The sequence below is a fragment of the Eulemur rufifrons genome, chromosome 27 (assembly GCF_041146395.1).
Source record: "Eulemur rufifrons isolate Redbay chromosome 27, OSU_ERuf_1, whole genome shotgun sequence".
NCBI classification, from domain to species: Eukaryota; Metazoa; Chordata; class Mammalia; order Primates; family Lemuridae; genus Eulemur; species Eulemur rufifrons.
Window position 1 is genome coordinate 33,276,689 of NC_091009.1, and position 72,089 is coordinate 33,348,777.

General features: G+C 38.5%; 1 protein-coding gene across 2 annotated transcripts; it reads left to right on the top strand.

Annotated features, from left to right (window-relative positions):
- Positions 1 to 2,695: 2,695 nt before the first annotated feature.
- ATP6V1G3 (ATPase H+ transporting V1 subunit G3) lies at positions 2,696 to 20,149 on the top strand. Of its 2 annotated transcripts, XM_069459686.1 has the most exons (4): positions 2,696 to 2,777; positions 2,862 to 2,879; positions 13,912 to 14,012; positions 19,976 to 20,149. In XM_069459686.1, the coding sequence occupies exons 1-4, from the start codon at positions 2,696 to 2,698 to the stop codon at positions 20,147 to 20,149; spliced, it is 375 nt and encodes a 124-aa protein (XP_069315787.1). The 2 variants fall into 2 exon arrangements, with proteins under 2 accessions (XP_069315787.1, XP_069315788.1); XM_069459687.1 differs by lacking the exon at positions 2,862 to 2,879.
- The last annotated feature ends 51,940 nt before the right edge of the window (positions 20,150 to 72,089 follow it).

Genomic DNA, 72,089 nt, shown 5'->3' on the forward strand with positions numbered 1-72,089 from the left:
TATATAGTAACACATAGAAACCATCGGCACTGACATTCTACTAACAGAAACCAAAATGACTTACTCCACTCAAATTAAAAGGAAATCTAATTATTTGGTTTGCTTTTTAAGTATAATAGAAAAAGATAAAATAGAACATAATAAATAGTAAGACTAGAACAAGTGGTACCAGAAAGATAGAATTAAAAAATATTCTAGGTGCTTAAATTGATAATTCTTGAGGAGAAATCTTCAATAATCGAGGACTTAGGCTAAGCCAAATCTCACTTTGTTTGGGTATTTTTGTTATTAATTATTCAAGCACATAGCATTGAAATTGACCCATATTTGAATGGCTTTATAGAAAGTGAAATTTCAATTGATATTCTTTGTGTTCTTTTCATATTTTTCTTGAGAAAAAAGAAATCTGGAAGGAAATTGCTCCTAGAAGGAGAGGGCATCGGGAGCAGCAAGACCACTGCCCATGGGATCAGTTCCACTTAGAGGCCACCTGCCCCTGGGCCTGTCACTCAGGTTTTCTGAGCCATATTTTCCTGACCACAGTATTGCCTACTTTATAAGAGCTTTAGTTTCCTTGCTGCTAAAATGAGTGTGGTATGTGATCATACCCACATCCAGAGCTACTGTGAGAATCAAATGAGCTGAATATGAACATATCCATTATAAATTGTAAAGGATCATACCCAGTTTGGGCACAAAACTGATATTTTATTAGTGAATAGAAAATGAAATTCTTGTCCACTGATGCCTCAGTAATACAAAATATTTGAAGAACAAACTAAAAATCTAGGTTAAAAGCAGATAGTATTTTTAAAGCATTGTTATCCTTAGAATGTTTGACTTCATAAGTGAAAAAAATCATATCAAGAATCAGCTTTGATAAATAACAAGGGAATAAATTTTATAGCAGGTAAACCACCATATAATAATAATCCGTTGCATATATAATAGAGCTCAAATTCCCCAGCCAGGCTCTTGCCTCTACCTACCACCACACTGCCTCCCTCCCCTCAACTGTACTTTCTCATTAGCTTTGCAATTCAGATCATAAGCTTGTATTCAGGATGGTTTTTATCTCTCTAGAAGACCCTGGTAGCATAATTTCAAACTACACAAGCGTGGACCTGTAGTTACTTCCCCACCCACCCAGAGCCCAGAGTGAGATCACAAGCTTCCTTGCCATCTTTCTCCACTTCTGGGCGGATTTTCCTACCCCTCCTTTTCACTGATAAAGTAATTTTTTGAGGCTCAGAAGAGGACAAAATTTATTCTAATCCCAACTTTGAGTTATGCTGAAAGCCTTTTCCCCCAGGGATGCAGTTCTCCCTGACATTCCACCTTGCATCTTCATGTCCAGAGGTGTCAGGCAAGAGCTGAGCTTGTTCACAAATCTGTTTATTTCAGTTGCACTGCTTGTTGTAATTATGCAAAAAAATTAAGTATTTTATAAGCTGACTAAATATAATTCCAAAAAGGAAGAAAAGTGAGCCTGTGGGAAAAAAACCTTTTCCTTTTGGAAGGATTTGCTAGGTGTATATGTGTAAGGTAGGTATGGATAAGATAACCTGAAAAGATTAGGGGAAGAATAATCACTAAAATTTGAAAATATTTAGCTCTCACATTGTTTCACAGTTGTCTTTAAGTCTGGACACCTATTTAAAGAAACCAAAGCTGGGATTTACAGAGGAGGCCATAGAGTTGCAGTTTATGAAAGCAATAATACGTGAAACTTGAATTTGCAGATCATTTCTGCAAAAAATCCTTCATTCTAAGTGAAAAAAAAGTTAGCTTTTCATTTCAAATAAAAATTTTAGATGATACTTTATGATTCTTCACTGTGACCGACATTCTTGTCTGTCCAATCCCTACTACATCTCATCAAATCAAGTATGATGGATTTTATCGCACTCTCTTAGGACAATACTCAGCACAAGCACAGAGTAAGATAAAGTGCATGATTAAATTATTTTAATTTAATCTCCAAACCTACAGTTATAATTTCTATTATATATTACTATTACTACTACTCTTACTATCACTATATATTTAGTTACCCTACCAAAATCTCCCTGGAAGTTCAGTATACATCATTACTAAAAAGCAACACAATGCCCAAAAGAAATCTTTTTATTCCTGTCACCTGATGCCTAGGGGAAAAAAAAATAATAATAATAGATCTAGTTTTTTTTTCTGTGCTAGAAAATTTCCTTTCTAGCAAAAGGTGAATAAACTTTCCTCAAGCAGAGAATTGAACTGCTAGAAACACACAAAAATATCTGGAACTAGTACTACACAAAGAACAAAAAAAGATCTTGTAACTGGAAAGGAAAATCCCTAAACATGTCAATATGTCTTAGGAGATGAAGGAAATTAATATTGTAGAAGGTATCTGATTCTTTTTTTTATAAATAGACTCAACACCCCAGTCAAGCCTCCCTGTTTCTTCAACTATAGAAGAGTTAAAGTTGGTAGCTACGGTCAATTTTTAACGTCTTCATATGGGTTTAACTTGCTTTTCTGGATTCAACCTTGGGCTCTCCTTGGGGCCCAGTCGGGCCAGTCTGGAGCCAACAGCTGTGTTCAGAACTCCCTGTTGACACAACAGTCTGAGCTATGCGGTGATCTCTAAACGGATAAATGAACAGGACACATCTCAGATGTCACAGAAGCCGCTTGCTTGGAGCAGGACACCACCATGACCAGCCAGTCTCAGGGGATCCAGCAGCTCCTTCAGGCAGAAAAAAGGGCCAAGGACAAGCTAGAAGAGGCCAAGAAGAGTAAGTCTCACCTGTAGCGGGTTTGTAACCACACAAAAGAGGCCGTGGGATGCACTGGGAGGAGCAGGGCTTTGGGTCTGGCAGACCTGGGTTCAAACTCTGGTTTACTCTTCTCCCTGCGAGACCTTGGCCTTTCACGGAACTTACCCAGCCTATGTTCCCCATCAGCGTAGCGGGGGCGAAATCTCCGGATCCGGAGCCCGCAGAGAGGCCCGTGCGGGGTGGGCGTCAGGGTTGCGGAGACTTAAGCTCAAACCTCGGCCCTGCAGCCTCCGTAACGCCCCCGCCGCTCGGGTTTCCAATATCGCAGAGTGGTTGAGGGACAGACAACTTCCAGACCGACTCTGGCCATGAGTGAGGAACGCCAGCAAATTACTTCTCTTTTGTAAGCATCAGCTTCCACTTCCATGAAACTGGAATAACAGTTAATAGCTCATTCTCATCCCTCTCTTGATAGCCTTTAATTTCTAATATTTAAAAACATTTCTATTTTATTCCTGTTTTCTAACTCTTTTTATTTTTATTTTATGTTTATTTATTTTTTTAAGGATAACGTCTCACTGTGTTGCCCAGGCTTAACTTGAATTCCTGGGCTCAAATGATCCTCCCACCTCCATCTCCTAAGTAGCTGGAACTACAGGCCCCACCACCATGCCCAGCCCTCTTTTTATTTAGTCCTGCATCTGTATACTTACATGTAGAATGTCCTCAACTAACTTCCAGCCCCTTTCCTAGTCTATCTGATATCAACAATAGCCAAATGAATAAGGTATTAATGTTATTCCCATTTTATATATGTAGAAACTGAGAATTTGTGATTTGCCCAAGGTTATATTTTAAAAAATAGAAAATATTTTGCCAGGCACCATGCTCAATGCTTATCTTATCTACTCCTCACAACCTTTATGTCAAAGGGGGAAAGTGATGCTCACAGAAGTTATATACCTTGTCCAAAGTCATAGAGAGAGTAAATGGTACAGAAACGATTTAGACAAGGTCTGATTTGCAAGCCAAGATCTTAACAACTACATGATACAAAATTTGCATAATTTTTATAACTCAAACACTAACATGTTTCAGATTCCCTAGGCCAAGGCCTATGTGCTTTCCACTATCCCATTGCATATCACCCCATAATTTAATCTACAATGATTTGTAGTGCCATTAACCTTCTTCATAATTTTGTGTTCTGCCTCTGCAATTCGATTCAAAGTCTGGCAAGATGGGGGGGGGGTCATATCTTAAAAATGCAGCTGATGCAACTCTTTGGATGACTGTAGTGACAGGATTAAAGCAGGTGCTGACAAAAGCTTATTTAGATGTATTGAATGAAATGAGGAAAGTACATTACAAAGCAAGAAAGGAATGAGGCAGGTACTCGTAAGTCCACTGGAGTTTTCAACCACAGGTAAAATCATCTCCCTTTCTTAAGATGAATTGATTTCCTGAACACTCAGCAATGTGGGCATCAACAGCAAAAAAGGAAAAGCCTCCTTGTGGAGGTGACAGAAGAGGAAAGGAAAGAGATAGACAGTGAAGACAAACCTTACCTATTTCTCCATTCCTTTTTCTACAACAAACTGTGCAAATGATTGCAAGATGGTAGGAATGAAGAGTAATTTTGTAGAAAACAAACAGTCCAGTACCTGCTGGTTGAAAGAGTATAGAAAACTCCCTTATTTTTTATTCAAATTTCTTTAACAACATTTAAAACTTCCATAACAGAAGACCAAATTATTTTAAGATGTGATAATTATGTTGCCTTTGTTTCCTTTATGGAAAAAACAAAATGACATCACTGAGCACATATGTAATTAATACCATTGCATGATTCAAATAATTTTTACCAACTATTTCTCCTTTCTTTGAAGTCATTAGAGAAGAAAAGTATTGCTAATTATGCAAGTTGTTTGGGGGTGGAAGCTACGAAGGGCAACCTAGCTTTAAATTCCACAATAAAGATAAGCCCAAACTTCTTTTCCTTTCCTATAGTTAATATGCTGTGCTTGGGCCATCTGTCCTCAGAAATCAGTATTAAAAAATACATATTGTATTTTGTTCATTTTAGTTGCCATGAACTTAAAATACCTGTATATTTTTTACTTAGTTTACCATGTCTTTGTCCATGAATATTCAAGGAGACTATTCAACCATTAATAAATACCAAGGATTTAGAAATATTCTAGAAAATATTTTGACTTTCAACAAATAACCTTTGCACCCAGTTTTACAAAGAATATGTCTTTCCTCTTTGCCTAAGAAATCATAGGCTTTGAGGACAGTTTTCACGGGACAGAAATGTTTTCCTATGTAGCTCTCAGCAGGTGGCAGTTTATAGTCACAACAGCACCCCTGCAACTCAAGCATTCTATAGAAATGCTACCTTATATATTGGTTTGTTATACCTTCCCTCATATTTCAGGAGTTTTTATTCCATTCGTTTATTTAATTCAGTAAGTACTTATTGGCTGCCTACTAATTCCAAGCTGCTTTGATGTCCACACTGATGCATAGACCTGGACGCTTCCTTAAAGAACTCCCCGGTGAGATAAATGCATAATGACTATTTAAAAAAAGAGAAAAGAATAATGACATGAAAGAAACAGATATTCATCATTGTAATAAATCCATCTATTTTTACTCTTTTTCCCATAACATGATTCGTTTGAAAATCTGGCCTATTAAGGCAGAACAGAGACTCAGAATGAGGACGCACGAGTCACAACAGCGAACACCATTGCAGAAGTCTGTGATCACTTTCTCATTCTTAATCCATTTATTTGAAAGTCTCTCAGACACTTGCACGTAGAGCATTAGAGCAGAACTATTAAATATATATTTCTTTTAAAAAATAAAGGGGGAAGGAGGAAAGGAGAGAAGGGGGGAGAGAGAGAACAGCAATTCACATGTTAATCATTTTAGAAAAATCTAAGATTAATAAGGTAGCAGTATTTTTATATATTATGCTGTAAAAATATTAATATATTCCATTAAGGAGGACAGCCTCAGATCTGAGAAGTTGCTACATAATACAGTCTATGGCATAAATGTTTTGCCTTGAGGGACACAGAGAAGGGATTAGGGAGGGACCTGATGTAGGAACTCTCCGGAAGGCCATTAGGTCTGCAGAAGTGGGATGCTCAGGCCTCTGCTCTCCAGACACTCAGCAGCTGCCGAGAGAGACAGCGGCTGAGAGGAGCGTGGGCAGGACTGTGGACAGGCTTGAAAAGTCACGCTATAAGGCAGCAGAGTAAAAAAAGCGTCAGCCTGAATTGAAAAATCTATGATTCTTTATATTAATATGTTATTTAGCATCTTTGAATTTCAGTCTTCTTTTCTAAAAAAATAAAAACAGAAGTTCTAATATATATATGTGCATATATATGACCAAGATGCTTTAGGAATCAGGAAAATATATGTAAGATAGTAAAGCAGAATACAAACTAAATAGAATTATTTTTATTTTTAATATATGTTATATATGTGTACAATAAGCGAGGTGATAGCAATAGAAGACGGAATAGAATAAACAATCTCCTTTCGTTTCATTACACCCCTGCCATAAGTGCTGGGTCTGCCTTTCCTGTAGCAGGGAAGACTTGGACTTCTGCTAAGATGACTGGAAATGCTCAGATATTTCCCTCTGTTCACTGATCACAGATTAAAAGACATTTCTTAGTTAAAGCTCTCACACACGTTTTTATGTGCAAGACAGCCTCACTCTTTGGTTGAATTTAGATGAAACCACAGTAGATTTGCACTACTTTAAATGATCTTACTTGGAGTTAACATTCTGCTTAATAAATTGTTCACTAATCAAAACAGAAAAGTGAGTACTTTGGTCAAAGACAAGTTACTTTTTTTGGGGGGGGGCAGGATCTCACTTTGTTGCCCCGGCTGGAGTGCAGTGTTGTCATCACAGCTCACTGCGGACTCAAATTCCCGGGCTCAAGCAACCTCCTGCCTCAGCCTCCTGAGTAGCTGGGACCACAAGTGTGCGCCACCCATGCCTGGCTAATTTTTAAATATTTTGTAGAGACAGGGTCTTGCTATGTTGCTCAGGCTGGTCTCCAACTCCTGACCTCAAGCAATCCTTCCCCCTCAGCCTCCTAGAGTATGAGATTAGAGGCATGAGCCAGCCACCGCACCTGGCCAGGTTACATTTTGAATAAGGAACATCAGAGAGCTGCCCTGGAGCTCCAGGTTTGGGCTATGGAACTGAACCTTTAATCAGAATGAGATTAGGAATTCAAGGTACCGTCATCAACAGGAGGAACAGAGGCTTGTGTTTCTCTGAAATATGTAACATTTTTACTTCTGTTTATGACCTTTTTTAAGAGCAGTATCTATTTCATTTACACCCATTACCGACGTAAGCCTCTATATCTCTGCATTAACACTGCTCTGAAATGCTGCAACGCCTGCAGCTCAGCATCCCGTAAAGAACCCACATTCCTGAATCGTTTCTAAACATGCATCACAACCTCTCCCACAAACAAACACTGAGTCTTTTGACTTTAGAAGCTGCAGAAAATGGCTTATGCTTAACTAAAAATTACAACTTGCATTACAGGATATAGATTGAAAGATATGGTAAAAAAAAAAAAAAAAAAAAAAAAAAAAAGGTAAATCTTCAAATCTGGAGATGGGAAAACCTAAACAAGCAGGTATGTTAAAAATATCCTAAAAGCCGTAGACAATCATAATAAAAATGAAGGACACACTCCTCTCGTTTTCTATCAAGATAGTGTGGTCAGAGCTCGCTCCCCGGAGCTGCTCTGCAAATCCAGCTTCTGCTTCTTACTAGCGCCGTGACCTGGGGCAGGTCATCTCGTAACCTCACTGTGCCTGTTTCCTCAGCGTCAAAGTGGAGACGTAAATAATACCTACCTCATGGATTTGTTGTCATAATTAACTGAGTTGACACTTATGAAAGACTTAAAACACCACTTGGTACAGAGCAGGTGCTCAACAATTGTTAGCTGCTAATATTCTCCCAAACCTAATAAAAAGAATTTTGTTGAAAAGAAGAACAAGGAGGCCAAAGCCGGAGGATGCTTGAGACCAAAAGCTCGAGACTAACCTGGGCAACATAGTGAGACCCTGACTCTACAAAAATAAATAAATAAATAAGATTTTTAAAAGAACAGCAAAACAGTAAAGTACTGATGATTTCTTAAGCATGGTACTCTATGAAGTCTTTCGCTGAATTATACTTTGGTGCAAAATAAATACTTAAGATATTTCTATTTTCCAGATAACACATCAGATAAGATTATAAAGCAGATTGGTTTTTGCAGCTCTCTGGGATGCCAATCATAAATAATTTTTCTAAATCAGCAAATCCCCTGCTTGTTTACAAATATGCATATAGTCTGAATTATTTAAATAAGCACCTTGATTTAATAAATTCTTCACTATGCAAGTGGATGTTTTGGTTCATAAAGACATGACTTCTAATAAACTAATAAAATAGAAGTTGCTATATGAGAACTTCATGGCCCTGTCTTGCCAAGTTTTGTAGGCCTGTAAATACTTCCTCTTCCTTTACAGTCCACAGACTAACAGGGTCTTTGTAAGTATATTGGACTTTCCTTTCTTCGAGTGGGTAATATTAAAATAATAACTGTGGAACATTTTCATCTATTAATAGTGTTTGGTCATATTCAGCCCAGGACCTAGACAAAACTACTTCTTATATTTTTAATAAGGAAAATACAAGTAAAAGAAAACATCCAAGAAGTGGAGGGCCGACGGGAAATAGATCAGAGCAAGAGAAGCTCTGTCGTGGTCACGGGCACCAAGGGAGAGGCTGCTTCTTTGTCTTTCTGATATCTTATTTCTCTTCCAGTGTTTGTAATAGTTGAGAAAAATAACAGCATTCTTTGAATCAGGTTGATTTTACTGTAATAGTGACAATACCCAAAAGCTAAGAACACTGTTATATTTTTTTCTGAGTGGTAGAACAGAACAAAAATTGTTATTAGTATTAATAACAGATAGAAATCTCCAAACATTCCAAAGTACCCTTTGTTTTTATAGCAAATCCCAGTGGCCTCTGTACCGTTTATGCATATTTTTGTCAGGTGGCACATTCGTTTAGATACCTACTCTTTCCATCCTACTAGGACACCTGGTTTTGACTCCACTGCTCTAATGACATTTTTATCTCCGTGCTCCTCACGGAGCCTCTGCCCTAGTTTCCTGCGCACGCTGTCACAGCTTGCCACCAACTGGGGAGCTTTAAACAGAAATTTATTAGCTCACAGTTCCAGAGGCCAGAAGTCCAAACACAAGGTGCCAGCAGGGCTGGATCCTTCCGGAGGCACCGAGGGAGAAGCGTCCCACCCTCTCTCCCGGTCGCTGGGGGTCGCAGCCGTCCTGGGCACCCTGTCTGGCAGCTGCGTCCGTCTGTGTGTCCCTGTGCAGGTCCCCCTCCCGATAAGCTCGCCAGTCACTGCAGTCAGGACTCATCGTAATCGAGTGAGGCCTCGTCTTAACTTGGTTACACCTGCAAAGACCCTCTTTCCAAATAAGGTCACAGCATAGTACCAGGAATGAGGACCCCAACATACCTTGGTGGGGGGTACAGTTAAGCCCCACAATACTGTCTAATTGTCAGATTTATTTGACCACCTTGACCCTTTATCTTACTTTCTTTGTCCTCCTTTGTTGGTGAAAATTTCTCAGAGAAGTTGCCTACGTTCCCTACGTCTATATTCTTGTCATTACATTTTCTCTCTAACTTTTGTTCCTGCAGCTCCGCCACTGCTCCTCTCGCCAAGATCACCAGCGTTGCAAAATCTGATATTCATATTCAGTGTCTTTCACAATTAAATCCCTCTTTCATCTTGGAAACTCTTTCTTTCTTTGACTTTGGGACACTGCTCTCATGAGTGGCTTCCTGTCATCTTCTCAGTCCCTAAAGCTGGGGCCCAGTTCGCACCTGTTCTCTTCCATAAGTCCAGACACTTCCTAGGTGACCTCACCTAATCTTATGGCTTAGATGCCAGGTCCGTGCTGATGATTTGCAAACTCGATATTCCCAGCCCTGGCTGCTTCCCTGATCTCTAAACTCATACAAACATCAGCCTTCTCGGGATTTACCACTGGATGTGTAATGGGCACTTCAACTCAATTGCATTCTCCACTCCGCCCGCAAAACCAAACGTTGGCATCATCATTGACTCATCTCTGTCTCTCACACTTACCTGTCAACTCCACCTTCAAAATATACGTAACCTCTTCTTGTCAACTCTGTGCTACTTTACTATTTCCAGAAATCATCAATATGTGCCTGAACTATTGCAATAACTTCAAACGGATCTTCCTGCTTTTTCCTTATATCTGTAATCTACGTTCATCACACTAGCCAAAGAAATCCTTTTAACTCATAGGTAGTAGTACGTTACAGGCTGTTGGACTACATAAGTAGTGTCATGTCACAGGGTAGCATCTCAAACACCAAAGTGCTTATGAGGCCCCGTGAGCTCCATGGACCTGGCCCCCTGCCGCCTTGCTGATGCCGTCTCCGAACATTCAACCACCCTGTTCCTTTTGACTAGCCACGGTGGTGTTTTTGCTGTTCCTTGAGCACGCCAAATTTCCTCCCACCTCAGAACCTCGGAATTTGCCGTTCCCCCTGCTCGGAACGCTTTCCCCCTCCATATTTCTATATGACAAGTGGCCTTAATTTTTTCAGGTCTCTGTTCACGTATCATTTTGTCCAAGAGGCCAAAATTAGAACCCACCACCGTTTCTCTCTATCCCATGTGTCTTTATTCTTCTTCATGGTACTCATCACCCCTGTCATGTTATATACTTACTGTATTTCCTGTCTTTATTTCTCCAGCTACATTTAGCATGCAGACTCGATGCGAACAAAAAATCTGTGGCCTTCACTGCTACAGCCATAGATCTATAGTAGTGTGAGGCACCTAGCAGATATCCAGTAATGATGATTAAATGTCTCGTTTCGGTTCTTTGTAGCGTTTGATACTATTGACCACACCCTTCTTGGAATGTTCTCATGTCTCTTTTGGTTTTCTCTACTTCTCTGACCGCTACTCTCAGGCTCCTCCTGAAGCTCTGCTTCCTTTTCTTATTTGTTGAGTGTTGTTATTCCCCCAGGTAGAGACCTTAGCCCTCTTTTCTCCCCATTCTGTACACTCTCCCTTGATTGCTGTCCAAATACCATTGCTGTGACTAGCAGGTACACGAATCCAGATGACTGAGATGCAAATCTCTGTCTCCATTCCAGATTTTCCTCCTAGATTCCAGACTTGTCTATCCAGCTGCCTGCTGAACACCTCCACTTGGATGTCCTCAGGGAAGCTGACGGGGGCTTGTCTAGTGACAGCCTGAGGACTTTACTCAAAACTCATGCTTTACTCACTGCCTTATTTGCAAAAAGCCCCGGGAATTAGGCCTGTTTTCCCAATAATCTTTAAAAATAATTAAATAACTACTCTCTGTCAAGTACTCCATAAACATTTTTTCTTATCCTGCCAATAAATCTTTGCAGTAAGGCATTAGCTTTATTTAATAGACAAGAAAAATCAGTCCCAGAAATTTTAAATAACTTGTTCAAAGTGGCAAAGTTTCTAATATTTTATTGTAGTGGTGTCTAGTGTATAATTCTGATTCCCTTCTGAAATGATAAATGAAATCCTGTCCTCCCTATCAAAAAAAAAAATCTAAAACAAATTTAGCAATCCAAGCAATAGAGTAGGTTTGTCTGCATCTCGAGGATTTATTGAATCTCGGAACACTCGGTTCACATGGCCCATCCTAACTAGGAAGCCAAAAAGTTCCCATTTTTGAGCACCACCCTTTGTCTCCTGCACAGAGTTCAGTTTTAACCTGCTCCAAGTTGATTTTTTAGTCCTTTCCCCTCAAATCACCTGAAAATCAGTCCAAATGTCCTTTTTTTCCCTTTTAATTCAGAGTAGTCATGTTTTTAATGCTTAAGAAGAAATGGGTAAAATTTTAAAATTTGGCAGTCTTCTTAGAGAGAGAGGAGGAAGCCAGAGGTTAACATGAGTGGGTTTGACGCACGCATTTTGCTTCACCTCTGACAGAACAGGAGGCTTCAGGCTCCGGTTCCTTCCGCTGGATTAAATCAGGTGCAGCATATGCAGGCTCTCACGCAGCGGCAGCTGCTGAGTCTTTCCAGAAAATCGCTGTGCCAGCAGCCATTTCCCTGTGGCTCTCTTATTTAATTGAATGAGAACCAGCAGGTGGCTGGTGCCATGACGAGGGGATCACAGACACGCTCTGAGCCTGTCACTGTGTGATGGAGCTAATGTACGGCCTCCTCGTGGAGTGCTGGACTCTGCTCAGGGGTAGGGCACACACAGCATTGCCTATTCTTATTTTTTAATGTGCCAGAGAGTCATAACTTTAAACCCAATATTTTTACATATTATGCAATTAAGATGGGGAGTAATGATGCATGTGATTTACTTTATAAAATAATTATATATCCTACAACCCATTATTACTAAAAACAATGTTTAATACATTAAGATTCTGTATTTTTGCCCTGATATAAATGACAAGCAGTGATAAGAAAGTGGGCTGGGAACCGAGGAGTAGTTTTTCCTACCAATGTGTCATGTATTTGTGCTGTTCACAGAGAATCTCTGTGAATAGTATATGCTTAGCTGCGACAGATTGGGTAGAACTATAGAGAATGAAGAAATCAGCATAAACAAAGTGGTAATGCACATTAATTCAGAAAAAGATAATCTTGCTGTTAATGTTCCATTAAGCCTCAAGCATCAGAAGAGCATTCAGTTTTCACCAGACCTTGGATTTTAAAGGAAGTAAAGGAAGAGTTAAATGAGGTCTAGCCAGTTCTGAATGAGGTCTAGGCAGTTCCTTTCAAGGCTGATAGACATTAAAAGAGACATATTTCCACTTGGAATTCAGCGACTCTGTCTTTATTCCACATATATACAGTGACTGGGGAAGCAAGTCATACCTAGAAGGGAGGGAAATTTAGAAACATTCTATACTCAAGTGCTACAAAAGTATATAAATGTCAAATGAAAGATAAAAATTTATATTAAGATTTTCTTTTATGCTACTTAATGCGCACACACATATTTAGTTCAAAGTCTACACAATATGACAAATAGCTGACAAAAATTATAAGCAACAACTTAAGAGAGATTATCAAAGAAAAGAAACTATAATGCATTAAATGGGCAAGAGTGAAGGCATTTTACTGAAATTGAAAGACGATAGATTCAGAGAAAAAAAAGAATTTTAACACCATTCAGTTTCTTTAAAGTTGTAATGATCACAAAGCATTAGTACCTAAGCCCCAAGGTGGCAGACAGTGGGGGCACAGTGGCAATTAATATTAATCTATGACCCCAAAACTTATTCAGGTTGCCAAAAAGCTCATGTTCTTAGCTAATGATTGCCACAGCATTGTGTTTGTCTAAAACTTTCATTTATGTTGTCTGCTAGCTTAAGGCTTACACCTTTGCTCTTAATAAAAGAAAAGGGGCTACTTACCTAAATCTCCCAACCATTAAAAAAATTGGTTTTACAGCCACTTTCAAGTCCCCCTCAGAGAAAACTACTACAAAAAAATCTACTTTGATGTATTGTGGGGCTTAGTCAGACATTCTAGAGTCAACAAATGGTAAGAAAAAATCCTAATAAAATGTTTAAAAAAATTGTAAGTCAGTTTGATAGAGTCTGAGTTGCATGTTTGTCGCAATTTTGGAGGCCTGCCAGCGTTAAATAGCATCCAGTTGGGGTGGACTGAAGGATTCCTGGCAGCAAATCAAGAGAGAAAATCTGACCAAATAATGTCTTTTCAAGCAACTGACAGCTAAAATCTGTTCTCTGGCATTACTGCTGTGCGTAAATGGGGAGATATTTTATTTAAATATGTTAAGTGCGAAAAAAATTTGTCATTTCCATGTCCTAAAGAATTCAACAGAAAAAGTAAGAAATGTGTCAATATCTATTGTTTTTTTAATAAAGTTTGCCATTCTAGAAAAAAATCATCAAAAATAGAATGAAAAACTCACCCATGTTTTTTTTTCAAATTAAGTTTGCAGTTCTATGTATATGAAAAAGAAATATCATTCCTTCTATGCCACTTAATTTTCAGGAAAAGGCAAGCGATTGAAGCAAGCTAAGGAGGAGGCAATGGCAGAAATTGACCAGTACAGGATGCAGAAAGAGAAGGAGTTTCGACTGAAGCAGTCGAAGGTAAGCAGTAAAGTGCGCACTGATTTGGGTGCAGAACTGATGATAAGACGTTTATATTCACAAGGTGCGATGCAGACGATCAGGAGGGAAATCTACGCTGGGACTGCGCAGATACAATTCAAGCAGCGCCGAACATCCAACTAAATCTTAAACAGAACAGAACTACTGATTGTACATTTTTCACTCCTAGGGCATTTTTAATTTGTCATACAGAAGGTCAATCAATCGTTACTATGTATATGTAGTATATATTAAAAATCATATCCTCAAATAAACAAATTGAAGGGATTGGTTAAAGTGTCATTCCTACCACAGATGATTGACTAACACATTTTAGTAAGAAAAAAAACTTCAGAAAACATATCTTTTTGTCGACTAATTTTACTGGTAGAATCAATAAAAAGTGTTTGAATGCTCAGATATGGAAGGGATTTGTTAGGCCAAATCTTCTTTGGTGGATCCAAGATTTACAAATCATTAAAGTAGATATTGTCACAAATTGCTGAAAAGGAATCCTTATGATTTTCTCTGCAACTGGCTAGCTCATTCAATAAATCTTTCATTTAGATGTAAAGAAATGATTTTTCCTATGCTGGCATTTTTTAGAAAAATATCTACAGTTTAATGTAAAAAATAAGGAATCAGATTTTCAAAGCCGGTATCTTCCTTTCCGTGTTGCAACATGGACTAAAGGATAGAAAGTGCTAAACTCCATGTGTGATAATTAAAGTTTATATTTATATGATATTTTCTTTTTGCCTCAGTAAAAATATAAATAAAGCTCTCTGCAGTGCATGCAGAAACCTGACATTGCAAATGAATTACAAACAGTTTAGAAATCCTCTTAATTTACAACTTTCATTTTAGTGGTGATAGGTGAGATGCTCATGTAGGATCGGATAATTGGATCCCATGGTAAGAAAACCTTTTGTAATGGGATCTTTCTTCAAATAAAAAGTCCTTTCTAGAATAAGGTGGACCACTCAGCAAAAATAAATTCTTCTTACCAGTATTTGAAAAAAAGAAATCCTAAAATCCTAAGTCTATACAGCCCTCCATGATTGGCCCTTGGCTATCTCTCTAACCATGTTCTTCCTAGTCTCTACGAGTTCTAGTCTAATGATAGTGGTCTTCCTATTCTTCCTCCAACAGCCAGAACATGCCACTGCCACAGGGCCTTTGCACACGCCACTCTCACTCCTGCAATTGTTTTCTTTTAGGCACATTTATCTTTTTTTGATCTCTGTTCAATTGTTAGACCTCTTCTCAATCACCTTGTCTGAAATTATGTCTCTCATAAATAAAAGAAAAGTAATATATTATAGTCCATTCTTTTTCTTCATAGCACTCATCATTATCTGATATATTTTATGTTTACTTTTTTTTTTTTTTTTTTTTTGCTTATTGTGTCTCTTTCCTTCTGGATTGTAAGCACCAAAACAGCAGTTTCTTTATTTTGTTTTGTTATCTTTTGTTTACTTAGACATTAGAATGGTGTCTGCATTATAATAGGTATGTAATAAGTATTTTTTGAAAGAATGAATAACTGACTTGGCTTGCATGAGGACCCAGGTAAAAAAATAAATAATAAAAAAAGAAGAACTCACATTTCTTCTTTGCCTTTACCTTTCCTATTGAATCCTGTCATAACCGTGACATATTAGGACCCGAGAAAATAATCAGCCTTAACATTAACCATGTTTGATTATCCTATGTAGGCTATTTCTGATGTGATAGTTATTTCTATTTTTTAAGTAATAACAAAACTGATCATAATTTCAGAAAGTGGTTGAGTTAAATCTCTTCAAATATTTCTTCTCAAGAAGAATCTTATCAGACGTATATCTGGTTCAGGATATTTGTTCTCTGCTTTGGATAATAATTAAATAATTAAAACTCCTCGTCACTCTCATAATTAGAGCTCCAAGCCAATTTTACAGCTAGTTGATCAAAATCTCATGGAGAAAGGTCAGCACGTTTAAGCCTTGGCTACCTCAAGCGTATTGAAAAACCATTAGCACGGATCTTCTTTCCCTGGCATGACCTCCATATGTCAGGCATGTTGCCATTCCAGTTAAATCGCATACTCATTAACCCAGGGCAATTAGGAGGTCTGGGAGGAGACCCAAGAAACCAGTTTCCTGCCTGCTGTGGGTGTTGTACCTTGATGTTACTTTTTTTGTGTGGCTTTTTTAGCTCTTGTTTTTGTATGTGTTTTTTCAAATTCCCTGACTTATCAAACAGAAACAAATATCCCAATTTGGATCACACTTCAACACATATTGTTTTACCAGAGATTTATTATTCCTTGTTTATCACTGCTACCCAATATAACATCTTTTACTGAAGAAGATATTACATTACTAAGAAGAGATCTGGACTGCAGTGAAAAATTAAATCTGTTGTTAATACAAGGGAAAGTTAGACCATGAATCTAAATAGAAAAGCTAAAAAATTGTTGCCTTGGGCATACTGAAGATTTTTATGTCTTTAATCTTTCTTCCTGAATTCATATCTCAAGAGCATTTTGTTTCCTTGAGGCAATAACAAATTGAGAGCATAAAATTTTGTTTTGCCTATGATGGTGGGACCTGAAGCTCTGTCTTACCTTAAACTGGAACATTTGAGTAACTTATAAGAAAATTTATTGAATGTTGAAAGATCTTACCATCACCATCAATCATTGTGTTGCAAAGCTATATACATCAGCCTCAACTGAAGTTTTGAAAATTAACATGGAGAAGTCATCAAATGTTACCCACTGTATCAGTACATGTCACACAATGATCAACTTCAAATTTAGATAGTGTCCCAAACATCCAGGTGACAGGCTGCTGCCAACACGGGCAACAGAACACAAGTAAGTTTTCTGTAATACCTGGAGAACCTGATCTTTCTCCTCAGTTCAATAAATATATATGGAGCATCTACACTGATCTTTGCCTTTGTGGAACTTATATTCATTCATTTAAATTCCTATGTGAGTTAAATCAACACTCCGCCTACAGATCTCAGTGTATGAAATTCTTCCCCAGGAAAGCCATTTAAAATAGTGTATGGGTTATTCATTATTATAATACTGTCTAGGAATCACTATGGATACTTAAATTATTGACCCTTTGATAAACTTGGAAATAATATATTTAGTTATGCAGGATGAAACGGAATTCTGGGGTATTTACAAGGGTATTACAATGTTTCTGAAAGTGCAATATGGACTGGAAAAATTCAAAAAGTTCAAGATGGGCAATCAATGAAAAATTATCATAATTATCACTAACAATTACCGATTACTTGCTCAACGCAAAGCTTCTGTGCTTAGTACCATCTTTATGATAACTCTCTGCAGAAACTTGCCATGTTGTCTTAGCAAACCACATGAAGAATACAACAAATGCTGATACCTGCCCTCTATTGCTGCATCGTCCAATAGGGTAGACAATTCACCTGAGGCTACTGAGCACATGATCTGTAGCTAGTCCAAATTAAGAGGTGCTGTAAGTGTAAAATACATACCAGATATCGAAGACTAAGTATGGGAAAAAGAATTAAATGATACTTATATTGATTGTACATTAAAATATTTTGAATATTTTAGCTTAAATAAAATATATTATTAAAACTAATTGCACCTGGTTCTTTAACATTTTTAATGTGGCTTCTAGGAAATTTAAAATTATATATATGGCTGGCCATTGTGGCTCATGTTACATTTTTATCATACACTACTGCTCTTTCTGCACACAGCACTCATGAATCTGGTTTATGTTTTATAACAATCTCATCAAATGGGTGACATTATTCCTATGTTTAAAGTAAAGAGCCTAAGATTGAGATTAATTTTTCCAAAGTCATACAGAATACTTGCACTAAACTGGCCTAATAATAACTATTTTTAAGGGTGCTACAAAGAGAAAAAGTTTATAGTTTCATAACAGTTTGTGTATTAGTTTTTCACTACTAAAGACAATGGGTTTAGGTGGCTCCTGCAGTCTGGGCCAGAGTTGGGAAATGTTTGGGAGGGAACAGGCAAGATGAAAACCGAGTGTCTGAGCCCCCTGGGCAGGAAAAGGCCCTCCTAGGCGGAGAAGTAACGTGGTGCTGCCGTCATGGCTTGGGTCTGTGGTGACTGGAAGCCACCCCAAGGGACCTGGCAGCCTGGGGCTTCGTCCTAAGGAGCTGCAGTTCACTGGCAGCAGCAGCTTTTAGGGTCTTGAGGGTAGAAAGTCCCTCCAGCAGCTCAGGAGCCTGCTGACTGCCGGGATGTGAGGGAGACACTCACCACCCACCTACCCTTTTCACTGGACTCCGAGCCTCCTGGGGTGGATCTCTGCCCGCATAGGGCTCCTTCCTGCTCTGCTCCGCAACTTCTTCCCGCAGAATCTCTGGTAGGTTCTGGCACTTTTTCGTCCGCTTTTGTTTTTCATCTAAAACTCTTCATTCTTTCTGAGACGATGTGACAGCTGATGTCTCTGGTCAGCCATCTTGTGTCTGATTCCTGGATCCTATTTTTCTTTTCTCTTTTCCCCACAGCGTGTTTTTTTAAAGTTTGAGTTAATTTCCAACGTTAAAATATTAAGAGATGTCACTTTTTTTTTTTTTGAAAAATCCACATTTCTGGCTTCTCTTAGAAAACTAGTAACTCCAGCAATCCTGTGCCCACCTTGCCATGTACTCGTCAGAATTTTTTTTTTTTGAGTTTGGTAGAATCCCACTTAAGACCCTAAATTTCAAGGGAAAAAGTTTGAGCTCAGTAGAATTATTTTGATAAGTAGCTCTTTCTACTTTTAAACAACTTCTTAGCAAGGGAAATTTCATCCATATGTTCCTGCTTCTTGTATACCCACATATCAAAATGTTATTTTGTAAAAGTTATTTGATGTCTCAGAAGGTATATCTTCTCAAAATTATTTTCTTTGAACTGAGAAGCCCTTTATTGCCTGTACTATAAACAGAAAAGAACTTGAACCCAATACCCTAGATCACATTTGATTTCGAGCTTAGGACCCAGTAAGATCATGTACATTCTAGAATTTAGAATAGTCTAACAACCTTGAAGTAGAAGTCAATCATTAGTGGAGTCTCTTGGATTAAATTAAATGCATACTTTTCCTAAACACTCACAGAAGAAAAAAACAAACAAACAAAAAACAGCTGTCTTGCCTTAACAGTGCCATGTATGAGAAAGTTGAGTTTACAAAGAAGATAAATTAGTTGACTGTTTCCTTTAGTAAAGGATAACTTTCAAAGTGTTACACTACAGAATTCCTTTAAATTGTTAACTCCCTGGTAAAATTATATTTTGGTCAAATCATGCCTTAATAGAGAAGCTAAAAGGGAAAAGGTGCTAATGGAAAATACTGGAAATCACTGCCAATTAAAGAACAATCAGAAAGATGTATTAAGCTGTGTCTAAAATTATAATGTAACTAAATAAGCAAGTATATCTCAATTTGAAAGAAATTACATTTACATTAAATTTTTCAAGATTATATCTATTACCCTAAAAAAATATACTTGTACATGTAAAAATATCTTACAAGGCATATTATGGCTGTATCTTCCTGAAAAAAAAAGGCTTAATTAGTAAATATATTTTAAAACTAGGAAAGTCAGCTAGTTGCTCTTTTAAAAACCAGCAAAAGTAGGTTTAATGGTATCTTTCAACTGTATTTTCCAGACTTGTAATTCAGAAAGTAAGCACTAGGAAAGATATGGGAACTGAATAGAAACAATTACAAATACATGAAAGATATGTTGGAAAAGAACTTCTGAGCATGGTACAACAATTGTAAACTCGTATTCAATTTGTACCACGTAGGAGTCAGTTAGAAATGAAAGTAACCTGCCATGGCCAGCTTCCATTTTTAAGGAAACTTTATCCTTTCCACTCACGGTATTGGTAATCTTATAAAACAATAAATTTTAACGTGATATGCATTCTGTCTGTTTTGTTTTGGTAGATAATGGGTTCTCAAAGTAACCTCTCAGGTGAAATAGAAGAAGAAACACGAGGGAAGATGCAAGAACTGAATGGACGCTACAACAAGCACATGGAAAGTGTAACGCAACAGCTTCTGAGCATGGTCTGTGACATGAACCCAGAAATCCACGTGAACTACAGAGCCACCAACTAAATGTACGTCATGTTGTTCAAGGAAAGGTGTGTGGCTGCCACCTGGTTGCATATCGCTTCGTGTTTCTATTAAAGAATTTGAAATGCTAATCTCAAATTTACTGGACATCTACAGATAACATATGACGTAATTCACACATGGGTACTGAATTAAACAAACAAAAAAGCAAAATCGTTATCATGTCTTTCCTGGTAATACTTATGACTTGGTCATTTAACTTGGAGTAGGTCAAGAATGTAAAGTAACATATTTTTTGATACTTGAAAGAAAAACATGGCATTTGTTAGTGGGTATGGTTTTTTAAAAAAAAATTCGTTTCCTTTTCATTAATTTAGAAAGTATGCTTTTAATTGTGGTTGTTAAAAGATAATTTCTAAAGTTGCATATAATTATGACTCTTATACTGATCTAAAATGAGCACATCAAGGATTTTATTTCATTCAGTAATCAGTAGGGAAACCAGTAAGACAGACAAAGACAAATGGACGAAGAATGATGGGTTCTATAACCATTCTATCTGCCTAACCTCAACTAACTCGATGCTATTCTCTTTCAGTATATTTTTGAAGGAAAAAATTTAATGGGAAATAAGCTGATAGCACAAATATTTTTGTTTAAAAAAAAAGAAGAAAGAAAACTCCCAAGATATATACCAGGTTAATGTGCCACTAACCCTTAGCTTAGTAATAGCTAAGCTAAGTTCTTATTAAGCACTAAGTACTTTGTTAGTGCAATATCCACATTATCTCAATCCTATTGTGTAGGCAGTATTAGTGTCCCGTTTTACAAAATGGGAAACAGAGTCAAAGGAACTTGCCCGGAGCTACCTGGGGAATAGTAGCAGCCCTGGGCTTTAAAACCAGGCAACGTGACTCCAGTGTCTACATTCTCTACTTCTTACCAAACTGCTTCCCTGGAAAGTTTCTATATTTGCATCATTAAGAATCATGAATGCTATAAAATCCTTGATTTTCAAATAATATATGCAAACAAATTTTAATTCCAGTCTAAACAAAATTTAATTAGTAAAGTTTAATTGTCCCCAAACTATTCATATAATTAATTCCAAGTATAAACTGAAATGATTTTAATTGATCATTATTTTAGATTACTAGCATCATTGTTTCTTTTCAGTATAAAAAGTTAAAATTTTACCACATATTTTACTATTTCAGAAAAAGTCAATTTTATTTTCACATTAGGTAAAAGGAAGAAAATTTGGATTCTGTTTGTTTCTCTATTTTCCCAATTTTTAAGGCAAGGAAAAGCAAACTAATTCATTGGTCTTGTATGGTAGATTTCTCCACTGACTAGAAGGAAAACTGATCCCCCAATTAGAGAACAGAAAGGTACCAACTGCTCCTGGGAACACGGCCCCCCATGCTTTTGAGGAGCTGGGGAGGAAATCAAGTAAAGTTGTCTCCCTGAAATGAGGATGACCACAGAGATTTCTACTTCCACACAGACTCGGAGAATTCAGTTACTCTCTCCCTGCAGAGCTGAGATATATAAAACAGTGAGTAAAATTGTACATTTGAAGGGTTATCATGTGAAAAGATAATTATGAAAAACATAGCCTTGTGATTTGTCTTATATCCTAAAGATTTAGTCTTCTGTCTTATCTCATGAAAACCATCAAGATATCAATTTTCTGGTTGTGAAAGCCTGAATATATTACCTGGAACATCCAAGATAATAATAAATTTCTGAGCCTGCATAGGAGATAGGATGATTTTCAGGCCCTAAGCTCTACAGAAACACTTTAAAGCCAGTAGAAGGTATTTCTCAGAAGTTAAGCGGTGCCAAGCACAGGAGAAAGACGCCAGAGTGGGGCGTCAGCACACTGCACAGAGAGCCTTCTGTCCTGCTGGCAACTCACTCAATCTCTTTGGGCCTGGGGTTCTTCTGCAGTGTTGAACTCTACAACATGTTGCTGAAATAAATATCTCTGTCGGCCCTTTAACATATCATTTTACATACTAAATTACAGCAATTTCAAAAAAGCAGCATTCACTACTTATATATTTTTATTCACTATTGTATTATTTGTTAATTTCTCAGTGACCCCTCATCTATTCCAAACACTCTATTGTCAAAAGTAAGTGTGTTCCCAGCATCCTAGGTTCTATGCAGCTCACATAGTTGTACATTCAAATACGGTTTCACATCTTTGCCTAACTGCATGAGTCATTTTCCAAGAGCTCTCACATTATCACAGACGGTAGAGCTGCCAGGTTTTACTTTATTTACATATGAAACCATTTATATATTTCGGAGATAACTCACTTATCTATGAGAACTTTCTCAGTCACACAAAAAAGTTGACTTTTTTTGTACAGGTACTTATCCTAAAAGACTTTTTCTGCTTATACAGATCTTCATGCCGAAACAAAACAATCTAAGTATAGTTTTAATTCTTCTCTACCCTTCTTTTGATCCTTCGCACAATCAGAAACCGCAAAATAAAGAATGGCTCCATTAGATTCTGACTCATTTCCACTGCACCCGAAAAACAAAACCGTGTACTTTACAAAATTTTATTTATTTATTTATTTATTTTATTTCAGCTTATCATCATGGGGGCACAAAAGTTCAGGCCACATACACTGCCCATGTCCCGCCCATCCCCCCGAGTCAGAACTTCAAGCGTGCCCATTCCCCAGACAGTGCACATTGCACTCATCATGTAGTTATACCCCCCATCCCCTCCTCTCACCCCCCATCCCCCCGAGTCAGAAGGAATGTAAAGACTCAGGGTTTTTTCTCTGTATTAGCATGCAAACACACAGTCAAGAACTGCCACCAATGCGTCACCACTGTGACTTCCCAGACAGACAAAGCTGGCACAGGAGAGCTGGCCAGAGTATACAAAGCTTCCAACTGTGAAATATCCCAGCTGAGGCCATCGTAGGACAGACGACCTCCAACGTCAAAGCCGAGCCTAGATCAACAGAGCCACAGGACCTGCCCCTGACCCTAAACACGGAAGTGAGCAGAGAGGATACCACATGAGCCACTCAGAAGAGTCATAGACTTGTTAGAGATAATAAATTGTAATTTTAAGCCACTGAGTTTTAGGATGATGTGTTGAGAAACGGTAAGTAACTAATATGCCCACTGAATATTACTTTAAAAGGAGAGGGTGATCAACTGTCTTGAATGCCACTAAGAGTTCAAGTAAAACAGGACAGAGCTGTGTCAGTTACATTTACACGTGTGGAGGAGGAGTTCAAGGAGAGAATGCGTGATGAGAAAGTGAGACATAGAAGTTAACGATAACCGTGAAACTATAAAACTGATCAGAGAAATGGGGCTACGGCTTGAGGGAGATGTGTGTCAAGCATGTCTTTTCCGTTTGGAATAGGAAATGTTAGAGCATTTTCATGCGTTGATTGAAATTTCACTAGAATAGAGAACTTTATAAGGAATGGAGAGGGGAATGAAGCACAGGACTTAGATCACAAGCACAAGAGTTGGCCTCAGACACAAATAGGGACACGTATTAGCAGGCATGGGTTGATATACAAGTGGGTATTAGATTTCATGGTAGGAAGGTGAGAAAGTTCCTGTCTGATGACTGCTGTTTTTAAATTAAATATAAGGGAAATGATCAGCTGAAGATAAATAGAAATTTTAGAAGACTCGTCAAAACAAGGGAAGGGGTAAAACGGTTGTTTTAGAAAGTGACAAGATGAAGTCCCAGGGAAGTTTAATAGGATTGCCAGGCGGTGCTGAAGGTCTAAATGAGATTTATTGTTATACTTTCAAAGGAGATGAAGTCTGTTGTGTGTTTGTCTCTGTCGATGGGGAGCAGTGCAGGTGCAGGTGGGAGCAGACAGGTAACTGGTTCTACCTCCAGACTCAGCAGCAAACACCTGAGACCAGCTCTCCTGTCTTGCACCCTTCAGCCCTAACGTTCTTCTCAAAAGACTACCATCTCCCTAAATTTAAAGATTATTGAAAGTCAAGCACAAAAGAGAAAGGAATCCAAGCACAAAGCCCATTAAAAATTTGATGATTCTATCTTATCACCTTGAATAAACATGACTGTTGATAACGCCACGTGGCTGTCCTATTTCCTGTCCCGTCTGCACTCTCGTGGGAGTTTTGCCTAACGTTTGCACGACAAGGAGTTACTGGTCTAGTGAGTTTCCTCACTTCAAGGTGTGACCTGAAGGAAATGCTGACCAATGACATAAACAGCCGGGAGATGTGGCACCCTACACCACACAAATCATTCCTTCACTCATTCACCTATTCAACCGTGATTGTTGAATTTTGCTGTGTCACACATTTGAGACTGGTAGTGGAGATACAGCCGTGACTATCAGCAACACTGACAAGCCCTGTATTCTCATTCCTCCCACCTCCACTGCCCCAACTTCTCAATCCCAGTTTAACACCAGGTTCAACTCGAGGGCCTTGGATTCCCTCTGTTCCCAAATTAACTAAACCCCTGCGATTGGTACCACAAACAGAAAGCATATTTAGCATGACTGTTATTAAAAAGATACTGTCGCACCTCAGTTAAGAGTACCATCCCTGGAACTAGACTATCTGGATTTATATATAAGTGTTTAAAATAATAATGGCAATTTGATTATTATAGTTGAAAAAGAACTAAGCAGGATGGGCTGATCTCAAGATAAAATGAGTGTGGAAGGGGGTTGTGAGGTGAGGAATGGCAGAGAATCACTATAATTTACTTTTTCAGATAGTCTACATAGATCATTATGAACAAAGTTCTTATTTTTAAAGTAGAGTAACTAAACTGTTTCTCCATCTTCAGTTAAGTAGAATCCAATGGAACAGAAGTTTAACTGAGGCTGCTTTATCATGCTAGCACTTCCAATGAAGAAGCATCTATAACTGTTAACGTGTTATCATTTTTATTAATGTGTAATCAATAAATAAGAACATATGTGTTCCACAGACAAACCCCAAAGATAGTTAAGTAGAGATTACAGTGAACGTGAGAACCTTGCCAATATTCTGAAGACCTGTTTCCTAGTGGAATTCACAGTTTGCAGTCACAGTTCAGAAAGATGCTTTTCTCAGCAGAAATGTAAATATGTCCAAACATCTCAAATAAAACCACCAGCACTTGCAACTGCAGACTAGTACAACCTCCGTGGAAAGCAATATGGAGATACCTCAAAGAGCTACAAGTAGAACTACCATTTGATCCAGCAATCCCATTACTGGGCATCTACCCGAAAGAACAAAAGACATCCTATAAAAAAGACATCTGCACTCGAATGTTTATAGTAGCACAATTCACAATTGCAAAGATGTGGAAACAACCCAAGTGCCCATCAATACATGAGTGGATTAATAAAATGTGGTATATGTGTACCATGGAGTTCTACTCAGCTAGAAGAAACAATGGTGATCTAGCACCTCTTGTATTTTCCTGGATGGAGCTGGAGCCCATTCTACTAAGTGAAGTATCCCAAGAATGGAAAAACAAGCACCACACGTATTCACCATCAGATCGGTTTCACTGATCAACACCTAAGTGCACAAACAGGAATAACATGTATCGGGCGTCGGGCAGATGGGAGGGGAGGAGGGGATGGGTGGATTCACACTTAATAAGTGCGATGTGCACCGTCTGGGGGATGGACACGCTTGAAGCTCTGACTCCGGGGGGAAAACTGGGGGGCAAGGGCAATATACGTAACTAAACATTTTTACCCCTATAATAAGCTGAAATAAAAAAAGAAAAAGAGATTAAATAAATACATACATAAATTTAAAAAAACCACCAGCACTGAATGTCATAGACATTTAAGCCTACACAAGATGGAAGAAGCTTCTCACGGTGACAACACAGCAAACAGCAAAGTTTAAAAGAGCTGTGATTCTGCTGAGTGAAACTTGCATAGGCCACTGCCTGTGAGAAGACTTTCAAAGCTGTGTGTGACCACACAGAAAGCAAAGAGAAACCACCAGGCAATGGATACAAGGCAACCCAAGGCCAACACGATGCCAGGGGCTGGGGTGGGGAGTGGCACTGTGTTGGTAAAGATTAACCAATATCACTATCATTGACTACTGGTAAAAATTTAAAACTATCACTATCATTTTATTATTGGTAAAAAATTAACCACCATCACTATCATTAACTCAAGCCAAAGCCTTGCTAATGGTAAGAAAGTCAAAACAACAGTGTTATCAGCAGCATTAGCAAGTGAAATAATATTGAGGCTGGTTATTATAATATGTTAATTCCCTTTGCCTGCAGTTTTTCTTCTTGCCTTCTCTGCCTGAGAAACTTTATTGGTATTTTTTAAGGTAGGGCTTACAGGCTTGTCTAATTTGTGAAGTGGTCCACTCCCTGGGAGAGGTGGCTATTGCTTTCTGGGTGATTTTATAGCTTTTTCATCGCAATTATCATGTTGTGTGGCATTTAGTCATATTTATCACCCCTCTGGATTGTGATTTCCACAGGCGTAGAAGTTATCTCTTGCTCATCTTTTTCTCTTAAGGCCTAACTCAATGCTAAGGCACATTGTATTGTTTAATGATTGATAACGTTCAGGTTAATAGGAATTGATAGTTGTTGTGATATAAGAGTAGCTCCTTATGAACATATCAATTGAATCTCAGAGTTAGAACTTAACATTTCTCAGAATCTCCTGTTGGTCTACCAGAAAGACAAAGGAACATGAACATATGAGGCTGGGAAGGAGTTAGCCCGGAGACCGTCACGGGAGGGAGTGTGTTTGCAGCCAGACAGAAGAACATGCACAAGGTCCCCGAGGCAGAGAGAACATGGCGCAGATGTAGGAAGTCAGCAGGTCACTCGAAACGAACCGGGAGCCACTGGGCAGCTTTACGCAGCAGAGTAACACGGTGACAACCGTTCCTGCGAGGATGAGACGGCACGCATGAGACTGGGAAGGAGAACAAGGCTGGAGACAGGGCATCTGTCAGGACCTTGTTGTAGTAATCCGTGTGGGTGGTAAGTTGGTGCTTATTTATAGCAGGAATGGAGATAAGAGGGAGATGGAGCGGTGATAAAGAAGTAGAACTAACCTGACCGAGAACTGGCTGGATGTGAGAAAAGCACATGATAGAATGCTGAGAAACTTGAAATTTTAAGGAGAAATAGGAGGAAAAATACCGGGAACTGAGAAGAGGCAGTCCTTGCAGACAAAGGGGAGAAGCGGAAGTCCGCAGTCGTGGGAAGCAGGCTGGGCGCACGGTTCTGGTTTGTTCTAGCAGACAGACTCGGCCTTCACCCGTTTCCTAGGTGGACTCTCATTGGTTTCACTTTCACTCTCACAGTTGTCATCCGATGCAGAAATAAAGGCTAAATTGAGATGCCTCTAATTTAACACACACGAAATTCCGTCGAACTCGACTTTGTCTCTGCTCTTCTACCAGCCACAATTAACACCCCTTCTTTCCAGCAGAATCGTGGCCACAGCGCCCGGTTTCTGTCCAGTTCTCTCCACCTCAATCCCCTTGTACCTTCCGGTCCAGGCCATTATCTCCTCCTTCCCCTCCTCCTCCCCATCCCAGAAAAACAATATGAAGCAGTACAGGTGACTTGGAGATCCGGGAGAGTGGGCAGATGTGGGGAATATCCTTTATCCTTCTATATGCTCATCTTTCCACAGGACGTACAGCCGCCGGCTCGCGTATGCAGGTGGACTTGGTCTTGACCTGTGACACCCTGGAGGCAGTCGTGCGCCATCGCCAGCTTCCTCAAAAGAGCTCGTCTCTCCAAGTACAGTATGGGTTTTATACTTTTCCTGAATAGTGATGGGTTCAGAGCAATTGTTCGCACTATAGAATGCAGCATTTTACCTGAGAAGGCCCTTTGGTACCTGCCTCTCCCTTCAAGTCTCTCCAGCCACTCCTTCCAACAGTCACTCTTTGCCGCCCTCGTAGCACAGGTGCCAGCCACCTACTCCCTTTCCTCCTGGACTTGACTTTCTTACATTGTGCTCCTTTCCCTCCCTCCTTGCCTTCTCCCCGCCCGCATCTGTCCCCTGTGTAAGAAGGATACTTAAATAAGGCATCAGCTTTTATGTCTAAAACTAACATTCTCACATCCTTTGCTTTGCTCAGCAAACAAAGACTCATCCAGCTACCAGGAGCCAACATTTAACGAGGCAGTGGGGGATTTTAAATAACAACCTCCCCACCTTCAACTACTCACGCTACACAAGTTCTCAGAATAACCCACAAAACTCCCCTTCTGCTGAAGCTATTCTTACATTCTAGGAAGGAACGGGAACACCTTGTTAAATTCACCTTGTTAAAAGTGTGGATTTGGGACACCACCCATAGAGATTTTTTAATTCAGTAGGTCTCGGATGAGGCCCATGAATTTGCCTGTTTAACAAGCACCCTTGGTGGTTCTGATGCAGGCGTCCGTGATTTGAGAAATGATTATAAGTCTCAATAATATAACTGTCATTTAAATGACAGCTTTGAGTCCCAACTCCAGATCCAGGAACAGTCTCAACACACCCATCGCTCTCACAGATGCGGCAATGAGTTCTTCCCGTTTCCTGTATCCGAGCGGAGCAGTGGCAAGAGGATGTCTGTGCATCGCAGCTAAGAGGGAGGCAAATGAAAAGGCTGGAAACATTTCTAATTTTAGTGGATGGTTAAGAACAGGGAACACCAGGAAGGACCAGCAGTAGAAAAGGAATAAATACTTTCAGTCTAAAGGGGGCGGGGGAGGTGGTCCCCTCCCGCAGGATTCCCACAGACCGAGAAATCTTACTTCAAGGAATACGTATACAAGGATTAATTTTTTACTTCATGACTCCAGGAATTGTCATCTTTAAAGGACGAATAGGTTTAAAGGAAAAATAGAAAGCACACAATATCAGAGTAAATGATAGTAAAAGAATATCATAGATCAGATGCAAACTCTTATGAAAGTAGACTGAAAACAACGACATCAAGCTTTGGTGAGTTTGTTTAAACTGAGCAAGAACAATTCTCTTTAGTATCTAAATATATGACATCTAAATAAAGGCGGATGCCCTATTGCTGGAAAAGTACACTCTGGAGCTGAACTCTGAGTTCACCTCTTAAACCCAACACTTAAAGCTATGAGAACTTAATGCTTTGGGTTTTTTAGTTATAAATTGGGGCTAATGATAATGTGCTTTGTAAGAAAGTTGTGATAAGTTAATATATTTAAAGTGCTTAGGTAGTGCTTGGAACATAAAATGAACTTTAATTTAACACATGGTAGCTATTTATATTAGAAAGATGGGCATGTTTTGATTTTCTGTTTCACTGATGTAAAGGAAAGGAGTGTAGCAAAAAAAAGAAAAAAAGGTTAAAAGGGATAGAGATTAGGGAATTAGAAAGAAAAAACATGAATAATCTGAGCACCTCCAGAATGCGGTGTTAGTTATAGTGAGAAGCTGCTGGAAGATTTTCCTATCTTCTTGCTTCACCCCACCAGGGGCTTCCAAAGTCAGAAATCCAATAGTTTACCTGCTTAGGAGAAATATGGAAAAAAAGTGTTTTTTTAATTTTTAAATGAGCTATGCATGGTAACTGAATAAAAGGCTCCTTCAACAAAGATGGGACAAATTTAGAAAATAGGAAGATTTGCTTTTCCCTCAAATGTTTTTATATTAATCAAATGTCATATTGAAATTTTCAGTGAAACTGACAAGAGGAGGAGGATGGAAAAGAGAGGAAGATGATGATAAAAGTCGGGGATGTGCATATTCCATATTTGGCTATTCTTTTCCATCTCTGAGTGGGCTGCCTCATTTCATACCCATTCAAATATATTTTATATGTGTTGTCATATATATTATCTGGCTCCTTCCTAATCCTAGTCTTTAGTCAAATTTCTTTTTTCCTATTTGTCAATTTTTCTCCAATAAACTATAAGCTTCCTGAGCACATGGGCCACAAGGTGCTTGGTGAAGTCTGAGGCAGTGTGATGTGGTCCTGGCAACAGCTGAGGTCGTAACATACAGAGTTGGAGAGTACAGTTATAATTCTTGTGGTTTTGGTCTCAGTAAACCCCACTCAAATGGAGTAAGGGATGGGGACCCGCAGCCCCAAGGCCACATGTGGCCTCCAGATCCCCAAGTACGACCCTCAACCGAATCCAGACTTCACAGAACAAACCCCTTTATCACAAAAGGATTTGTCCCGTACAATTTGGACTCAGTCAGGAGACCACACTCAAGGATCCAAAAGCCGCAGGCTCCCCACCCATTTTACAGCACCAAGGCCTGGTTTCTAGTCATGTCCGCAAGACTGGATTTAACATTTTTCTATTTTGATACCCTCTCCCATATCTTTCAGAAAACTACTTCTTGTGTTTCTTTACTGATGTTCTCCTAACTTTACATCATACCCATAAACATATTTTCAATACAAATTTCGTATTTAGCCACATAGTTTGTTGAAAGTAAGAGTAGGAGTCTGAAGTTTCAGGTCTGGTATGACTCAATATTTTCAACAATATTTATAAAACAACAACAATAGCATCATCCTACACTCTGGGGCACTTACCATCTGCCAGGCACAGGACCCGGTTTTTTATATATATTATTTTTTTCAATCTTCTTTCATGTAGAAGAAGTGCCATTTCTCCCCATTTTAAAGATGATGAAGCTAAAGCCTGGGGAGGTTCAGTAATTTGTTCAAAGTCACAGATCGGGTAAAACAGAACTCAAATACAAGTGTGCATAATTCCAAAGAATATCACCTACATTGTTTCCTTTGCTATGCGTTTCATTTGCAATTTCCTTTTCCTCATTTGGAAAACTGGCAACCACCAGAGGAATTCCTGCCTGCTCCCTACACTTGACGTATGCTGGGAGTTCGGGTGTCCATTCTGTCACCCCTTAAATGCCTCATACAGGCACACTTTGAAAACCCTTCTCTGACAGTAACCCTGCCCAGAGGTGTCTTTCATCTCTGGCCACTTAGAAATTCTACACCCAGGACCCAGGTCTGAAATGAATTTTACTCCTTGTATCCAGTCTTTCAATTCGTATTAAATTAAGACCATGTTTTTCTGCTTTCCGAGTTTCATATGCTGCATCTTTAGCTGCTATGTGCTTAAGTAGAGAATGCATTTCTACGTTAAGCTCCAAATTTGCAAAATTTTAGGTTTAGTTCTTTGAATGCTCATTGCCTTTCTTCTTAGGTGAGAAGTCTTACCCTTGGCCCAGCCAGACGGCCCTCCCTCTCTCGGTCTCGGGCCTGGGTCCCATCTACAGAAGACCTATTGTTCTCATCTTCCTTTGTTTCTCCCTCCATTCAGTTCTATGACGATTTTCCTCCTCTGGCGTTTCATCCTGGGACGCAGACACAGCTCTGTCTCGTGACGTGCGCTCTGTCTTCCTGAGCCATCTTCTTCCCGCTGCTCCCTCAGCACAACCTCTTGTTTACCCTCAGCTATTGGATCTGTTTGCCTTTGCTTTCCAGCCACAACCAGAATTCTGTGTTCTTTATTTTTCTCCCACACTTCAAAAAACCCTCCTCTTTTTGCACCCCCCTTCCCTCCTCCCAGCCCCGAGAGCCTCCCTGCACTCAGGGGCGCTGATGTGACTTGCCCCACTGCTTTCTAGCGGACCCTTTCATTCCACGGCCTGAGAGGGCACAGCTGCTTCTGAATCTCTTTTATTTATAACAAGCTATGGGGAAATTTGTCCCTTTTCACCACAGAGGTTACAAACAGTATCGCTCTGACAAGGGACTCTACCGTGTCATGACTCTCCACGCTCAAATCACTTCTCGACAGCACAGAAAGTCAAAGGATAATAACCTCACTCACAACTAGAGGAGATGTTGGGCTCTACCCTATAAAAGATGGGCAAAAGATCCAGTAGACATTTCTCAAAAGAAGACATACAAATGGCCACCATCATTAGTCATCAGAGAAATGCAAATCAAAACTACAGTGAGTTATTATCTCATCCCAGTTAAAATAGCTTTTATCAAAAAGACAGGCAATGACGAATGCTGGCGCGGATGTGGGCAAAGCAGAACCCTGTGCACTGTTGGCGGGAATGAAAATTAGAGCAACCACTGTGGAGAACAGTGTGGAGCTTCCTCAAAAAACTAAAAACTATACCATATTACCCAGCATTCCCACTGCTAGGTGGTACACCCAAAAGAAAGAAAATCAGTATGTCCATGTTTACGGCAGCACTATTATTCACAGTGGCCAAGATTTGGAACCAACCTGTGTCCATCAATGGGTAAATAAAGATAATATTGTACGTATACACAATGGAATATCATTCAGCCAGAAAAAAGAATGAAATCCGTCCATTTGCAGCAACATGGATGGAGCTGGAGAATGTTGTGTTAAGTGAAATGAGCCAAACACATAGAGACCACTCTCACGTGTTCTCCCTCATGTGTGGGCGCCAAACACTAAAACAATTGACTTCATGGAGATGGAGAACAGAACGATGGTTACTAGAGGCTGGGAAGGGTGGCGGGGAGGAGGAGATAAAGGTTAATGGGCACCAAAATATGTTAGATAATTAGACAGAATGAACAATATTGGATAGCACAACAAAGTGATTATAGTCAACTAGTTACAGTGTACTTTAAAATAACTAAAAGAGTGGAATTGGATTGTTCCTAACACAAAGAAGTGGTAAGTGTCTGAGATGATGGCTACCCCAGCTACCCTGATTTGATTAATTCACATTGTATGCCTGTATCAAAACATCACATATAACCTATAAAGGTGTACAACTGCTATGCACCCACAATAATTAAAAATGAAAAATGGAAAACAAAAGAATGATGATTCACCAAATATGGAGTCTGCAGTCTGGTTCTAGCGCAGGGGCAGTGGTAGTGGGGACGTAGCACAGAAGTCAAAAGACAGAACTTCAATTCTTTTCCAGTTAAAAGGGATCTTTATTGTTTCTGAGACAGCTTCTTTACTGATAAGCTCATTTTAGAGCAAAAATTCCTAGGTTTTATATCTCGTCCCAAAATGTTTCTTCATATTATCATGGCTTGAGGAGATGCAAATGTGACCTCACAATACAATACTATTCTGTGATGATTATAGTGATATTTAATAAGCTATTTTTTAAAGAGACTACATATTAGAAAAAAGAAATTGAACATGAAAAGTTTTCTAGTACTTATCATTTAATAATAGTTTCTTTGAACCTGGCAGCAACTATTAAAGCTTATATATTAATAAAACACCAGCACAGGAATTTGAAAATATTAAAATTACATAAAATTTAAACAATTTTTCTAATTTGTACCATCATTTTGACAACAATTTCCCATGTGATTTTGTGATATCCTTTTTAATAAAAAGTATTTATGAAATCTTTAAGATAGGATTCTGGCAGATTATTATTTTGGAACCATCCTGAGCACTAGATTGTTTCTCAATAAAAACGTCAAGTTACAGCTAATAAAACCTTATGAGTCATGATAATTTAATGTGCAGTATATTAATGGGCTTATCTGAAAATAGTTGGCTTAACAAGTAGGTGTTTAGCTATAGTCAATCTCATTCTGAAACCCCTGTTGAAGCAACATTCTGAGAATATGTTGATTAGGTACTTCATTAATATAGGAACCCTTTCAGTCCTTGAAGCTTTACTTTAGTGATATAAATGACATATTCTGATTGAATTTCATGGCCACAAGCAGGGCACTATCCAATTTTTGAAGAATGATATCATTCAAACAGCTAGTGTTTACAGAATTCCTACCACCACCGGCACCTAATGTCTGCCTATCTAACACTCCCTCTCCCTTCCCACTGTCTCCCGATTTCTCCAAGAGATTTATGTGATTGAGGGAAGTTCTTCCAGACCTAACTCCAGACACGGAGAAATTGACCCAAGACAGCCAAAGAGTGCTCTCGGTTCTTGACCACGGATATTGGTGTCATGTGACCTGAAGCCTCCCATCAGGGTGGCTCTTGGGATTTCTGAACAGTGCATGTTGCAATAGACATAGTATCTAAGATCAATGACAGCACATTGTTAACATGAGTCAAGCATGCCTGAGAACAAAGCAGATAAAAGAGAGCGAAACCTAGAGACCCTCAGAGACACAGGCCAAAACCACGACGAGGCTCACCATACCTCTAGATTTCCATTTATGTGAACCACAAATGCCTCCGTAAAAAACTGGTTTGAGTTTGGTTTCTCTTATTTATGACCTAAAGATGTTTGCCTGAGATATCTCCGATGTGCTTAGAACTCTCCTAGGGAAACCACAGGTGTGACGAGGTGCCCACTCAGAATGTTTGCATTATTTTTAAAGTGTTATGATTTGCAGAGCTGTGGCTTGTAGGATTGAGGTCGTATAGAATTGAGAGCTCAATTGTTGAATACTAAATAGGGCGCAGAGAGGTTCAATGGAAAAGAGATCAGAAACAGATGGAGCTGTCTCATTAAGAAAGGATGGAGTGTCTTGGCAGGTCCGGGTCTTAGGAGATGGGTAGAACCTGGATGCAGGGAGGACCACGCGAATTGAACAGGGTGAGTGCGGCAGGACAGGGATGGCCATGAGGTCCGTGTGGGTCAGTGTGGCTATGACGGAAACACGGAGATTTGTGCATGGGATAAAGTAGGAAATAATGTCCACTGAGCCAGTTTATGGAAAGCCTTGAAGGACAGCCAAGGAGATACAAATTTTACAACGGAGCATGAGAAGCCATGAGATGTATATTTTAAATGTATAACATTTACTATTTCTAATTATACAAGGTTTACAAGCCCATTTAGAAAAATCAGAAAAAACAATATACAGAAGGAAAATAAAATTACTCTCAATACTACCACTGAAAGATAATTGCTGTTTTCATATGGACATATTTCATGAAACTTTTTTCCATATGAGTGCTTGTACTTAACAAAATTCGTATCACAATGCCTGAAGTTTTGTTTCCTGCCTCCTTAGGTAGTGTATCTGCACCTTGTTAATCACTATGAGTTTTTCACTATATAATTACTGAATCAATCATTTTGCAATTTCCCCTTAGTAGATAAGTGAAACTATAATTTTTAGTAGGGAAATATTATAAAAATTTTAAACAGCATTCCAAAAAGATTTATCTTCAGAAGTCTGAATTCTAAATAAAAGGTGAGGAAAGATTTTGAATTCAGCTAAATATTTATCTTAATATTATTAATATGAGAGATTATGAATTAAGGCTGATTGAGAGAAGAAAAGGAAATATATTAAGGAATTTTAAATAATAGTATATGGCATTAATAGGTTAAAGAAGACTAAAACTTGGAGCCTAATTAAATAAGAAAAAATAATGTTATCAGAAAAAGAGAATCTAAAAATATAGCTTTGGGGGAATATAAGAAGTTTTCTTTTAAACATACTGAGAGTCAAACCACCTCAAAACAATCAAGTGAAAATAAGCAATAAAAAAATTAGACTGAAAATTCCTTGGAGGGCAAGACCGAAAATAGTATTAATAGTTATTATTTTATTAGCTCATACCATATAACAATTACTGTTTAAGTACTTGATATAACATAAGAGAAAAAAAGGCCATGGCTCCCCAAATGGAACAAAGTCCCAGAAATGAGGCATCTCTGAGTCTGCCGGCAGAAGAAATGAACAGTCACTTTAGGATTCCTAAATGAATTGGTACCAATTATTTTGTATCCACGTATCACTCAACATAAAAAAAAAAAAATCAGTATTTTCCCCAGAGGAAAATCACAGTAATGTTATGGAAGTTGGAGGAAAGAATCCCAGGCACAAAAGCAACTGGTGTCACTGCAAAAGGCCATCATTCCAGTAACAAGAACAGCTAAACTTTATGGAGCGCTTACTGTATGCTAGACATTGTGCCAACTGATTTACATCCTCACAACAAATTTCCAACCGTGGGCACTTGTCATTAGTGTCCTGCAGCTGCTGCAACAAATTGCCACAAACCGGGTGGCTTAAAACAACAGAAATATTCTCTCAGGGTTCTGGAGGCCACGAGTCGGCAATCAGCGTTTCGTCAGGGCTGTGCTCCCAGCAGGTCTGGAGGTCTGGGGGAGCCTCCTTGGCTCTTCCGGCTTCTGGGGGCTGTTGGTATTCCGTGGCTTCCTGGGTTGGGTATTCCGTGGCTTCCTGGGTTGGGTGTTCCGTGGCTTCCGGGGTTGGGTATTCCGTGGCTTCCGGGGTTGGGTATTCCGTGGCTTCCTGGGTTGGGTATTCCGTGGCTTCCTGGGTTGGGTGTTCCGTGGCTTCCGGGGTTGGGTATTCCGTGGCTTCCTGGGTTTGTGGCCACATGACCCCTACCTGTGTCTCCTTCTTCACATCACCTTCCCTCTCTGTCTGTGTTTTCTCCTCTTCTGCTTCTTACGGCAGAAGGTTGTGTAGCTCCATCGTCCACTGTCTAAACCACTACACTGCGGTGTGATACACAGGGCACAGGAAGTGAAACACTGTGGGATAATCATCAGAATCACAGATGCAAAAGAAAGTGATTCTACTAATACCGGGGTGGAGAAAATATCCCTTGACCATAGCTGGGTATGGGCTTCACCAGATTGTAAGTGAGGAGGTATTCTTTGTTAACATCAAGATCATACTGCATAAGTTTTTTTTTTGTCTAAGTTAGTTGTTTGTATAAATTATATATCACAATATGGGACTGTAAATGAATCTCTCTTTTTCTTGGTAGTTATCAAAAATATTTTAATCTGTGATATAGTTATATCCTTGTTTCTTTTTATTTTTAGTTGATACATAATTTTATATATTTATGGGGTAAACAGTGGTATTTTGATACATGTACACAATGTGTAATGATCAAATCAGGATAACCAGCATATCCACCATCTCAAACATTTATCATTCTTTGTGTTTTGAACATTCAAAATTCTTTCTTTTTGAAAATATACAATAAATTATAGCTAACGATATTCACCCTACAGTGCTGCATAACGACAGAACTCATTCCTCCTATCTAGCTGCAATTTTGTATCCATTAACCAACCTCTGCCCATCCTCCTCCCCCATTAGAATTGTGGGTAGACCTCCTCCATCTACCATGAGTTCAGGGTTTTTTCAGCTTCCACATGAGTGAGAATATCTCTCTTTGTCTGACTTACTTTGCTTAATATGATGTCCTCCAGGTTCATCCATGTTGCTGCCAGCGACAGAATTTCATTCTTTCTTATGATTGAATAGTATTTCATTGTTGTGTGTGTGTGTGTGTGTGTGTGCGCGCGCGCGCGTGTGACATCCCTTTGATATACTAATTTCCTTTCCTTTGGATAAATACCTAGTACTAGGATTGCTAGAGCATATGGTAGTTCTATTTTTAGGTTTTGAGAAACCTCCACACTGTTGACCATATGGCTACATGAATTCAAATTTTCATCAGCAGTGTATAAGAGTTCCCTTTTCTCTGTATCTATGCCAGCATTTATTTTTTGTCTTTTTGATAATAGCCACTCTCACTGGGGTAAGATGATATCTCATTTTGGTTTTGATTTTCATTTTTCTGATGATTAGTGATGTTCAGCATTTTTTCATATATTTGTTTGCCATTTGTATGTCTTCTTTTAAGAAAAGAAATGTCTATTCTGATCCTTTGTCCACATTTTAATCAGATTATTTGAGGTTTTTTTCTGCTGTTGAGTTGTTTGAGTTCCTTGTACAATATGGATTTAGTCCTTTGTTGGATGAATAGTTTGAAAATATTTTCTCCCATGCTACAGGTTGTCTCTTCACCCTGTTGACTGTTGCTATTGCTGTGTGGAAGTTTTTTAGTTTAATGTACTCCCATGTGTTTGTTTTTGTTTTTGTTGTCTGTGCTTTTGAAGTCTTAGCTATGAAATCTTTTTCTAGACCAAAGTCCTGAAGAATTTTCCTATTTTTTTTTCCCTAGTGATTATATAGTTTCAGGTCTTAAATTTAAGGTCTTAATCCATTTTGAGTTGATTTTTTGTATATGGTGAGGGATAGGGGACTAATTACATTCTTCTGCATATTGATATTCAGTTTTCCCAGCCCCATTTGATTGTCTTTACATTAAAAGATTGGTCCCTGAAACAGATGGGTCTCATGTACTATGATTTAATCCACATCTAAATTAATCAAGTGTCATATGTATACATTTGCTGGAGTTGTTGCTGGTGCCCTATTACATTATATAGTATCACATCGCAAGATGCACATATATGCATGTGAGTTCTACCCTCCAATTGGGTTGTAAGATTCTTGAAAATTGCCTGCTATCCACAGTCTGTACATAGCGCCTTGCTTGTAAAACAGGGCCAATAAACATTTTTTAAGACACTGATTTCTTGACCTATTAGCAAATATCTTTGACCTTTGCTTATCATGGGGAAAAGGGGTTTCAAATAAAATAAAAAGCAGTATCTCTCTCTGTCCACTTAGAGCTTATAGTACAGTTGACCTTTTTTGTTGTTGTTGTTCTTTTCAAAATCCACATTCTTTTAAGTGCAATGTTCCAGAAGCTAAACTGCCCACAGACAAACTGCTATAAACCTTTCCATGTTCTAATTTAATTTTATTAAAAAATGTTATAGTGTGCCTTACAATTAAATTTGATACCATTACTAGAAAGGAGGCTGTTCTAAATTCAATGCAATTTTAAAATTATAATGATCAGATTTATAATTAGGTGATTAATCTTGTAAGATTAATCTGGTTTAATTACTTTATACTTTGTATGTAAAATTCACCTTACAATTCCTAAATTCTGAGTTTCCTCTTACATATGTGCTCTAACTATTGTGTAGTAGACCTTGGATTTTTATATATTTTGGTAACGGTTCAGTAATTGCTATTTAAACAAAGTCAAGTGACTTCCTTTTACACGAGACAGCAGTCATATTATTTAGCTGGTATCACAGTTGCTGTTTGCTTTATGCCTTTTTATAGGCTTTCATTTTATAATAGTAAAGGCAATTCAAACCATATGGATTTCCTTAAGGAATGGTAACATTGGCTGCAAATACAAAATCCAAACATTATTATTGCAAAATTCTAGTAAGTAGGACATTGGAATATTATTGATAATTAGTGTAACACTTACAGGACATCATCATGTGCAGAATTCCCTGCCAACAAGTTAGCTTATTGTATCTGGAGGAACCCCAGCCTTTCTTGTCAGCGATGTCTAAGCCTCACTAATGGAGATCTATGCTGACTTTTCCCACGGTGAACATACTGCTATATGTGGCTCTATTCTTATACCACATACATATTGATTTATCTCCCATTTTCTCCGTTATTTAACCACACAAGCTATTCCTTTCCCAAATCACCAAGGCAGGGAGATCTTTTTTGACCACCCTAGCTAATGTAGCCCCTATCCCCAGACACCTTTTAATATTATTTCATTATTTAAAATCATTTTGGCCACCTTTCTGCTTACATGCATTGCCAGCCTGCATCTTCACTATTACTGTTATTCCCAAAGTACAGAACCGTGACAGGCACATAGTAGGTTCTCAGTAAATGCTTGTTGAATGAGTTAATGGATAATTGAATCCAAGCTCTTAGGTATCATTAAAGTTCTGTGTTAAATTCGGGCTAATTGTAGAAAGACTCTGCTCCTTGGCAAATATGGGAAAAATACATAAAGGTCAGAGAGGGCTGCAAGCAAATCTCAAATTGTACTGTAGGCTTGAATTTTGTTTTGGGGAGGATTTTTTCTATAGGTTAAATCTTTCACTGGAAACATTTACATCCCTTTAACGTTTCAAAAGGTAGCAATAGAAACGTTAATATTTAAAGAGAGTGACTTTCCAATAAAATCACACAGATGCTTCGCAGTGAGTTGTAAGAGGCATCGTTTCAACTTCAAATTCCTACTGAGAATGTTTGACGCTTATGGTTAGTCAGAATCAATTAGAAATGAGTGTGTGGTCTAGAAGGACACCAACCTCTTCAGTCAGATAAAGTTCCTTCTCATCTGCTTCCAGGTCCTTGGCCAAATTATTTGTTGTTATCTGACAATCAGAAATAAGCAGTATTTTTATCCATATTGTAATCGCTGCAACTGCCTAACAGATCTGGCCCGTGTTTACACGTGTGCTGTGTCCATTGCACGCATGCAGAGCCATGTCCCCCTTAGTTACAGTTTGACTGTCTGCAACTGCCACAGTCCCTCAGACATGGAAGTGTCTCTTTCTATTGCACGAAGAAATGGTGAGTTTGGGGTCACGGCCTGAATGACGGGAGGATGCCGCAGGCAGACAAGGCAAGAACAAGGGCAGAGGTCCTGAGTCAGGAACAAGAACGCTGTGACTGAGTGATGGGAACAGGGTGGGTGTGGCTGGGTTAGGACAGAGACAGGGGGAGGGGCAGGCAGGCGACGGATGGGAGAGGAGAGAACGGTGAAAAGGTGGCCAGAGACAAAATCTATTTTTCATCCCAAACCCAGCAATGCATTACAACCATGTTGTTCTGTCTGCATCCCTGATCCCTAGCACCCAGTCTGGTATTCAGTAAGTGTTTGATGAATGAGGGCTAGATAGATAAAGGAAGGAACAGATGAGTGAGGGGGTGATGGGTGAATACATGGAAAACAGCGCACCGAGTGGCCACGCACTTGCCTCACTCCGCAGGTGAACTCGGGGTCGTCCGGCCAGATGCCCAGCCGGCTTCCTTAAGGCACCCACGTGCTCCCTACCCCAAAATTGTTTCCGTCCCAGTTTGGGGGTAGGAAGCCAAGGGAAATATGGCAAGGCACCTAGACAAACGTGCTATGTGCTAACATCTCTTTTCCTTGCTCTACCAAAGTGTTTACCCTGTTTGCTTTTCAATACCAAGGTTTCATGTCACAAAAAGAAGGAATGTAAACATTATGTGAAAATATAAATATGCAATAACTTAATCCCTTATATGTGTACAATTCTTTATAATTTACAAAATATTTTATATATGTGTGTGTGTGTGTGTATGTGTGTCCTTATCTGAAAAACAGCTTCACAACAAGCGCTCCTGTTTCTACCAGGGTCCAAGATAACAGGGGCAGCATATTCAAAATAGTGGCGTTAAAACTTGACTTTTCCACCTTGGAATAGTTTCTCTCTTCATGCTTTTAAACTCCCTCCTTCAAAGCAGAGATTATCATTGGCTAATTGTACTTTGTATGCACCCATTTCAACAGGTGACTTTTCTCAAATGCAAATGAGTACAATGAAAGGAATAGAAAATCCTGGCTGCTGGGGGCACATTGAGACTATTGTCTTAATTTGTATAAATATCTATAAAAAGTATTGAACTGTACCTAAAAAATGTAAATACAAATTTATGGTGAGTCAAGATGTTGGAAAAGCACCAGAGACAAAAATAAGCTGCAAATATTTAATTTGGTCATATAAACATGGCTGTTGTTCGTATCAGGTACCTATAAAAGCAAGCCTGAGTATTATGAAGAGCATTCATAGACCTCCAGTAAACTTTATTTGGTTTTAACTCTAAACCCTGCTCTACGTAGGTTTTTTTCATAGCTGATTCTTCTTATAATTACATTGTTAAACTAGAATTTATAGTATTTATTTTGGCAAACATTTACTGAGATCTTGTCACTGTGTAAGTACTTTACTTGATAAGTAATTTAACCTTCACCATAATCTTATGATGTAGAAATCATTGATATTTCCATTTTGTGGATTAGGGAACCAAGGAACAAACAAATTAAAAAAAAAAAAAAAACTTGCCCAGGGTCACACAACCTCAAACTGGGATAGCTAGTACCAGAACTCCAGCAATCGCCTGCTCACAACTTTTAAATCTTTGATGAAGTCACTCGAACTTCAGCCCTGAATGTCCAGAGATGAGATCCGTTAGCAAATGAACCTACAGATGATACTTACATTTATAAAATGAATGTTTTCTAGAATATGTTCCTTCCATACAGGTTATACTATATAGGATTGCAGGTATACACATCAGACCTCAAAGTGCACCCAAAAAACCCCATATTTTTCTATAATCCAGTTTGAATCTGGTTTGAGCTGCCTACTTTCCTAGCAGAATTTCAATCTCAGTCAATATGGATTGCTCCTTCTCTTTTTCTGAAATTATGGCTAAATCCCAGAGGCTGTGTCCAGTGTCAAGGCAAGGAGCATGGGAAGTGGGGAGAGGACCCCCATCCTAAAGGACCACATTTCCCTCTGTGCCTCAGCAGCGCAAAAAGGCTGCTGCTGAGCCATCCCTTGTGTGTGGCCCCATCTCTCAGTCTCTCGGCTGCTCGCTTCTCCTCGTGAGAGCTCGGGGACTGTCTGCTTCCCCTCCAACCTGATTGGCCACGGTAAGTGCCCTGGTGCCACCAAAACCATTTTCACGTCCCTGTCACTCCACTGATCCCCAACACTCTGGGCACGGGGAGTTCTGTGAGGTGATCCCCTCTGGAGGGGACTCTGTGTAGTGGCTGATGCATCCCCCCAACTCACTTGCAGTAGTCTGGGGTCTCCCTGCGCTGCCAGAGCTCGCCCCGGGAATCGCGGCGCCCACTCCTCTGCGGTTAGACTCCTGCAGACCCACGCGGGGATTCTCTGTCCCTAACGCAGGAAATGAGTCAGGGACTGGGAGAGACATGGGGCACGCCTCCTTTCTCAGGAGCCCGCAAATATCAGTGTCTCCCCTTATGTCTCTTTTATTCCTTCCCCTCAGCATCTTGTCTAGTCTTGGTGTTACGCACGGCACTTACACACGTATCCTCCAGAGTCTGTTTTGTGGTCTCGGCCCCTGAGTCTTAACTGTTCTTTCTGTGGTCTTGACTTTTTTTAAACTCAATAGCCAGGTAAGTTCTTTTTGTTGCACTATTCTTTTCTTGAGGTGATAAATGTCTAGCTATCAGTTCTTCAAAAGGCCGAAAAATAAAAGGACATGTTGGAGAAAAAATATATTAATATTTGAAAATATGACACTACCACGTAGTGAGATTTAGTTGGTCATCCCTCCAAAGGGAACCACTCATCAGTGTACCCATCCGAAGGGATGTGATGCATTAGCGTTTTCCAATACCTACTCTTTGAAGAAACAGCAATGCTGTTGTTTTCTACACAGAGATACAAAAAGTAAGGGAGATGGTAATATCAATCTCTAATCAAAATGTGACCTTGTGATGTCTTATGTTCAAAACATCCACTCGCTGCTTCACATCCAACGAACAAGGTGTTTTAGGGAATAGAATATGATCCTCTTAGGGAATAGAATATTAGTGGAGTCAATAATTCACTAATATTCCCTTGAATTTATTTACTTGGATCCAACTCTTTTTATAGCCAAGGTAAATTCTTCACCTGTGAAGACTGATATTCCCTAAACTGGTCTACAACATGATGTTACCCTTGTTTTTGTAAGAAAAAATGAACACCAACAGAGTTGACAAACCGTGCTGTTGGTACTGTCTTCTGGGCCTGGCCCATTCCACTTAGCACAATGTCCTTCAGGGCATTAACCTCATCATGAGGGCCCAACCCCCATGACCTACACTAACGCTAATCACCTCCCAAAGGCCTCACCTCCAAACTGTATCACATTGGTGGACAGGATTTCAACATAGAGCTTTGGGGAGACACACACATTAAGTCCATAATAGATGCCAACCAAATAGTAGTTGTATTTTAATTAACTGTTCAGTTATAACTACATTATAGTACTATCCTTGGATGCTAATTCTTCCTCAGTGAGCTGAAACTCTTATCCAGATATATTTTTTTAAATGTTTTGGTCTTGGTTCTGTCTCCTTCCTCTTTTGTTGCGTGTGTGCACATGTGCTCATGCACAAGTTTTGTTATTCTGTGTTTTGTGCTAGACAACCTCCTGCCCTGTTTTATCTTAACTGGGCACTTTCCTATACCTACCTCAATGTGTTAACTACAGATAACTATCAATTTTTCAGTCTGCAATTATCATCATTCTCCAACTATGGTATTTCCATAGGTTTGGCTTTTTTGCTTGTGTTTCTACTTTCTACTCCAAAGTTCTATGCAAATGTGGGTACCTGAGAAGACGGCATAGTCCTCCACACATGCACTGGGAATTACTTTGTCATACATGACTATTTTAAGCAGGATTCTATATGCTGTCATGAATTCTGAGCAACTTTTGTCTCTTAAACTTCCATAAATCGCCCGGAGAGAGAGAGAGAGAAGAGAGAGGAAAGAAGAAAAGAAAAAAAAAAAAAAAAAACCCTGTGATTATCTCCTGTTTTATACCATCAAATGTTTCTTACACGTAGAGCAGTCCATGTACTAATTCATTTGAATTTACTGTTTAATCATTTTATGCCAATTTATTTATAAGCAATAAAAACATACATAAAATTAAGTTCCTTGAATATAGTTAGACATGAACTAATGTTAACTTTTATTTCCTTTCAAAGTTATCTGCTTTCAGATTCAATTTTTATTCTATAATAAAGAAAACAATTTAAAAACCATCATTTTAAGAAACAGAGAGGGCCATTTTTGATAGTTTACAGAAAAACTGAAATATGATTAAGAAAGAACAAATTGCCTGATACATGTAGGTAAGAAACTTGCTGGTGTGTTCATGCTGATATTTAGAAAAACTACACATTTACCTGTGCTATGCACTTCTAAAAGATATTTGATTAGTATATAGCATCATCCTTTACTGTCTTCACCTTAATTTAATTTCAAAAAGTCTTATTATATGGCCAGTATGAAATAGTAGTTGAAATTCATTCATTCAGCAAATAGCCCTCTAGCAGATATCCCGTGCAAGGCTCTGTGCTAGCCTCTAGGTGACGCAGAGATGAGCAATTTCCAGAATCTACCCATGGAGGCCAGAATGACATAAACATAACAAAGTTTTACGATGTGCAATGCCAAGGATGGTGTTTGGTGATGCCCTGTGAAAGTTTAGATGAGACAGAAGGCTGATATTTTTAGGAAGGCAGGAAAATACAATTTAGAACACTCATGCTTTTGTTCCAGAGGCAAACAGAAATGATTCCCCACTCTGCACCGCAGGCTCTTTCTGTTTAATTTTTAAGGCTGCAGCTCAGTTGGCATCACTCACTTTCTGCCCACATCGCCAAGGTATTCCGGCATTTACTGCAAATGGAAGTTTACGCTGTGCCGGCGGACTGAGACTCCAGGAAGGAGGGCGGCGGTGGTGTGCACAGACCTTGCTTTGTGCCACCAAACACAACAGTTAAGTCAAAGGCAGGCTTTCAGTGGATGACAAAAAGCAAATGCAGCCAAACAAATATGTTCTCCTGACTGCTGTGGCCAATGTTTTCTTCCTCCTGGCTGCCAGCTCTTTTCAAAGGCGATTCCCAAAGGCTTTTTTCCTTTGTTTAGGTTTTGTAGGTGGTAAATTAATTCATGATTTAAAAAAAAAAAAAAAAGCAAAACAAAACAAAACAAAATAACCTCTTTTCCCAGTCTTCCTCAAAATACCCACAGGAACTCACACAATAGAATGGCCTGAAACAAAACACTTTTGTTCAAAGCCAGCAAGGCTGCGAGCTCTGCCCACAGCTACCTGTATCAGGGGGAGCTGCAGAGAAATATGCAAACTGGCAAACCGGGCACATTGCGCTGTCTTACAACAATATGTTTTATTGTTCTCTCGCCAAGTTCTTTGCCAAGGGCAAGGAGTACTGAAGCAGCCAGCAGTCGGCAGTGACAGCTGTCAGCGTGAGCCTTACCACTCCTGGCATTGCTTTTTTAGCCAAGAGGCACTGTGATTGCTTACCAATAAGTCGTGACGAGTTGATAATGCAGGTCGATATATCATAAATATTTTAGCATTTAGGCGTGTTCTTTCATCCACAGTGACACAACACGGGAATGGCAGAGGGTTTTCCCCTGGGACAGACAATTAGGGATTTGTGGGAACAACTCTTAGGATATTCATGATAATAAGAAAACTACTTTTAATTGAGTACATTAAGTGGCTGATTCCCAATGATTAAAACAAAGCTCTACTTAAAATTAAGCCTTATTATCACATTTAAAAATACATATTATTTAAATCCTTTTGTTTAATTGCTCAGTATTTGTAAAATAAAACTTTGCATCTCTGGCAATCTTAAAACCAGAAAGTAAATTATCTGAAATGAATCAGAATGGATAGGAAAGAGAAAAAAAGATCTGATTGTATGTGACCAGCTGTGATTGCTATGAAGCCACTCAACATGTTGAAGCGTCTCTGTACTGAATTCATCTAATGTTTGGTAATTATTAATATTCTATCTAGAGATACTTTGTGAAAGTTGGAGTGTTTATAATAGACATACTTATTTTTCCATTCTCTAGAGAACTATAACTTCAAGGGTTACAAAGCCTCCTACGAAACTTTACAGAAAGTGTCCCTGGCTTGCCCATCTTGCAGGTGGTGTGAGCCCCACCCCCCCCCACCCCCCCCACCCCCGCCCCCAGGTCCAGTGTAATTAATTCTTCCTCCCCTTTCACTCACTTCCCATCCCTACTCCTTTTCTTTTTATCTTGCATCTAAGCTCTCAAAATCCCCCTAAGGAAAAAAAAAAAAAAACTAAGGCCCAGGCAGCTTTGGCAGGACTGTGGAGGGTATGAGGCAGGGTTATAATGCCCTCTGTTCCCCACTGTAAAATGAGGCTAAAAATACTTCACAGTGTTGCTGGGAGATGAAAGAACATACACAAGTGCTTTTATTAATAAAATTTTAATATGCAGAGAAATAGAAAATATTATTGTATTTCAATCCCAAAGAAAAATATGTAAATATGTCACAGGTTGTTCCTTGATCAGAAACTGTTCCAAATCAAGTGTCTTAATGATGCTTGTTTCTCTAATAAGTTTTAAATAAAGTTCTGAAAATGTTGGTACGATCGTATATGAGAATGGAGGGCAATCAAGGCAGAAAAGGTTTGGTAAATAGAAGTCTATTTGTTTACTTGAAGTGGAAACAAAGTAATTCTTTCATCTATGAGTTGCTTTTTTCTCTTCAGTGAACATTTTCCTCTTTGCATCTTAGTTCCAAACAGACTCAGAGAATATTATTTCAGAAGTATACGGAATAGAATCAGATCTGTCCTCAGATCCCTGCTTTACTGCATCCTCTTTGGTTGGGAGGATACTTAGTTTATCTAAGATTGTGATTTTCATCACCTATCTTGTGAGGGACTGTTTGGTTTTATTTGTGGGTTTATTTCATCCTTAATACTCTTAAAAAAAAAAACAGACATGTTTCTGGTTCTGTTTGGGGAATTCTTTCCAAGCTATACTTTAATCAACAATTTCTCACACCAGCAAATGGGATAAAACTTCAATACCCAATCGACTGTGATTAATAGTCCAGAATAGAAAATGCTAGCCTGAATCAGCCAAATGACTCGTTTAAACAGAGAATTGAGGATATTGTTTTTAAAGCCGACACCTGAGTTTAAATTTCTCCACAGTTGCTCTGATAATCCTGTTTTGAAGCACTAGATGGCAGTATGAATTCACTTAATTGGGAACCAAACTAACCCATCCCTAATTTCAAAGAGAAAAAAAGATGAGAATTTTCCTTAACTGATTTGATAGTCTGACACATATTCTTAAGGACTTGAATTTATATGATGTAACAGTTATTTCATTAAGTCTCAGTCAGGAAAGCCTCCTCTTTTGGCAAGGAAATGTTACTGTTTCTACAAACACAAACCAGTCAAATCAGCACTCACAGTCTAGTCAGAGAAATAAAAACTCAGACATGCTTGCTGGCTACCTTGACTACTTTTTGACTGACAAATATTTTCTTGACTGCTTGACAGTCAAAACAGTCGAGCGGGTTTCTGTGTGTCAATACAGGCTGGGCCGTATGTTACAAAGTGAATGTCTGCGTTTGTTAGATTCCTGTCCTGCCGCCTTTGTAGTCTGGCTGGTTAGCTCAGCCGGTTGGCGCAGTCCACTAATGAGGCCAAGGTCACCTGGCTTCCATCCCTGCCTGGGGGGACACATTCCTGCCCAGAGAGGAAGCTGCTCCTCGGCTGGGAACCATGTTCTGCACTCTGGCCAGCCTCCTCACAAATACCTGACCTTAAAAGATGATTGCATATGGGAGTCTAGCTGATCAGAATAAACACATCATTACAAGAAGATTAAAACAACTCAAAATGTATATCCTATCAACAGCAGATCTGCAATGTCATTTTGCTATAGAAAGGACTCAAGAGAGGACTTCTAAAATCAACTGTTACCTCGCAATGTTGCATTCCTTGTCTGTCCATTCAAATACTGTGTATTAGTAAGACCCTACTCAGGGAGCCAGATGTGACAGGAGAGGGAGAAGTGAGTAATGAACAGCTGGTTTCACAACGACTTCACTGTATATTGAGGAGGACAAATAATAGATAATGTGATCCATTCTGTAATAGAGGTATACATAAACTGCCAAGGAAGTGAAAATAAAGTCTAACTTCCAGGCAATCATAAGCACTAGACCTCAAGGAATTGACATGAATTCAACCACAAAATGTGGGAAAGGCATTGCAGGCCAGAAGTAGCAGTGTGCGGAGACAGCGTGTGGCATGTTGGAGAACACGGAGGTGCTTCCTGGGCCTAGAATGTTGCGTCTGTGCTGGGGAGCGGCGGGAGCCGAGTCGGTAAGGCACGGGGTCTAAATAAAATCAAATGAGCTTTCCAAAAGCTAAAAACTTTATGAAATCCAAAGTGCAAAATAAGTATCTATGAATCCTTACTAATGTAAACAATTGATTACATAAGAACGTGGGAGGATTAGACAAGCCTCCTGTTCAGAGCAATCCCAAGTAATTTACGCAGCAAACCCACCCGAACTCCAAGTCGTGGAACGTAACTCCTCACTCTCTCAGCGTGGGCTGTGCTGAGGGACTTCCTTCCAGACAGTCCAGCCCAGAAAGAGGGGAAGAAAGAGTGACATTACCATGGAAACACCTGACAAACACACCTTAGCCTCAAGGTTAGCATCGACAGTGGTAAGTGATGTTGATGGTACCTCATGGCTATGTCCTTACTTTCCAAAACTCCTAACACCAACCTAACCACGATAACACACAAATCCTAACTGAGGCACGCTGTACAAAACACCAGTACTCCTTAGCCATGGACGATGGTGCACACCTGTAGTCCCAGCTACTCAGGAAGCTGAAGCAAGAGGATCACTCAAGCCCAGGAGTTCAAGGTCAGCCTGGGCAATACAGCAAGACCCCATCTCTATATTTTAAAAAAGTTAAAAACTTTTTAAAAAATTATTTTAAAAGTACCAATATTCCTCAAAATTGTCATGGTCATCAAAAACAAACCGTCACAGCCAAGAGGAAGCTGAGGAAACATGACAGTTAAATGATATGTGATATCCTGGATGGAATCCAGAGCAGAAAAAAGACATTAGGTTAAAACAAAGGAACTCTGAATAAAGTATGGACTCTACTTAATAATGTAGCAATATCGGTTCATTAACTGTGACACACGTGCCATACCAATAGATGATGTTAGTGATAGGAGACACTGGGTGTGGGATGTAGGAGAACCCTCTATACCAGAAACAGCTCCTCCTTCATGAGCTAACACAGCCCAAGATGCTTAGAGCATGAACAAGGTAAACTCAGCTCGCCCATTTGCAGGTGAGGACAGGCAGGCTCAGAGCCACTGCTCCCGTGGTGCAGCGGTGGCAGAGGGACGGCAGTCTCAGGCCGTGCTGCAAGATGTGCTCTCTGTGCCCTGTCCTCTGTGAACGGTGCCCCGGAGTTGTATCACCCAATGGCGGTGGAGAGGTCGTACCAAACCCAGGTTTTCTGAATTCTAGTTCTGTTTACTTGTTCCTCCTTGGGGACAACTGAATAGGGACTAAGAATACGTGAGAGTATTCTGGGCACCCATGCACCCAGTGACATTTTTGTTATTGCTAAAAAATAATTGCTTTTTTCTACATTCTTTATTGCTCAGCCTGCAGCTTACACTGGCAATAAGAAAGGCCATCGGTGCATCAACCCAAGGGCAAAACCACAGTGCATCCCTTAGTCAGCGGCCGGGGGAAAACACATTCATTTCCTGCAATACCTACCAAGCAATGCTCACTGCAAGTTCATTAATACTGAGAACAAAGTTGGCCTACTGCTTCTAATAACTCTCAGTACATTTGTGCTACTAAATTTGTCTACTCAGTTGGTATTTATTCATTTATTTATCTGCTGTAAGTTTTCTTTCATCTAAGATGTTTCATAGAAAAATTTTGATCATCCTTTAAGTCAGTGGTTTTCAATTACTTTAACAACGAACAACAGTAAGAAATATTTAACATACTCATCCAGTAGGTAGATTCAAGCAGGCATACATTTAACTGAAACAAAAAATTCACAAAACAATATATATGCTTCCTTTGTGCAATCACCCATATTTTTTTCATTCTATTCTCGTTCATTTATTAAATGTTGGCTGAGACCTACTATTACCGTGTCACGACTTACAGTGAAGACACCTTAAATATTAATTCACAAAATACACCTATGGCACCATTAGGTGAAAATGCTTTAAAATCTTTAATATGTTAAGTGTTGTAGTAAAACAATGCTAGGTATACATTCAGGCTCTTAATGCATTGTATTGAATGAATAAGTTTCCTAAGTAAAATAGTTGGTCATTCACTTTGATAGCCAACCAAATAATTTTATTAATAACATGCCTTAGATCTTAGATACTGATTTTGTATTATCTAAAAATCACATTAAATATGCCATCAGCAAAATGTTTGAAATCTAGACAAGTTTTAAGGAATTGCCTTAACTTTATAAATAGTAATATTTTATAGAATGCTTCAAAATACTAATATACTAAATTTTCTAACAAAGCAATTTAATAAGCATTAGTATATATAAAACACATCTAATAATTTTGTTTTTATAAAAATTGCACAATGATATGAATTCTAATTGTGTAATATACTTTGTTCAGAAATATATTGTAAAATGGAGGGATTATCAAAGCTAATAAATAGACATAAGTTATAACAAATTATAAATTAAGGTTATGCTATTCTTTTCCTCAATATAAACTTGAATCTTGGTTTACTTTTAGATGAAAATTCCAGAATTTATGCTTCATAGTTTCAAGATAAGAATATCTAAACTTTTCTTTTTATTTTCTTCTTCTAATCTCTCTTCTCTTCTATTCTCCTTTCTTCCCTCTTCATTTTCCTTCCCTACCCCTTTCCTTCCCAAACACATTAATCTAAAAGCCAAAGGGCCCAGGAAGGTGAGCATCTTCACGGGGTGGGACATAGAAGCACAGGAGCCACACAGCCCCGGGGAGACAGGGGAGCTGGAGTGATAGGAGGACAGCACCCATGTTCAGGGTCGGGGTGACGATGCACCCATAACCACTCTGTAGACAAGATGTTTTGGATCTGAGTCACATGAGGAGGGTATCTGTGCAAGGATAAGAACTGGCAATAGGAGACTGGTTACATATGTTTGTTACATATTGTTACATTACCCCCATTAGTCTGATGAAATGAGTAAATATATTAAGGATAGTGGGCGTAATGGTGGACAAGGTGTTAAAAATAAGGAAAAGGACAAGAATGGAATGGACACTGTGGTATTGAATTAGAACTGGAAATATTGTTGTGAATTCATAAGTTTTTGGTATAGGTAGCCAGATATAGAAATAAACATAGAAATGTATGGATGGATGGATGCAGGTACATATGCACCTACACATATTCCCCTGCTCCGTCCAGTGAGAACAGCAACGAGCACATCCAGCAGCCAGATGCTGGTTTATAAATGCCATGCTCCTCAGTGGCTGTCTGCAGAAATGGCTGATTTCAGACTTGATACAACAAACACAGCCAATGAACTGGAAAACCTGGTCTTGCTAGAAAGTAAAGAAGTGCTCAAAGAATGATGGGGCCATGTCATAAGAACACAGAAATCAGGGGGAAATCAAACAAAAATCTGAAGTAATACAAACATGAAAACAAGACAGTAATAGATAACAATCCACTGAATAACACAGAATTTAGTAAACTCATACTGATATTAATTAACTAAATTGAAAGATTGATAACGAATAGGATAGATACAGAGTCTCAAAACGTTGCCTTACACATTCCTTATTAATTACAAAGAGGGGACCATGACTTTCCTGAGAAGACGACTTGAAGCTCTACTTTAATCAGGTGATCAAAACTGGCATCCCATGGATGGAGCTACCTGACACCGTGAGCCTCCTGACAGATGCCATAAAAAGAGCCCAGTGTCATTTCCCTTTCGTTCCTGCCGAAGATGCAAAAGTTGAATCTAATCATTAGAAGAACCCACTATATCTCCTTGTTTTCCCAGTCCCTCTGTGTATACCCAGTCTCCCAGCTACGCTCGCCACCTTCCTGGCCCCAGCCCTGCCACGGTCCCCTCAGCCCCCCTTCTCCCTCCAAGCAAAGGTGCACTCGAGCCCCTACCACGTTTTTTCTCTATTATTCTTGATAAGTAGAGAGATGTTATGAATGGGATCATAGTGCACACATCTCACGTTGTTAAATAATATCTCATAATCAGTTTTTCTTAATAATTTTCCTAAATTTTTATGCCAATAAGCATTCTTTTATGGTATTTTAATATCTACATATTATTTCCCATATTAGTTTATGTAACCCATCTCAAAGTTTTAGACATTGAGGGTATGTCCGATAGTCTCCTATTATAAACATTATTATATGTATACTTTACGTATATTTATCATGGTTTTCTTATGTGGAATTTTGAGAGCAAAAAAAATGTATACGATTATAATATTTATCACCAAAATGCTCTCTAGATATATCAAAGCCATTTTTAACTCCCACCAACAGAGTATGGGAGAGCCTTTTCACCCACCTGCTCATCATAAGTTATTAGAATTTTTTAAATGTTTCAATATGTATTTTCATTTGTTATAATGATCTTTGATTTGTGTGAGATCAAGCATTTTAAACATGTTTATCGGCTTCTTTTATTCCTTTTTAGTGAATTGTTTGTAACCTCTCTAAGCATTCTTCAGAAAGCTGTATGTGATGAAAATTTATATTCATTTTCTGAGTTCATTATTAATCCTAATCATATATTGTATTTCTCTACTTCTATACATCACAGTACTAATCTGGGGATTACCATCCTGTCCTTGAGAAGCCTGGAGTGCAGTGGGAGATGCGGGCATGCAATGAGATGTTCGATGCAAAATGAAAGTATTTTATCAGACATTAGCAAAATTTTGTATGGGAATATACCAAAGAAATCATTAATTCTCCCTAGAAGGTCAGAAAAGACTTCAGAAAGGAGACATTTGAGCTGGACTTTAAGGTGAAATGAAAGCTTTCCAGGTAGACAAGCAGAGAAAACATCTAGAGCTGAGAGAAAACCACGATCAGACACCTGAAGCCAGGGAAGTGAGTGGCCTGTCTAGGAAACTGCAAAGACTCTGCTATGGCTAGAATTTGAGACACACACCTGGTTCAAGACACAGACAGACACACACACACACACACACACACACACACGCATCCACAGAAATATTTATCTATTTATCTATCTTTCTATTTATTTTATGTACTCAAATTTTTTTCTAGCTATATATAAATGTTAAGACTCTCATATTCTGTCATTTATCAAAAAACTATATAAAAAGGATAAATGTGAAAGAAATATTCTTCTTTTTAATTTCTACTGATGAAAATACTTTCAACTGATTTTACTTTTCACTTATCAGCCCAAGCCTTATAATTGGGGATCATTTATTTAAGACTGCTTTTTAATAATAATCTAATCATCTCTTCATTTATTTTGGAAGTGTTTATAGAGAATCTGTTATTGTTTGAAAAGTAGTCCCTTCTTCCCAAATGCATATTGAGATTCAATCCCCAATGTGGCAGTGTTGAGAGGTGGGGCCTTTAAGAGGTAAAAAGGTCATGAGGACTCTGTCATCATTGATGAATTAATCCATTCATGGATTAATGGGTTAGTGGACTCACGGCTTGTCATGGAAGTGAGACTGTGGCTGTGTAAGAAGAGAGTCCTGAGCTAGCACACTCAACCTCCTCCCCATGTAACGCCTGGAACCACCCTGGGACTGTGGAGAATTCCCACCAGCAAGAAGCCCTCACCAGACATGGTCCCTTCACCTTGGACTTCTCAGCCTCCCTAACTATAAAAAATAATTTTTTCTTTATAAATTATCCAGACAGATATTCTCTTAGAAGCAACAGAATATGGACTAAGACACCCACCATGTTTCAGCAACCTGTTTTAAAATTAAGAGAATCATTTTAAATTAATTGTTTTTAACAAATGTGTGAGATTCTTTCTGAACATTCCGCCCCCAGCCGCTTACCCTGTCACGCTGGCAGGTCAAACCCTGCCCTTGGAGGGGCGGAGTGACAAGAGAGGCCGCTTTCCGGACTGAGCTGCCCCATGGCCGCGGCCTTAGAGGAGCTTCCCGCCCAGCCGCTTCTGCCTCATGCTGACCAGGCTCCTCCCTTCCAAGGGTGGAGTAACCAGAGAAGCTTCTAGGTTGAGTTTTTAAAAATTCTTAGAGTGATAATTGCATTAAAATCAAATTTTGTCAGTTTTATAACATACATTGAATCCAGAAGTAAAATTTATTTTTCCTTTGAAAACCATATTACTAATATGCAATACAATGATTAACATCTGGGGGACCTATTTTTTTTATATATTTCTATATATTTAATCATGAATGACTACGTGCGTGTATGTGTGTGTATATATTTATATATTTATATATAGTCCTCATGTAGGTGAGTAAAAGTAATCATAATCCAGAACCAAATATTTCCTTAATAACATTATTGTGCTGGATGTTGGCATGAAAATCATAAGCCATATCTTGAAATTGGCAGAGCTGTTATTCCAGATTTCTAAGTAGCAGATGTTAGTAAACATTATTCAATTAGATATAGAAGCCAGAAAAATTCTTATAGCCAGGAATTTTATTAGCTAAACAGATTTTTCCTTCTCACACCATATAACATAATGCATTTAGCTAGGCCAGGTTCACAACGTAATGTAGTTATGGAGAATTTTCCTACAGACCCACATGGAAGGTTTTTTAAAAAGTAATCAACAAAGGTCAACTATTCTGAGGATGTGCATTCACAGATTCAGTCACTGCTCTCTGGAAAGCCGAAGTAAACACCAGGTCGCTTGTCCCCTACATCTGCTTTTGGCTGGAATGCAGTTCTACATGAACAGCACAGACGCCACCTCAGCTTCTCGGTGTGTGATTTGTAAAGTGAATGATGCCACATGGAACGGTGTCACTTTTATGGGGGCAGCCTAGCCTAAGAACAGAGCTCCTAGTACTTCCATCAAGAAAACTGTGATTTTTGTTCTATCGACTCATTGAGAGACTATAGAAAAAAAAAAAAAAGTCTTCTGAGCATCAATTTCTTTATCTACATTATATGGAAATAATCTCTGCTATTCCCCTCTAACAGTAACCCAAATGGCACTGAATGTCTAGTAAATATGTTATCAGTTAATGAGATATTAACAATATGCCTTATTTCTAAAGCAATTCTTTCCGATGTTTCATTTTTTTGTTCTTTTTGCTTTTATTATTAGGTCACTCAATATGAACTGTCCAATTTTGAATCAAAACTTTATTATATCTCAAACAAGAAGCAGTACAATTAATCAAAGTATGTGTCTAAACTATCAACACAGTTTTATCATCTTAACGGTAGCTTGTTTATGCCACCAGCAAGGAAGCCTGGAGAGGGAGTGGCAGTGAAATCACAAAAGGTGTTTTTCACAGTTTATTGAGAATTGAGTATTTTTTCTTGTAAGAAGTGGCCCAAAGTCCGGAAGAAGTGGCAGTCAGTTGGTGCAAGGTCTGGTGGACATGGGGGATGACAGAGTTTCCAAGTCCAGTTGCTGTAGTTTGAGCAGCGTTGTTTGAGTGTTGTCCTGCAAGAGGATTGGCCTGTCTGTATTGACCAATACGAGCTGTGGAATCACAAGTAACATTTCATCCAAGTGGTTGCAGTAGACAGCTGCTGTAATTGACTGCTTACAGGTTTTATGAAGCTGTAGTGGATCATACCAGTGCTGGACCACCAAACAGACACCCTTAGGGTTTTTGATGAATATTTGGTTTTGGGCTGTGTGTCAGCATCTTAACTTTATCCAGTCATTGTGCCAAACACTTGTGATTGTCAAAAAGAATCTATTTATCACACAGAACAATACGGTGTAGAAATGGTTCACCTTTATGTCATGACAGCAAAGAAAGGCAAGCTTCAAGACAATTTTTCTTTTGACATTTGTTTAATTTATGTGGTACCCTTCTATCCAGCTTCTCTACCTTGTCAATTTGTTTTAAATGGTCTAATATTGTTGGAATAGTAACTTCAAACCTTGTCGTTAAATTACGTATAGGTTGAGATGAATTCGCTTCCACTACAGTTTTTAGTTTACCATTATCCACTACCTTGGTCTCAGGTCATCCACATGGCTCATTTTTAATATTAAAATGACCAGAATGGAACTTTTTAAACCATCAAGGTACTGTGTGTTCATTAGCCACATCCCTCCCAAACCACTTTGTTGATATTTTGAGCTGTCTGTGTTGCTTTCGTTTTATGATGTAAATAAATCTTATTTTAAATGTTGATTTGACTACATTATCTCAACTTCCAGAGATAAGATTTCAGATTCAAGTTTCATTTCTCAAATATGAAATAATTCCTGTTCTTTTATCTGTTGGTCCCGGTAGGGGATAAGATGAAATCAGTTGCATTTTCTTCTTTTAGATGCCTGCAGTCACTTGATGACATCACATAGCAACCAAGGCTCCGGAGGATGCTCTGCTGCTAAAGGGCACCCCACAATGAGTGTCCTGATATCCCCAATGGAAGAGCAAAGCAATGTGTTTGGAAGACCAAGTACATTTTGCTGAAGGCCTCCATAACAAGAACAGAGTCTCTGAAGAAAGGAGATGCAAAGAGGAGCTATATATATGAAATAGAGTCAACTGCTTATCTGAAAAAGGTCTTTGATATACAATACATTGATCTACTTTGTCATAAAATGTGTCAGACATTGACTCAATCTTTTATAATTAATGAAATATGGTTATTTTTCTGATAATAAATAGAGCGATACGTCATAATAAAGGCATAAACTTTGGAGTCAGACAAATCTGGATCTATATCCAGGTACTGCCAATTATTAATTACATGATTGGGGCAATGTACTTATATTCTCTAAATCTGTTTCCTTTTTAAATCAATAATAGCAACTATTTCATAGAGTCACTCTGAAGATTCAATGAGGTAATCCATATAAAGTTCTTAGCACATTTTTGAACCTTGGTAAGTACTTAATAAATGACAGCTGTATTAGGAGACCGATGCCAATCGCTCCAGAAAGACTTCTTTCACACACTAATTCCTTCCGAAGCCCTTTGATTAACATATAACAGTGTCAGCTGACATTTCTGCAGTTTATTGTTGAATGATCACAACATCCCTTATCCACTATGATTTTCTGGTCAATACCTAAGGATTCTAATTAGCAGTTATACCGAGTAAGTTCCCAGAGTTACCGAAAGTGTTTTATTTGTAAGCAAAATGTTCACAGAGAGCCTTTCAGTTTTCTGTTACAACCTTTAGCACTTAGTACTCTCTGAGCAGCACCTGTAAAAGCTGTGAGCAACGAACGAATGAGTCTGCAAGTTGCTGCTCTTGGGCAGTCCTAGCACTCTAACCAGCTGCTATGATATTTGTCTTTTCTTTCATTTACAGAGCGGTTTCTGCCCCCGAAGTAGTTCCTGGGTGTGCCCAGATTAATCACTAACGGGGTCATTAGGTAACATCTGCCATAAAACTCTATCCAGAGGATCAAACAGAACAAACTGTAAAATGCCACACAGAGTAGACACACGGCCTTCAGAAATCTATGATTTAAAGCTTTAATTCTTTAGCAACTTCTAAAGTTTTTGACATGAAGCAATCTGTGATTGTTGTGCGGTACAAGTTTGATCACTCTGAGAACTCTTGGAATATAATGTATGAGAATGACTGCGTAGCTAGCGACTTAGCCTAATACTGGCTTCAGCATCTCCTGGTGTTACTGTTCCCTCTTCATCCTCTTACACATTTATTCTCGTTAAGTGTCTGAAGAGCCTACCTAATATTTTTGGCCATTTTTATTTATATACTTTTAGAGAAATAATATCTCTAAATTAGGAGATTCAAGAAAGTCTGGGGTATATTCTTCAGCAATATCAAGTATCTACTATATTTTATCTTCCAAAGGTGAGTAGCTTTATAAGACACTACAAAATCACTGTTTCAAAAACATTTATAATTCCTAATATGTGATTCTAACGTGAGTGCTTTCACCTAAAATATTTTGTTTTTTTGTATTATCGCAATACATTGTTAATTCTATAATCAATAATGTAAACTTACCTATAAGTATAGCTAACATAAGACACTTTTTGTTCCCCTAAATAGAAATGTATCTCTCATACATTAACAAAGTGAATGTAGCTCAAGCTGGGACTACTCACACAAATAGGTAAGACTGAATTCAAAATTTTACAGGTATTTAGAAATAAACTTTTTTACATAATTTCAAAAATTGTCTGAATTTTACACTTAAAAATTTAAATATTTTATAATTTTGATACTATAATAACTAATATTTTAGAAACATTTTAAAATATTTTAATGGGATATTTTGATGTTATATATGAGTCTGAATTACTTCGTGGCTCTGTTCCTTAAAGTCATGAGAAGCTCTGACCCTTCCTGTCAAGATGCTTTGCCATTCCTAGGGAGTTGGCGTCATTCTCATGGCCCACAGCGACTGACCACTAGGTCCACATCCCTACCAAGGGAGGGGTGAAGAAGGAAGGGACAACATTCCCCATCTCCTTAAACCCAGACCTTGCACACATTGTGTCTGTTTACATCTCACTGGCCGGAATAGTCACACTGTCAACTCAGTCCACACGGGAGGCTGGAAGGGTAATCCTCACTCTAATTACAGAAGACCACAGTCTTTGGCACTCAACATGACTGCAATTCTAAAAGCCAAAAGATAAATGTCATTCAAAATGAACAAATTTTTTAATTCTTTTGACAATTATTTGCTTTACCTTAAGGTCAAACGTAATAAAAAATGGAATACATGGGAATAACAAGTGGTTATATTAAATATTCTTGATTTCAGAAACCAGAAATGTTGATGCATTGTTCCCAGTGCCCTTGGGCTACTATTTTAGCGTCACGTGTGCATCTCAGCCTCCCCTGCACAGGGGCATCACTTACTTTGTCGGGCCCCAGTGTCCTTTGTAATAATAAATATACAGATGTAATAGTACATTACATTACATTACATTTAATACAATGTAATGAAAAAGATCAGAGAAATAGTTCATGGTGATTTGAAATACGAAAGGAGGAAAGACATATCCAGCACGTAAATTAGTAACAGAAATGGCGGCATGGTCCATCAGGTATCCGTGTAGAACAATCTGCTGCTCATACATGACCTAATGCCCTGTCACACTCAGCCCTGAAGAAATGACATGAACTCTGTGGATGCATCACTCAGCTGGAGGGTCTCAGCATCTGTGTCATAAAAATAGAGAAAACACATGCTAAGGCGGCATTTATTCACATGCACTTCTGTTGAACTCTCTCCCTTCATCTCCATGCTTCACCCAAAGTACGTTTCTAGAAAACAGTCGAAGAGGCTTTAAAACAGGTAAAAGCAGGTATGAAGCATACTGACAAAGTATCAAAGAGGAGAAACGAATATAGTAGCAATTCAGTACTTGAGTTGTAAAGGCAAGAGGACGGAAATCACAATCGGCTAGATAAGGGGGTGAGTGTGAGTCACGGTTACACAATTCTCTGGCAGCACATCCAGGGTAAAACTGCTGCGCGTAAGAAATTGCTCTTAATAAGTAAGTCCAGCCAGAGACCTTTCACCAATTTTAGAACAAACTTAAACTTCTGGCAATATTGATTGTTAATCACCAGTATATGTGTTGATGCTCCTGTTCAGAAAAGAGGCTAAAATTTCTACCCACTGTGTCTAATTAAAACAATGCAAGCAATTATTAGAAGACAAGAAAAAAACATACATACACGCATACACACAATTTGTAAATAGGGTGCAGCAAATCAGAGTATTTTAATAATAATTGTCTCTAGGGCTCTGATGCTGTGGTCTGTTTCTTCTTATTGAAAGTTAAATTTTATTTTTATTTTTACTTTAGAGTAGACAAAAAAGAGTTAAGGGTGTGGAGAAGGGTTGGTCTCCTTGCGGCATTCCAATCACATGAGCAATGCGGATTTGACAAGATGTGACTTCTTTCGTACCAGGTGGGAAAAGGTGTGGTAAATGGTCCACTTAACATGCTTTTAATTCTTGCTTTTTTCTTTTCTTTTCTTTTCTGTAGCCTTCCCAACTGACCTTGAGAAGAAATTTCCCAGCCATTTAACATTTTTCTTTTCTGAATATATGTTGCTTCTTCAACGGTATGGTGATATATTTTACCATAAGTTTTCATGACTGGGGTTTTTTTGTTTTTGTTTTTGTTTAAAATGGTATTCTTACTTCACATTAGGTTATATCATTGTTTTTAAACTGTCACAGTGAAATATTCATTGAGTGACCACAAATCGAATAGCCTAATTGTGCTGAGACTCTTCTATGCAAAAAAAAAAAAAATACTATCTTAATATGTCCCTCACATGGTTCCTATCTCCATTCTCATTTGATAAGTAGCACTGTCTCATTGGCCCAGCCTCAGACCAAAAACATGACAGACAACTTTAAGTCCTTCTTTCTCTCACACTCACTTCCTATCATCCAAAACTCAGGTCAGTAAACCCTCTGACGTGTATCCTAAGGCCGACTCCCACCCGCGCTGCCCCTGAAACCTGCTCTCTTGTCTCCAAGTCCCAGGACAGCTGCCCAGTGGCGCCTTTTCCACTCTTGCTCCCAAGAGTTGCTGAGCCTCTCAGTGATCTTTCTGAAACATAAATGGTATCATAGCCCATCCCTGCTGGAAACTCTGCGTGGTTTCCCACTACCATTGGAATAAAACTCCAATTCCTTACTTTGCCTACAAGATCCTGTAAAAACTGGCAGACCCCTGTCTTTCTGACATCATCTTCTATTACCCCTCACCCCATTCAGTTTGTTTCAAGTATCTGAATTTCCCATATGTTCCTCAAATACACAAAGCTTATTTATTTCAGGAGGGCTTTGCACCTTTGTTCCTTGTCCCTAAATTCTTTTCCCCAAGGCAGCAGCCCGACTCTCGCTCTAATGTCACGATCTTCCGAGGGTCGGAAGGAGTCACACTCTATACATAGTGTTGCCCACAACATGATACCGATTATAAATCTATGAGAACTCTAAAGGAAATTGATTTTCAGTTCTTGGACTTGCATGTTGAAAAGACTAGAAGATTGCAATTGGGAGTTGTAATGAAGCACAGTATTGATAAAAAAAAAAAAAAAAAAAGGCATGGGTTTGGGGGAAAACTGACTGGATTTAAATCATAGCCCTTTCATTTAAGAAGTGTATGACCCTGAGAAAATTACTTAGCACATTCTGAGACGTGGTTTCCTCATCTGTAACATGTCTGTATACCATGAAAATATGTGTTTGTTGTAAAAGTTACATAAAATAATATGTGTACCTAGAATATAGTAACTACTTAAGGAAGTCAGTTTTTGTTTTTATTTCATTTATTCTTATGTTAGGCTTTCTATGTATGTTGCTTAAGTTATGTCATAGTTGCCTCTCTGAAAGAAGTAGTAACTAGTCTACAATGCATGACTAAGTTAACAGTGGTTTCCAATTATTCTAGTAATAGATATTTATCAAAGTCACCACACCCAGTTTAACTTCTAGACTGAAGCACCTTGAGAAGAGAGGAGAGGAGAGGAGAGGAGAGGAGAGGAGAGGAGAGGAGAGGAGAGGAGAGGAGAGGAGAGGAGAGGAGAGGAGAAAGGTACAGAATTATCTAATTAGGTGATCTGGAATTTTAAATATCTGAAAGTAATTTGAAAAATTCAAACCATGTAAGAATGCATTTGTTTATTCACACATTCAACACATACATGTGGGCACCAGGCACTGTTTGAAGTGCTGTAATACTACGTTATAACAAAGAACAAGATAAAACCCTCTGACCTTGTGGATCTTGCACTGTTCATCATCTTACCTTAGAATCAAAGCACACTTCACCCATTGCTTCCTACTGTTGACCCTGAATGATAAACTGAGGCTCAGGGAACTTGCATTCTATTCTGAGCTCTGCCCATCATTTGCTATGTGGCTTGAGGCCAGTGAGATTTCTCTAAACCTTACTTTCCAAGGCATTGTACATAGTTATATCTGTTAAATTAAACTAAATTTAACCTGAGGATGCCTCCATACTGAACTGCCTCCTATGTAACAAACTGGGACCGAGTAACTTAGTACATCAACTAACTGAAAGCCTAATTTAGGAGTATACTTTGTAACAAATACCTGAGTCTCAGCAAATCATAGCGGCCAAGCTTCAGTCGATCACCATGGCCAACTGGTCAGACCATGTTCAAACAAGGCAAACACGGAGCTGTAACCAGTCCGACTGTTTCTATGCTTGACTTCCATTTTCTGTCCGTACAGACTGCCTGTCCACAGTGCAGTGCGGAGCTTTCCAGAGCTCTTCTGGCTCTAAGGACTACCTGATTTGCAAATCATACTTTGTTCAAATAAACTCTGTTAAATTAAATTTGTCTAAAGTTTTTCTTTTAACACATCTAAGGGGTCCCTACAGTTCTAGAACACTATGATTCCATGCTTATATATGAAACACCATGCTGTCCTATTATGTCAAGTATATTATTGTTTACAACTATTTATTTTTCATGTTAATATTTAAAACTGAGCTGAAGAGAAGATGAAACCTGTTTGGAATACAATTATCTTAGTTTTGTTTCTTTTACTATAAGTGATGATGGTCTAACATTTTCTCTACTAGATTTTATATTCTCCTTTAACTTATCTAAATACCAATGTGCATGCGTTTGAGTGACATTTGCAATGCCAATAACCGTCTTTCCTGCTCGCCAAAAAATAACCAAGAAACATTCCTACATGTTCCTGCATGGTCAGTTGTTAGGGTCCAAATACCACCCTCATTTAAATAAAGCCTATTTCTCCCAAAATATACACCTATTATCATCATTATGATTATCTGCATTGATCTCCCAATGCACCCATTTGTTCCAGATGATTCTTTTTTATACAATTTAAATGCATTAGCTACCATGGAGATCATCATCAAGCAGGTACTATGGCTCATTCTCTAGGGCTAAAGAAAACATGGGGGTTTTTCTTGGTTTTGTTTTTTTTTTTTTTTTTTTTTTTGGTATCTGCATGGTATCCAGGTTACATCTTGATAATCACTTTAAAACTGAGAATAAAAAATGGCAGATGGAATGTTGTTGTTTTTCTTTTTCTCCCCCCATCTCCCTTTATGTGCTCACATGGTGAGGATGGCTCCGTCCATTCAGCCGGCAGGACCGTGCTGAACGAAGGCAGACCTGCACCTTGGGCAGCCGTCTCTCCAGTTCAATTACGGTGCTTAGCAGGGCTAATTAGCATTCCTAGCGCTGGAGCTCTTTGAGTGACAGGTAACCATGGAGAGTCACACTCCTGTAGGTGATCAGCAAGAATCTAGCCTTTCTTTTTAATTAAAAATTAGAAAAGCCTTAAAGGAAAAGCATATCGTTTACTGATGTATGCTGCTAGTCCAAGGTTGCCAGGCTGGAAAGAATAACAATTGTGTGAGGAGAAAACTGATGCCATTTCAAAAGGAACAGAGGAAAATGCCGTGATAGCTACGGAAATACATTTATTGTCCTCCCTGATAACGGATACTCAAAAGGAAAACACAAAAAGGCAAAAAGACCTGAGAGCTTATAAGGATAATAATGTTCTCCCCTTCAAAATTTGAAAAATAACACTGTATTTATTAACAATAGTTTTTTTTTTAATCTTGTCATTTAGAAAGCATTAGAATTAGGACTTTGGAATAGCACGTGCAGTTGTTATCGAATAATACATATTCAGTAAATGTTGACAGCTGATAAGAGATATAATAAAAATGTATTAATAACCTATTTCAATCTTAAGAAATATTGGAAAGATCCCTGTAGTGAACAAATATTGGACCTGAACTTGAGAACTGATGTCAGCAGGCATTGTGAACCCTTCCAACTAAGTGAGTATTCTAAGTAGGGCAGAGAGGTGAATTAAATATTTTCACCTTAGCTTGGTAGCCTAGTTTCAGGGGGAAAAAAAATAAACAGAAGTTTTATAACATTTTAAGGGTATATCAGGATAATTGTTTTATTCAAAAGCAAGTAAGTAAATAATTCAGATAATCAGAGTCATTTTTAATTTTCCCCAAACTGAAAGGAAACCATTTTTTTTTTTTTTTGGTTCTGTTCATCTTATAAAAAATTTAATTTAACATGACTCTCCCTTTCCTGTTTTTACCCAAAAGTAGGATTATTGTAAAAACACTCTATGCTGTTATTTCTGGCCAGCATAAAGCCAGGAAGCTCTTCCAGTCTTATGAGACTGCCTAATCCCATGAGCTTGCCAGTCTTTATTTAAACTGTGAGGGTGGGAAGGAGGCAAACCAAGCAATAGCGATTTTTTCAACTATTATTTCAGAATAATTCTGTTCCGAGAATAATTCACTGATAACACAGAATGACAGAGTCAGTTGTATTGCATGGGAACAATGGTCGTTGTCTATCAAGTCATTCATTTAATTCTCCATTTATTTGAATGCTCTTAATAAGTATAATTTCTCAACTTTTCAATTTTCCACAATAATTTTCCAGGAAACAGAATTTTCCTCTTAAGAGTCATAAATCTAACCGCAATACACACAAATTTAACTTGTTTATTACTATTTATTTTAATTTGAAATTACAAAGAATGACTATATGTCAAGAATCTCAAAATTTGGTTTTTTTTTTTTTCCTGAGATTCTTCCATTACCAATAGAATTCAGCTACAAGAGTAAAAATCTGTCTTGTTTAATAACATGAAAAAGAGTTCTAGTCTGAAGCATCTCACTTTGTTGCATACTACATTTGAACCATAATGGCAGGAGATAGTTGTTGGTTTCCTATGTTACCTTCTTTGGTATTTACTTTCATGCATAATGTATATCAATTTTCTTCCTAATAATGAAACCAAATCAGTAGAAATGCTGAGGTGAACAGAAAATGCCACACATTTTAAAACAAGCCCACGAAGAATCAATGCCCCACTTTACTATATGGATTTGGAATATTGAGTTTCATGACATTTTCCAACTATTTTTAAAACAAACAGATTGAATTATTGGCTATTTAGAGCTGTTTTCATTTCTAATCCTGAATATTTATAGGCTGATCATTTTTAGCTCTTATGCCTACATTTTTCTGCAGATACTGAAAGAAAAAAAAATTTTCAAGTAGGAACCACTTTATATAACAATAGATTATGCCTAATTTGTGAAAAGGAAGCAAGATGGATCTAGTGCTCTGAACTGTTGACAGTTGATCTGTAATTGCTTTATATTAATATCTTCTTACTTCATGACTATCTGTTCCCTACTATGACAGAGAGAAGAAATCAGCTAGTAACAACGGTTATTAACATGTTTCAGAAAAATGTTGATAACCTGAAAGCTAGCTGGTGTCCCATCATGGAGCATTGAGTTTTGTTTTCCTCTCGGATGTAGTCTTTCAGATTTTCCACAGTGATTCCTTAGAACCACAAAGGGTCAAAAGTATAAAGCCCCCTATTGATGTAGTCTAATTGTACTTTACAGGTGAAGAAACTGGGCCACAGAGAGGTTAACTGACACTCGGGTTGTCCGTTTCAGTGCTAGAACTGGAGCTGAACTCAAGGTTCAGACTTCCTTCATCCACAAACTTCTCCAAGGGTAATTCCATTCCACTGGGCCTTCTCATTAGATTCCACACAGACTTGTCATGAGTTGACTCATAGAATTGACTCAGAGTCAACAATAGCACGAATGCCAGGCCTTGCGACATCCTGCCACACAACACCCTCTCACCAGGTCCACGACCTTGCTTCCTTCAATGTCATTAACCTATGAAGATGCAGTTTCCTAACCTGAGCTGACATGGTGTCATTATTCTTTACCTTTGTGACTACTGTGACAGTCTCACATTGCTTTTGTAAATACACTGCATTTGCCATTATTTCGCCATAAAACATGGGTCTTTTGGGTAGGGGGTGCAAAGAAAGCACCTTCCTGACCCTCTAAGGAGGTGCTATTGTTAATATTTTAGACATTTCAATATCACTGAAGAGAAAATTGAAAAATTAAAGTAGTCAAATTAAAATATTAAGAAAGATAAGATATCTCTTAAGAAAAGTAGGGTTTTTTAATTATAAAGCCAGTGCAAAAAATTGTATATTTGAAACATAATAAATGTTTTCAAATGCATTTTTGCCTTGTTAGTTTAGAAGAATATGCCACATTTATTTTCTTTATTTACTCAAGACAGGTAGAAAAACCCACAATAAAAAAAATCAAGATTATATCATTTCTGTCCTGTGTAGAAAATAATATATTGTTATTTAAGACTTTTTCACTAAAATCCTTTTTTCTTCAATTTTTAAAGGCTGTCATAATTTTTTCTGTATATCTCTTAAGCTCTGTGTGCTATACTAAGAATTGTATACAAAATACTATCTAATTTGAACATACGAATAAATGTGTAGAAATCTATACACATACAACTAAATTGCCATCAAATAAATTCATCATTTTGGTTCCATTCTGGCTGCCACACCCAAATACTTTTCAAAACAAAATAGAGCATGAGCAGAAAATATAAACAGGAAGAAGTAGGGCCTAAAAATAATTATTATATGAGAAAAAAATTAAAATTATAAATATTTGCATTTTTTAAAGAGACTCATAGAGGACATAATAGCAATTCTTTTAAGATAATAATAATATTACTATTACTAAATGACATTGATATATGAAGGTGCATGCTTTAAATCCAGTATGGATCTTAACTTCTGGAATTCTTTCCCTCATCCCTGTCTTTTGTTCTTAGTCTCATTTCACAAAAGTAGTCATTTTTAATGGTTTTTATACAACCTTCTAGGATATGTTATAACATATTTCAAACATCTGAAGTGCTTTCTTTTTTTTTAAAAAAAAAGTTGCCTCCTCTAAATGGCCACAAGAAGAAAAGTAGGAAAACTAGGGTGCAGAAGCAAGAGACAAATACAAATGCCAGTTGTACCCCAGTACAACAAAGGAAGGTCCTTCTTGTGGAGGGTGGTAAATCTCTATCAAATGGGACCTGCAGGAGTAGGCCAGATCATCACCTGGCCGTAGGAGAGGGAAATATCTTGTATAAAAGGATTCAGACATTGAATGAAAGCTTTTATGTCCTCTCCAACCTCAAGTTCCTATAGAAATTAAAATATTCAGATTGTGTATACTAGAAATAATGTTTGAAAGTAAATACTTTACACCAAATTTGCTTAACAATAAAGAAAGGAGGAAGGAAAGAAAAAAGGAAGGAAGAATTGAAGGAAACAGAAAGAGACAGGGAGAAAGAAAGAAAAAAAGGGAGTGAAATGTTAAAACAACTTTTCTTTTCAAAATTTCCAGCGGGATTAATATTAAGTGATATTTAAGTGTCATTGACTCAGGCCATAGGAGGGAAAGCAGGAGAAGAAAATGAGTTAAATCAGAAAGAGTAGGAGAATGGACTGAGAAAAGGGAGGGAAATTAGAAAGTAAGAAGGGAATGAAAACAAAGGAAAGAGAGAGGGAGCTGGTATGGTTGGGAAACCCCTCACAGCAACTCTTGACAGGAGGGACAGTGACATTGCTTAAAGAGAACATAGATGTTGACAATTTGTCTCCAAGAGTTGTGCAAAAATATCTATTTTCAAAAATCAGTTAAATATGTTTAAAAGTAGTAATAAATGCTTCGCTCCCATTCAGATTCCAATTCATACAATTTATATTATTATTTTGTTTTGCAGAGTGAAAAAATACCTAAACAGGTTGGATCATGTTTTTCTTCTGATAAATTTTTCCAAGTATTTGAAGAACATGGTTATAATTATATAGAACTGCTGAAACCTGAAGTGTTCTTAAATTACCATACATGGTTACAAATGGACCAGACTTTTAACGTATGCAATGCTTTTTACCAGAAGCTGAATAACGTCAGCGTCTATGAAACTACTGAGTTCAACTTCTTAATCTCTGTGCTGCTGAACAGCTCACTCAACCTGTCTGTTAAACTCACACGTGCCCTGTGTGTCTGCTACGTCCCAGTGTATCGGAGAATGGATTTTCCACTGAACGTTACCGCCAAAGCACTTTTTCTTCTGGCACTGGTAGGGAGATTGAAATATACCTATAGGCTTAAAAGATTAAATACATTATGAATTTTAGCAATCCAAGAAAATTTGGGCAGTGTGTAATAAAATTTGAGATGTATTGACACTCGGGCAGATAAAATTTTACAAATTCATCCAGAAACAACCACAGTAGATTCATCAAGCTTTTCAACAGTGAGGCAACAGTTACTGAAAACCATTAGCTCTATTATATACATTTTTCCACCATATTTGACCAAATAAATTCTTACTCAAGTAACACCTTTCTTTAAAGCAAACTCTGAAGGTTCTGCAATTTGAAAGTGGTTTATAAAGGGCCCTTGTTTTGCTCTGGCCTCTACTCAAAAGTAACTTGAAAATTGCCTTACTAACCGATCTATTTCACGTATCATTCAGAAAAGCCTGAAATGGTTCTTTTAAGTTGGTGAGCTCCCTGAAAAATCTGTTTTCAGAGGATATCCGTCTATACTCTCTCAATGATATAATGTCCCTGCATCACTCAACTAGAGCAGCAACAAAGCTAAAGCATTGTGCTAGATGCCACTAAGACAAGAATTAATAAAATGTATAGACAATCCTCATCTAAGATCTTAGAATTTAGTAACAGGATTTAAATATATGCCCACACACATACCTATTATGCATTATGAACATACATGTGTATATACATATAAATAATCATAACTCAAGAGAATAAATGAGAAATGCCATGATAAAGATAGAAAAAAGAAAGTGGTTTAGAAGCACAACTGAGAAAGAATATGTTTTCCCTGTGGGGCAAGATGGAGAAGAAGTGGAAATCAGCAAAACTTTTATGAAGAAAGTGGCTTTTGAGCTATTTCTAAAAATGAGTACGCATCCCATAGGTGGGAATGGAGAGGAAGAAACTGCAGGCAGCGGGCACAGCACAATAAAAACTTGGGATGGGGGGAAGACAGCGAGTTGAGGAGTGTAGTGTGCCAGGGGGTAAATAATGGGAGTCAGAAGGTATCCGGTTGTAGCTAAGGGGATAGACTTTATTTTGTCCAAAGAAAGCACCAACAAAGGCTTTCAGCAGGGAGTGACAGTTTATAATCATATATTATAATTCAGAGGTTTATAGCCAACACATCCCCCATGTTATTCATCTCTGCAAGAAAAAAAAGTGGGTTAAAACATGGCCTAAAAGGCCCTCTGTCTTAGTCCGTTTGTGTGGGTGTAAAGGAATACTCGAGAGGCCGGGTTATTGATAAAGAAAAGAGGTTTATCTGGCTCCAGGTTCTGCAGGCCTTGCAGGAAGCCCTGCGTCAGCAGCTGCATCAGGTGAGAGCCTCAGGCCGCTTCCACCCTTGGCAGCAGGCAAGGGAAGCTGTAGTGTGCAGAGATCACGTGACAGGAGAGAACTGGGGGAGGCATCAGGCCCGTTCTAACAACCAGCTCTTCTGGCAGCTAATAGAGTGAGAAGTCCCTCACTGCCCCCGTCCCAAGGCAGACACTGATCTGTTCATGAGCGATTCATACCCATGACCCAGTCACCTCCCATCAGCCCCACCTCTACTGTTGGGATCCAACTGCAACATGAGGTTTGGAGAAACCAACATCTCATCTGTAGGGGAGGCTTTCCAGGGGTCCTGGCCCTGCTGCCCCCCCTCAGCTTCAGCAAGATCTTCAGTTCCTCCTGGGGTGCTGCTTGTTCTACTCTCCAGCCCTGGGGCCTTTCTACCCTAGAGCTCCTCGGGGCATCTCGGGGCATCCCAAGCTCTTTTGTGGCTCAATTCCTTTGTCTATGACATTCCTCTCCCTGGAACCACCTCGTGCTTTCTGCCTTCTCCCCAGATTTGCTGTCCAGCTGGCTTACTGCAATTTCCTCTTCAAGCACCTCCTTGGCCAGATCCTCTTCCATTCTCATTCTACCTCCTTGATCGCACCTCGAATATAACCCTGCTATAGCACTTAACCAAACTCTACTAAAAATATATTATTTCATCAAATAAATCCTGATTATATCTAATGCCCCAATTAAATGCTAGGTGCTGGGATTTTTTAAAAAATCCTGAGGTTTAGTATTTCATTTGTTTATATAAACTAATATGCTTTGCCAACAGATAAGACTGAAACTCTTTGTAAAATATTGAGGAGTCCTTGAAAAGAATTAATAACTATTATCTCATTGAAATATTAGCTGTATCTAGGATATCTGCCACAAAAACTTTCATTTAACATAAAGTTTGTGTAATCAGTCATTATACATTGATAATGTACAGTTGGTGCTGAATAATTAAAATTGTTCTTTTGCATGAAGGGAGAGACCTAACACATCTAAAGATTTTTCACTTCGATCTCTTATTTCTAGGTCTCTTTGTAATCAGAACCACAGTTCCATATAAATGGCCAATGGCAATGGCTGAACTGAGCAAATCTTAATTGTTTTCAGAGAAGACATGACAGTCAATTTAAGCAATTCACACTATTACTGGCTTCAAATCTAAGCCTGCTTTCAGTGGTCATGAAAATAAGCACTATCTTATGTTCACAAAAACTAAAAGGCATCAAGGCAGGCTAATGAATATCAGAGTGTGAGTTTGATAAAAACCAGGCAACAGCTCAAAAATCTATTTAAAATTCCCTACCTCTCCTTCCTATTCCCTTTTTTATTAGGTGTTTGTGGAGAAATACTGTCTACACGAAATTCTCAAGGATTTGAAAGTAGAAGAAAAAAAGAAGTCAATGATTAGGTGTTCAGAGTTTCTCAGAAACATTCTGTTTTAAAGCTTGACCCAATCAACCAACACCACTGTTTCTCTCATCCAATAAAACTCCAACCAACTGGAATAGTCTTTTCCCTTTTTTTCCCCTTATCTTCCTACTTGATTGGAAACTGAACTTTTGTAAACAAAACTGATAACTACCTGGTTGAAGCTCCTGTGCTAAGCAATTGGGCAGGTCCCCCACCCATTAGGGCTCAGGGAAGTGGTACAAATGAATCACACATTCTGGATGTATATAAAGGTACACAGCTATAAAATTAACAACTTTATTGTTGCCTACAGGTAAGTTCCACAATATACAACACAGTATGTGACACTGATCTTTGCCTATTTATTTAATTTGTTCAATTAATTTATTTAATTACTATTAATATTTAATTAATATCAATAAAATTATATTAATTATCATTAATAACTGCATGCAGATTTGTAGTCCAGTAACTTCTACCTGCCATTCTTGGTCCATTTGATTCAGGGAAGATTTGAACCCAGCACCCTGGCTCCAGAAACAGATCTAACAAGAATATTCTCTCTCCTGGCCATGGTGGTTGGTTCGTGGATAAGCATGTGGCCATGCCTGTGCATCAGAATTAATCCTAAAATTTCTGTTAACTATTTGGAAAAGAAAACTTACCCAATCAGATTGCCAGATTTAAGATAGGATAAGCCTAGAAATTTTAAACTTCCTGCAGCCGCCACACAGAGGGAACCATGAACGCAGCCAAAGAGAAGCAAAGAGAAGATTAATAAGGAGGGAGGGAGGCTTTTAAAGGAGGATGGAGGAA

Coding starts and splice junctions, on each gene's coding strand:
- ATP6V1G3 (XM_069459686.1), top strand. CDS start 2,696: ATGACCAGCCAGTCTCAGGGGATCCAGCAGCTCCTTCAGGCAGAAAAA. Junction 14,013..19,975: donor TTCGACTGAAGCAGTCGAAG/GTAAGCAGTAAA, acceptor TTGTTTTGGTAG/ATAATGGGTTCTCAAAGTAA.